Genomic DNA, 72089 nt, shown 5'->3' with positions numbered 1-72089 from the left:
TCGCTTCTCCATAGCTCGTAGGTTCATTGTTGTCTAGCAACATGACTTCCAAGACAGGATTACGTACCACTCTAAAGTAGTACGCATCCTTGTCATCCCACGAGGTTTGGGAGTGACTTGATCCGAAGTCTCATGATCAATATCATAAGCTTCCACTTCAATTGGTGTAGGTGCCACAGGAACAACTCTTTGTGCCCTGCTATACACTAGTTGAAGTGACGGTTCAAGTCTCCACCATCCTCCCACTCAATTCTTTCGAGAGAAACTTTTCCTCGAGAAAGGACCCGATTCTAGAAACAATCCTTTATTGCTTTTGAATCTGAGACAGGAGGTATACCCAACTGTTTTGGGTGTCCTATGAAGATGCATTTATCCGCTTTGGGTTCGAGCTTATCAGCCTGAAACTTTTTCACATAAGCATCGCAGCCCCAAACTTTTAAGAAATGACAGCTTAGGTTTCTCTAAACCATAGTTCATACGGTGTCATCTCATCGGAATTACGTGGTGCCCTATTTAAAGTGAATGTGGTTGTCTCTAATGCCTAACCCATAAATTATTGTGGTAATTCGATAAGAGACATCATGGTATGCATTATATCCAATAGGGTGCAGTTATGATGTTCGGACACACCATCACACTATGGTGTTCCAGGCTGTATTAGTTGTGAAACAATTTCCACAATGTCTTAATTCTGTGCCAAACTTGTAATTCAGATATTCATCTCTATGATCATATCATAGATCTTTTATCCTCTTGTCACGACGATCTTTCAGCTTCACCCTGAAATTACTTGAACCTTTCAATAATTCAGACTCGTGATTCATCAAGTAAATATACTCAACATCTACTCAAATCATCTGTGAAGTAAGAACATAACAATATCCACTACACGCCTCAGCACTCATTGGACTGCACACATCAAAATGTATTACTTCCAACAAGTTGCTTTCCATTTCCATTTTACTGAAAACGAGGCTTTCAGTCATCTTGCCCATGTGGTATGATTTGCATGTCTCAAGTGATTCAAAATCAAGTGAGTCCAAACGATCCATCTGTATAGAGTTTCTTCATGCATATCTACCAACAAACATGGTTCGCATGTCTCAAACTTTTCAAAAATGAGTGAGTCCAAAGATCCATCAACATGGAGCTTCTTCATGCGTTTTATACCGATATGACTTATGTGGCAGTGCCACAAGTAGGTGGTACTATCATTACTATCTTATATCTTTTGGCATGAACATGCGTATCACTACGATCGAGATTGAATAAACCATTCATTTTAGGTGTAAGACCATTGAAGGTATTATTCAAATAAACAGAGTAACCATTATTCTCTTTAAATGAATAACCGTATTGCGATAGACATAATCCAATCATGTCTATGCTCAACGCAAACACCAAATAACAATTATTTAGGTTTTAATACCAATCTCGATGGTAGAGGGAGCGTACGATATTTGATCATATCAACATTGGAAACACTTCCAACACATATCGTTAGCTCACCTTTAGCTTGTCTCCGTTTATTCCGTAGCTTTTATTTCGAGTTACTAACACTTAGCAACCGAACCGGTATCTAATACCCTGGTGCTACTAGGAGTACTAGTAAAGTACACATCAACACAATGTATATCCAATATACTTCTATCGACCTTGCCAGCCTTCTAATCTACCAAGTATCTAGGGTAATTCTGCTCCAGTGGCTGTTCCCCTTTATTACAGAAGCACTCAGTCTGGGGTTTGGGTTCAACCTTGGGTTTCTTCACTAGAGCAGCAGCTGAATTGCCGTTTCATGAAGTATCCCTTTGTTCCCTTGCCCTTCTTGAAACTAGTGGTTTCACCAACCATCAACGATTGATGCTCCTTCTTGATTTCTACTTTTGTGGTGTCAAACATCGCGAATATCTCAAGGATCATCATATATGTCCCTGATATATTATAGTTCATCACGAAGCTCAAGCAGCTTGGTGGTAATGACTTCGGAGAACCATCACTATTTCATCTGGAAGATCAACTCCCACTCGATTCAAGCGATTGTTGTACTCAGACAATCTGAGCACAAGCTCAACAATTGAGCTTTTCTCCTTAGTTTGTAGGCTAAGAAAATCGTCGGAGGTCTTATACCTCTTGACGTGGGCACTAGCCTGAAATCCCAATTTCAGCCCTCGAAACATCTCATATGTTTCGCGACATTTCAAAACCGTCTTTGGTGCCTCAACTCTAAACCGTTTAACAGAACTATCACGTAGTTATCAAAATGTGTATGTCAGATGTACACAACATCCACAGACAACGTTCGAGGTTCAGCACACTGAGCGGTGCATTAAGGACATAAGCCTTCTATGAAGCAATGAGGACAATCCTCAGTTTACGGACCTAGTCCGCATAATTGCTACTATCAACTTTCAACTAATTTTTCTCTAGGAACATATCTAAACAGTAGAACTAAAGCGCGAGCTATGACATAATTTGCAAAGATCTTTTGACTATGTTCAGGATAATTAAGTTCATCTTATGAACTCCCACTCAGATAGACATCCCTCTAGTCATCTAAGTGATTACATGATCCGAGTCAACTAGGCCGTGTCCGATCATCACGTGAGACGGACTAGTCAACATCGGTGAACATCTTCATGTTGATCGTATCTTCTATACGACTCATGCTCGACCTTTCGGTCTACTGTGTTCCGAGGCCATGTCTGTACATGCTAGGCTCGTCAAGTTAACCCTAAGTGTTTTGCATGTGTTCCGAGGCCATGTTTGTACATGCTAGGCTCGTCAACACCCGTTGTATTTGAACGTTAGAATCTAACACCCGATCATCACGTGGTGCTTCGAAACACGAACTGTCGCAACGGTGCACAGTTAGGGGAGAACACTTCTTGAAATTGTTGTAAGGGATCATCTTATTTACTACCGTCGTTCTAAGAAAATAAGATGTATAAACATGATAAACATCACATGCAATCAAATAGTGACATGATATGGCCATCATCACTTTGCTCCTTTTGATCTCCATCTTCGGGGCTCCATGATCATAATCGTCACCGGCATGACACCATGATCTCCATCATCGTGTCTCCATGAAGTTGTCACGTCATCTATTACTTCTACTACTACAGCTAACGGTTAGCAATAAAGTAAAGTAATTACATGACGTTTATGTTGACACGCAGGTCATAAATAAATAAAGACAACTCCTAGGCTCCTGCCGGTTGTCATACTCATCGACATGCAAGTCGTGATTCCTATTACAAGAACATGATCAATCTCATACATCACATATATCATTCATCACATCCTTTGGCCATATCACATCACATAGCATACCCTGCAAAAACAAGTTAGACGTCCTCTAATTGTTGTTTGCATGTTTTACGTGGCTGCTATGGGTTTCTTGCAAGAACGTTTCTTACCTACGCAAAGACCACAACGTGATATGCCAATTGCTATTTACCCTTCATAAGGACCCTGTTCATCGAATCCGATCCGACTAAAGTAGGAGAGACAGACACCCGCTAGCCACCTTATGCAACTAGTGCATGTCAGTCGGTGGAACCTGTCTCACGTAAGAGTACGTGTAAGGTCGGTCCGGGCTGCTTCATCCCACGATGACGTCAAATCAAGATAAGACTAGTAAAGGCAAGCATATTGAACAAAATCAACGCCCACAACTACTTTGTGTTCTACTCGTGCATAGAAACTACGCAATAGACCTAGCTCATGATGCCACTGTTGGGGAACGTAGCAGAAATTCAAAATTTTCCTACGTGTCACCAAGATCTATCTATGGAGAAACTAGCAACGAGGGGAAGGAGAGTGCATCTACATACCCTTGTAGATCGCTAAGCGGAAGCGTTCAAGTGAACGGGGTTGATGGAGTCGTACTCGTCGTGATTCAAATCACCGATGACCAAGTGCCGAACGCACGGCACCTCCGCGTTCAACACACGTACAGCCCGACGACGTCTCCCATGCCTTGATCCAGCAAGGAGAGAGGGAGAGGTTGAGGAAGACTCCATCCAGCAGCAGCACAACGGCGTGGTGGTGATGGAGGAGCGTGGCAATACTGCAGGGCTTCGCCAAGCACCACAGAAGAGGAGGGAGAGAGATATGCAGGGCTGCACCAACTAGAGATGGAATCGCCTGTCTTATGGGCAGCCCAATGCCTCTATTTATATAGGGAAGGGGAGGGGCTGCGCCCCCTCTAGGGTTCCCACCCCTAGGGGGGCGGCAGCCCTAGATGGCCAAGGAGGTGGCGGCCAAGAGGGGAGAGGGGAGGGAGGCGCCACTAGATGGGCCCTAAGGCCCATCCTCTTTAGGGTTTGCCCCCTTCCCACCTCTTAGGCGCCATGGGCCCTTGTGGGAGGCACACCAGCCCACTAAGGGGCTGGTTCCTCACCACTCTTAGCCCATGCAAGCCTCCGGGGCAGGTGGCCCCACTTGGTGGACCCCCGGGACCCTCCCGGTGGTCCCGGTACATTACCGATAAACCCCGAAACTCTTCCGATGACCAAAACAGGACTTCCCATATATAAATCTTTACCTCCGGACCATTCCGGAACTCCTCGTGACGTCCGGGATCTCATCCGGGACTCCGAACAACATTCGGTAACCACATACAAACTTCCTTTATAACCCTAGCATCATCGAATCTTAAGTGTGTAGACCCTACGGGTTCGGGAGACATGCAGACATGACCGAGACGTTCTCCGGTCAATAACCAACAGCGGGATCTAGATACCCATGTTGGCTCCCACATGTTCCACGATGATCTCATCGGATGAACCACGATGTCAAGGACTTAATCAATCCCGTATTCAATTCCCTTTGTCTATCGGTACGATACTTGCCCGAGATTCGATCGTCGGTATCCCGATACCTTGTTCAATCTCGTTACCGGCAAGTCTCTTTACTCGTTCCGTAACACATCATCCCATGATCAACTCCTTGATCACATTGTGCACATTATGATGATGTCCTACCGAGTGGGCCCAGAGATACCTCTCCGCTTACACGGAGTGACAAATCCCAGTCTCGATTTGTGCCAACCCAACAGACACTTTCGGAGATACCCGTAGTGCACCTTCATAGTCACCCAGTTACGTTGTGACGTTTGGTACACCCAAAGCACTCCTACGGTATCCGGGAGTTGCACAATCTCATGGTCTAAGGAAATGATACTTGACATTAGAAAAGCTTTAGCATACGAACTACATGATCTTGTGCTAGGCTTAGGATTGGGTCTTGTCCATCACATCATTCTCCTAATGATGTGATCCCGCTATCAACGACATCCAATGTCCATGGTTAGGAAACCATAACCATCTATTGATCAACGAGCTAGTCAACTAGAGGCTCACCAGGGACATGGTGTTGTCTATGTATCCACACATGTATCTGAGTTTCCTATCAATACAATTATAGCATGGATAATAAACGATTATCATGAACAAGGAAATATAATAATAATCAATTTATTATTGCCTCTAGGGCATATTTCCAACAGAAACTCCATGCTGATGTGTTTTGGAAGCACTTGATTATGAATCACTTGATGCTTGTGAACCATGCCTCATGGGCAAGATGACTAAGACTCCGTTCTCCGGAACAATGGAGCGAGCAACTGACTTATTGGAAATAATACATATTGATGTACGCGGTCCGATGAGTGTTGAGGCTCGCGGTGGGTATCGTTATTTTCTGACTTTCACAGATGATTTGAGCAAATATGGGTATATCTATTTGATGAAACATAAGTCTGAAACATTTGAAAAGTTCAAAGAATTTCAGAGTGAAGTGGAAAATCATCATAGCAAGAAAATAAAGTTTCTGCGATCTGATCGTGGAGGAGAATATTTGAGTTACGAGTTTGGTCTTCATTTGAAACAATGCGGAATAGTTTCGCAACTCACGCCACCTGGAACACCACAGCGTAATGGTGTGTCCGAATGTCATAACCGTACTTTATTAGATATGGTGCAATCTATGATATCTCTTACCGCTTTATCACTATCATGTTGGGGTTATGCATTAGAGACAGATGCATTCAAGTTAAATAGGGCACCATCTAAATCCATTGAGACGACAACATATGAACTGAGGTTTGGCTAGAAACCTAAGCTATCGTTTCTTAAAGTTTGGGGCTGCAATGCTTATGTGAAAAAGTTTCAACCTGATAAGCTCGAACCCAAATCGGAGAAATGTGTCTTCATAGGATACCCAAAGGAAACTGTTGGGTACACCTTCTATCACAGGTCCAAAGGCAAGATCTTTGTTGCTAAAAGTGGATCCTTTCTAGAGAAGGAGTTCCTCTCGAAAGAAGTGAGTGGGAGGAATGTAGAACTTGATGAGGTAATTGTACCTTCTCCCGAATTGGAAAGTATTTCATCACAGAAATGAGTACTAGTGATCTCTACAGCAATTTGTGAGGAAGCTAATGATGATGATCATGAAACTTCAGATCAAGTTACTACGGAGCCTCGTAGGACAACCAGAGTATGGTCCGCACCAGAGTGGTATGGTAATCCTTTCTGGAAGTCATGCTACTAGACCATGACGAACCTACGAACTATGAGGAAGCGATGATGAGCCCAGATTCGCAAAATGGTTAGAGGCCATGAAACTGAGATGGGATCCATGTATGAGAACAAAGTATGGACTTTGATTGACTTGCCCGATGATCAGTGAGTCATTAAGAATAAATGGATCTTCAAGAGGAAGACGGACGCTGATAGTAGTGCTACTATCTACAAAGCTCGAATTGTCGCAAAATGTTTTCAACAAGTTCAAGCTGTTGACTACGATGAGATTTTCTCACTCGTATCGATGCTTAAAAGTCTGTCCGCATCATGTTAGCAGTTGCCGCATTTTATGAAATCTGGCAAATGGATGTGAAAACTGTATTCCTTCATGGATTTCTTAAAAGAAGAGTTGTATATGATGCAACCAGAAGGTTTTGTCGATCCTAAAGGTGCTAACAAAGTGAGCAAGCTCCAGCGATCCATCTATGGACTGGTGCAAGCATCTCGGAGTGAATGACATATTGTTGATCGGAAATAATGTAGAATTTCCTGGAAAGCACAAAGGAGTGTTTGAAAAGAGTTTTTCAAAGAAAGACCTCGATGAAGCTGCTTACACATTGAGCATCAAGATCTATTGAGATAGATCAAGAGGCTTGATAAGTTTTTTCAATGAGTACATACCTTGACAAGATTTTGAAGTAGTTCCAAATGGAACAGTCAAAGAAGGAGCTCTTGCCTGTGTTACAAGGTGTGAAGATGAGTAAAGACTCAAAACCCAACCACAACAGAAAATAGAAAGAGAATGAAAAGTCATTCCCTATGCCTTAGTCATAGGTTCTATAAGTATGCTATGTTGTTTACCAGTCCTATTGTATACCTTAGCATGATTCTGGCAAGGGAGTACAATAGTGATCTAGGAGTAGATCACTGGACAGCAATCAAAACTATCCCTAGAGGACTAAGGAAATATTTCTCGGTTATGGAGGTGATAAAAGAGTTTGTCGTAAAGAGTTACGTCGATGCAAGCTTTTTACATTGATCTAGATGACTCTACGTCTCTATCTGGATACATATTTAAATTGGGAGCAATTAACTAGAGTAGCTCCGTGCAAAGCAATGTAGACATAGAAATTTGCGAAATACATACGGATATGAATGTTGCAGACCCGTAGACTAAACTTCTCTCACAAGCAAAACATGATCACTCTTTGGGTGTTAATCACATAGTGATGTGAACTAGATTATTGACTCTAGTAAACCCTTTGGGTATTAGTCACATGGAGATGTGAACTAATCACATAAAGATGTGAACTAGATTATTGACTCTAGTGCAAGTGGGTGACTGAAGGAAATATGCCCTAGAGGCAATAATAAAGTTATTATTTATTTCCTTATATTGTGATAAATGTTTATTATTCATGCTAGAATTGTATTAACCGGAAAATTAGTACATGTGTGAATACATAGACAAATAGAGTGTCACTAGTATGCCTCTACTTGACTAGCTCGTTGAATCAAAGATGGTTAAGTTTCCCAGCCATAGACATGAGTTGTCATTTGATTAACGAGATCACATCATTAGAGAATGATGTGACTGACTTGACCCATCCCGTTAGCTTAGCACAATGATCGTTTAGTTTGTTGCTACTTCTTTCTTCATGACTTATACATGTTCCTCGGACTATGAGATTATGCAACTCCCGAATACCGAAGAAACACTTTGTGTGCTACCAAACGTCACAACATAACTGGGTGATTATAAAGGTGCTCTACAGGTGTCTCCGATGGTACTTGTTGAGTTGGCATAGATCGAGATTAGGATTTGTCACTCCGATTGTTGGAGAGGTATCTCTGGGCCCTCTCGGTAATGCACATCACTATAAGCCTTGCAAGCAATGCAACTAATTAGTTAGTTGCAGGGTAGTGCATTATGGAACAAGTAAAGAGACTTGCCGGTAACGAGATTGAACTAGGTATTGAGATACCGACGATCGAATCTTGGGCAAGTAACATACCGATGACAACGGGAATAACGTATGTTCTTATACGGTTTGACCAATAAAGATCTTCATAGAATATGTAGGAGCCAATATGAACATCCAGGTTCCGCTATTGGTTATTGACCGGAGACGTGTCTCAGTCATGTCTACATAGTTCTCGAACCCATAGGGTCCGCACGCTTAACGTTCGGTGACGGTCGGTATTATGAGTTTATGTGATTTGATGAACCGAAGGTAGTTCAGAGTCCCGGATGAGATCGGGGACATGACGAGGAGTCTCGAAATGGTCGAGACGTAAAAATCAATATATTGGACGACTATATTCGGACATCAGAAAGATTCTGAGTGATTCGGGTATTTTTCGGAGTACCAGAGAGTTACGGGAATACAGGGAAGAAGTATTGGGCCTGATGGGCCAAGTGGTGGAAGAGAGGAGGTAGGGCGCGCGGCCCCCCTTGATCAAACCGAATCGGACTAGGGGGCTGCCCCCCTTTCCTCCTTTCATCCCTCTCCTTCCTTCTCCCCTTCCCCCTTCCTTTCCTCATCCTAGTAGGAGTAGGAAAGGGGAGTCCTACTCCTACTAGGAGGAGGACTCCTCCTCCTGGCGCGCCCTAGGAGGGCCGGCCAGCCTCCCCCTTGATCCTTTATACACGGGGGCAGGGGCACCCTATAACACACAGGTTGATCATTGATCCCTTAGCCGTGTGCGGTGCCCCCCTCCACCATAATCCACCTTGATCATATCGTAGCGGTGCTTAGGCGAAGCCTTGCGTCGGTAGCAACATCGTCGCCGTCATCACGCCGTCATGCTAACGGAACTCTCCCGTGAAACTCTGCTAGATCGGAGTTCGTGGGACGTCATCGAGATGGACGTGTGCTGTACTCGGAGGTGCCGTGCATTTGGTACTTGGATCGGTCGGATCGTGAAGACGTTCGACTACATCAACCGCGTTCTCATAACGCTTCTGCTTACGGTCTACGAGGGTACGTGGACGATACTCTTCCCTCTCGTTGCTATGCATCATCATGATCTTGCGTGTGCGTAGGAATTTTTTTGAAATTACTACGTTCCCCAACAATCTGACATCGCACATGCTTTGCAAATGGCAACTGTGTGCATGCTTGCACACGTTTCTCTCTGTGAACCGTCTCAGATTATGGTGCATATCGCAAACTTTTTTGTTTTACCAACCATGTGTGTCGTAACAACCTGGAGAGCGTAATTTCATCGTAATTTAATTGCTGCTTTTTCAAATTGTATCAGATTTGGATTTGAATTTGAATTTGAATGCATGCTACAGCTTTATTCATATCCATCAGGTTCAAACAACCAATGCATTATTTGATTCATAGGTACATATGTTCAAGAATTACATAAGAACCAAATGAAGAATGTTGAACCACAGTTGTATACTTGTACTATTAAAGACGGTAAAGAAAGAGGCGAAATACATTCTGGTTACTGAACAAGGTGAAGCGGAATGCCCATATTGTGCCCTCCTCCATGCAGAAGGCACACATGACTCTAAACATCTAGATAATCATCGTGTTCTGGTAGAAATACTTTAACCTTTGCATGCCCACCAATCATGTAGTTTGAGAGGTAATCTTGAGTAAACTGCTTTGGCAACCACTGCAAAGGAAAAGGATTCAGACATTGTCATCTAACACAACTCATTATGGGCAGTAAAAAGAAGGTTGCAGAGTTCTTACTTACCATCATGTAGTTCACTGTTGTCTTGGATAAAGTGTAAACAAATAGTTTAATTGCCATCTTTGGATCCATTTTACTAACAATCTTTATCAGCTTTCTCACTTGATGCTAGTTCATCGATATCTCATTGCCCCATGCACAGAAAGGGTCGAAGCACGGATCTTTACCAATGACATATGTACCTAAAAGCACCAAGTTAATATTAGAAGCTAAACATCAATTGCACAATGATGTAGTACAACACTCTTTTATAATATGTCTATATACATCCGTATGTGGTAGTCCATTTTAAATCTCTAAAAAGACAAATATTTAGGGAGTATCTTATAACATCCAATATACTCACATATTAGATGAATTAACATCTTATATTTTGGGCCGGAAGGAGTTTAGTGCATTCATACAAATTATCGGCTGATTAATTGTTGTATCCATGGGTTACAGTTAGTATGAGCTAGTTTAGGCTTAAATAGCCCTAAAGTATATCTAAACATGAGGGCTAGTTTGATCTAGTTGCATCTACAACCCACCCAAAAAATATCCAACCCAAGAGGTGCTAATTGGAGCTAGTGCTCCTAGTGCATTTATTGTCAATCTAACTCTGCCATCCAAACAACTCTTTGGATGGAGTTAGTTCAGGGTTAGTCATGAGCTAGAAACTAACTCTAACCTCTAGCTAAGGTGAGTATCCAAACAGGGTTGTGTTGTTATTGTTGTTGCTGCTCTTCTACGTATATCTAGACATCATTAGAACATTAATGTAACACTCTTCCTTGTTGCTATGTAGCCTAGGACTGAATATTTAGACATTAAGTACAGTGCATGTTGCTATGTAGCCTCAGATATATTACATGTGGCCCTAGTTAACCTAACGATAAATGGGTTGCAGATATATTTAGTTAAAAGTCTGATTCACCGATTAGTCCCTTATCAGTTGTCGGCCTATATGGTACCAGCTACCGATATCCTGAACAGTGAGCAGATATAAGCCATGGGATGAAACTAACCTCGATGGAAAACAGTAGTCGTTCCCAAAATTGTCCTGTGTGGGTACATCAAGAAGCATGTTAAGCACAACAGGCTAAACATCAACAAAAATTATCCATGGCAGACAAAATAATCTCCAAAAGATAGCTTTAGTGTGCATGTTTAAGCACGCTAGTAAAGCAAAACAAGTGGAAAGGTGTGCTAACTGCAACAGGCCTAACATTTAACAACAAGCAAACATAGTCATTCAAACTGGTATTGTGCCGGTCTAAGTACACTGGTTATTGTTAAATAAAAATGGAAAGGCATGTTAACTACAAGATGCGGCAACCAAATGTAGTCATTCATAGTGGTATTGTTGAAACTGGTATTGATAAAATTGAACTGCACAGTTCATACTTGCACATATAGAACATCACGTTTCGAATAACTGGAATAAACAAGGCATACTACGAACAACTAAAGATAGCATTTGAAACTGGACATATGCTAACTACAGACAACTGAACAATCAAAAAACTTTAAAAGAGGCATATGCTAGCTATAACAGGCTTAACACCAAGCAAATATATGCATTCCTATCGGTATGTTTAAAACTGGATTGATGAAATGTACTGCACAGTAAATAATTGCACATATAGAGCATCACATTGTGAACAACTGAAATAAACAAGGCATACTACAAACAACCATATATAGCAATTAAAACTGGACATATTCTCACTACACTACAAAAGGGACTCGACAAAACAAATCATTGGTTTCCCCCTGTGAAGAGGAACGACAAAACAAATCATGGGTTTCCTCACTTGTCATAGATGGGCTCATTCCCGTGGGTAGAGCATGGACCCTGGATGCGCTCCATGTTGTCGCAGATGGGCTCCTTCCCCTTGGAAGAGCACGGTTGTAGGGTGCCCTCCCTGATGTCGCAGATGGGTGCTTTCCCCTTGGAAGAGCAGATGGGCTCTTTCCCCTTGGAATAGCCTGAGAGGGTGCCCTCCTCGTGGTCGCCGTCGATGAGGTTTGACTTGGAAGCTATGGATCCCAAGCCAGCGTCGCAGACCGTGTCCTTCAGAAATGACAAAAGGGGCTCGATGGCGATGTAGAATGGCAAATTGTTGACAGCGAGCCAGAGGAGATCAGCAGCGGGGCCATGGATGAGATCGACGATGGTTGAACCCGAGGGGTTGGGGGTGGGCCACTTAAGCTGTGACATAGCCCGCCTTAGGCCATCACTGTCGATGACCTCGATGTCGTAGCCGGCGGCTGAGACATGCCCGCATACTCTAGCCCGCTGCTTGAGTGCCTACCGTCAGTAATGGTCGTTAGGTTCCTCGGCAACGTCGGGCGAAGAGATCGCTATACACCTCTTTTGGGCTAGTCGCTCCTCGAGCTCCATGGGAAGCGTAGCCGGGCTTAGGCTACGATGCTCTGGAGTGGGGGATGGGGATCTTTGGTAAAGGGGGCGTTTGGCAGGCGTCATCTAAGAAACTCAGGGCGGCCTAGGTATGGAGATCGGTGGGTAAGTTGCACGGGCAAACCGGTAGATGTTGACAATGGAGGCCTTGCGGCGGCGGGGGGTGTGGGGGACCTTTCTAGGGTTTTGAGCGAGGGAGGGGGTGTGTGTGCGCGCACACACCCGAGGAGGTTTTGCTCTCTCTCTCTCTGTGTGTGTGTGTGTGTGTGTTGTGTGTGTGGAGGGGGCACGGGGTGTTTGAGGAAATGACATGGGTACTGAAAATTTTACTACGCGGGAGTCAAACACGGGAGTGAAATGATGGGATATTGAAAATTTTGATGATAGTGCATCGCACACGGTCCGGAGATAACAACCGTGTGTTATGAAACAGAAAAACCCTCAAGGCGGGCAGATATTTTCTATGGATGCAGGCAGGATTGGGAACAAGAAACATCGCACACGGTCCAGAGATAACAACCGTGTGTTATGAAACAGAAAATCCTCGAGGAGGGTAGATATTTTCTAGGGATGCAGGCGGGATTGGGAACAAGAAACATCGCACACGGTCTGGAGATAACAACTGTGTGTTATGAAACAGAAAAACCCTTGAGGCGGGCAGATATTTTTGAGAGGGGGAGCCTCGTGGAGCCCAATGTACTGTGTAGATATGTGCGTGACAGGGGCACTGGCGTGGCACACGGTTAGTTTGAGTGAATTGTGTCTGTTGCGTCTTCCGACTTGTCTAATGTTCATAAATTTGGCAAAAAATGATGCAGGAGAAGGTCAGAACATGAACACACTTGCATATGGACCAAATTTATGTATCAAAAGGGTGGTTTGATTTTCAAATACCAAATGCAACTTCGATGTGGAAACTCTGTCGCAAAGTGCACGGTATTGCTTGCCTGAAGTGTCGGTGGGAACCACACCTATGGGATCTCTCAGATCCCTTCTACGGTCGGTGGGCTCGGGGTCATGAGGAGAGCAGGTTTTGGAGCTAGCACATGGATTGTTTACCCAGGTTCGGGCCACTAGGATGCGTAAAACCCTAGTCCTGCTTTGGTGGATGTATTGAGTGTTCTTGAGCTTTTTGACCTAGCTACAATGGCTGTGCCGTCCCAAAAAGCCGAATCCCTCTCCTGGTCGCCTCGGGCCTCCTTTTATAGGGAAAAGGGGTTGCCACAGTGGCACACAGGATGTGGAAAGGCCTACAGTGCGCGAGCTTATCGCACGGCATTACGGGACAAAGTGCATTAAATGCGCTACATAGGTGTCCATTAGCTTTATCGGGGACGAGAACGAGACCCGTCCCATCCGTCGCCGCTTCACCTCGCTTCGACACACGCCAAGACCAGTGATGCATGCAGCGCCATGTAGGCAGGCAGGTAGCTGAGGTAGCGCGGTGGTAGGGCCTTCATGAAGATCTGCATGCCGCCACGCAGGTGCTTGCTGATTTGGCCTGGAAGCTGCATGTTGCCACGCAGGTGCCTGCCCAGCTGGTTGGGCTGGCAGCTGCATGCGAACGGCGGTGGAGTCTTGGCTGGTGCGGGCCTGACAGTGGCCCTACTGGCGCCCTCGGCAAGGGCCTTGCCGAGGGCCCGGCAAGGGTCTTGCCGTGGTGTCGCAGCCGTCCCTGGCAAGACGCTTGCCGGTGGTCTTGTGGATTTCCCTGGCGAGGATCCCACCGAGGGTCGTCGTCTTCTAATCCTCATCTGATCATGTGTGTTTATGATCTTGACAAAGATCTGCATGCCACCACGGAGGTGCCTCCCGAGCCCTGGTCCCAATGTAGTTATTGGGTCGGAGCATGTGGGCTCAAGGGTGGCTCGCTCTGCTGGTGTTGGGCAAGTTGCCCCGGCAAGGCTCTTGCCGGGGCTGCGGGGGGCCGCCTCGGCAAGGATCTTGCCAAGGGAGTCCACCTCTCCCTCTTTCTGGTCTTGGCATCGCCTTGGTTGTCTTGTGCTTCGGCTTCTCTCCGGCTTCCCTCCTCTGCCCTGCTAAGTGTGGCTGCGGCGCGTGGCTCTGACTACCCGTGCACAAGTAAAGGGGTAAAAAGGAGAGCCCCTACTTTTGTACACCGACAGGAGCCCCTAGGCCTGGGCCACACATAAGCGCGACGCGTTGTTGGGCTAGGCCCAGAACGGTGCACGGGCAGGCGGGGCGGATTTTACCGTAGTAACTTCTCGTCCGCTACGCTTCCCCATGACCCAGGTTGAATGCACGACGTGGAGGGTCGTGCATGATGTGGGGGTCATGCGTGGGGCGGTTTCCGCATGCATGCGTCACATCATGGTTAATGGGAGAGGAGGCGGCCTGCGCCTTCCCCATAAAAAGACGAATAACCGTGGGCGCGCTGCTCACTTTACCCCTTGTGTCTTCTCCAATCTCAGGGCCGTCGTTCCTTCCTTCTTCCTCCTCAAGCCCCTGCTCGCCGCCGCTGCACTTTCGCTGCCCTTTCCCTTCCACCACTCGCAGCCGCCATGGCACCCAAGACTGGCAAGGGCAAGGGAGAGGCCAAGAACGCCGGAAGGGCGGAGCCGCCGGAAAATGAGTTGGCGGCGTGGTGGACGGAGCTCGCCAACTTTCCCTCGACGGTCGATGCGGCCCACCTTTGGGACAACTTTAGGCTGCTGTGGGGGGTCAAGATGGGGGAGAGATGACGAGGAATCCTGCCACACGCGTCATCCCTGCCAACTGCGGCAAAGCTGCCCCAAATCGGTATCCGTTCTTTGTCGATTACTTCTCCTGCGGCCTCTGCCCCCCCTTCTCCGATTTCTTCAATGACATCATGCATACCTTCGGCTTCCACCTCCTGGATTTTACCCCAAATGCCATGGCGTGCATGGCTCTCTTCGCCCATCCCTGCGAGGGCTTCGCCGGAGTGCACCCCAACACGGCGCTCTTCCGCCACTACTTATTCCCTCGGATCCAGCTGGGAGGCGCCATCTCCGATTGTGTCACCTCGATCCCGAGGTCCAAGGGGACATATCCGGAGGGTGGTCAGAATGAGAGGTGGGAGGAGTGGCAGGGCTGGTGGTGCTAGATTGAAGAGGAGGATCCACAAGAGTTCTGTCGGGTGCACCAGGCGCCGCCGGTTCATGGAAACGATTGGAGCAGTGTCGATGCCGACGACACGAAGCTCACGGTCGCCACCACTAGGATTCTTCGCCTCATCGAGGCCGGGCTCACCCTTGAGATGATAGGAGCGGATTTCATCCGCCGCCGAATCGCTTCGCTGCATAACAAGGGGAGGCCGGCCTGGCTCTTCACGAATGCAGCGGACATCATGTGACTCCGCCCCGGGCTCGACCACAACTTCACCGTGTTGGCGCACGCTCACTTTTGCCAGCAGCTCTTCCAGCTCGATGTGGACCCCGACAGCAGGGCCGAGAGGTCCAGCAAGGTTGCGAAGGCCGGCAAGGTCGTCAAGGGGGATGTGCTGCAAGGCGATTAAGTTGGGTAACGCCAGGGTTTTCCCAGTCACGACGTTGTAAAACGACGGCCAGTGAATTGTAATACGACTCACTATAGGGCGAATTCGAGCTCGGTACCCGGGGATCAAGTGCAGGAGTTTTTTGATACCCTGGAGGAGAAGTACATCCGCGAGGAGCCGCGGCTCGTCCAGGAGACCACCTAGGTGGAGCTCGACTACATCGCCGCCAGGGCGGCAGAGGCGGAGCTCGCCAGGGAGGCCAGCAATGCCGGCTGCATGGAGGACAAAGCTGCGGTGGCCGTAGAAGAGAAAGAGCTCGCCCAGTGGGCGGAGTCCGCTGGGGAGGCCAGCAGCGCTGGTACTGGGGCTCCTCTTATTGGAGATGACGATGATGAGCCGTCCGAGGAGGAGGCTGAAGCTATCGTGCCCCCAGCCGCAGGGAAAGGGCGAGTCCTGCGACGGGCCAGCTCCGGCGAGCCGGTTCGGTCCGGCAGGGCCATGCTACCCCGGCCAGCCCAGGAGACGTCCGCGCGCCAAACAAGGGCTGTGGCGGCGAAGAAGTTGGTGACGGACGCGATGGCGAAGAAAAAAGCATCTGCTTCTTCTTCGTCCAAGCGTTCCCCAACTCCACCTGCTCCCCCTCCTCCGGCAGGTGACGACACGGAGGTCTTCTTCGACCTCGAGTCTCTTAGCCCGAGGAGGAAGAGGAAGGCAACGTAAGAAGAAACGGAGGACGAGTAAGTGCTTCAACTCTTGTCATCTCCGTCCCTCCGAGCCGTATATCTTTTCTTGACTTGGCTTCATCTTGGCAGGAATGCGGAGACACTAGCCCAGAGGGTGAAGAGGGCCAGGTCTTCGGTGGGCGGCCAGCCCCCGGCGGGCACCTCTAAGGCGCCACTGGTGGTGGTGAGCAGCCCGGACAGTAGCCCCCGGCACAACCCCCAGCGTAAGCTCATCACCCGCCCCTCGTCAACGTGTGTCGTGGGTACGATTCTTGGTACTGACCTTGCCGTGATCGCAAGAGGGGGATAGCAGCAGGAGGAGCCACTGAGGACTACCCCCAACACGCCGCCTCCGTCAACCACATCGCCTCGAGGGGCGTCCCCGGCAAGGGCGCCAAGCACCAAGCCCATGCACACGGAGGAGGAGGAGGAGGAGAACTTGGGCGCCGGCGGCTCCACCTTGGCGCCAAATGTTGGCGAGGAAGGGGCTACTTCTTCCCAGCCTGGCACAGGTACATCATTTGCCTCCCACCCCTTTTCTTTTTCTTGAATCTTGGTCTTGGCTTCACTTCACCCCCCTTCCAATATCCAGATGCTCTCCTGGCGGACCAGGAGGACCTGGACACCGTCATCGAGATGTCGCCAAGGGTGCTGCGGCGGAGGCCAAGAAGATCGCCGCCGAGGAGGCCGCCAAGGGCGCTGCCGAGGAGGCTGCCAAGGGGCCTGCCAGGGGCCCGGCAAGGCTGCTGCTGAGGAGGAGGTGGCGGGTGACCAGCCTTCCTCCTCTGCTGCCTCTAGCTCTGGCAGGTACCTGAGGGTGAGCGACGACCTTTTCGTCCACCTCCCAGGGTCGTTGAGCTCTAGTGCGCCCATCGAGGGAGGGGTGTTTGACGAAGAGGTGCTTGCCGCCGTCGGGCTCGAGGTTGTTGCCGAGCCGAGCGCCAGAGGCGATGGTTCTCAGGAGGAGCGGCTTCTCTAGGCCATGGGTGCCCACTTCCAGAAGCTCTAGGCGTTCCACCGCGCCCGCCTGGACAAAGCCAAGTCTAGGGCAGCAACGGTGGACAAGGCGGAGGCGGACCTCAAGGTACGCGTCACCGAGACGCATACTTGGTTCTGCCAAGCTTGTGAGGAGCCGAAGGCCGCCCAGGGCGAGCTGGCCAAGCGTGAGGTGGAGCTCACCATGAAGCGGGCTGACATTGAGAAGGCTCAGGAGACGACGGAGAACTTGGCTGCCGCAGCTGAGGCCGCTCGAGCCCAGTACCAGTCCGCGCTGAACTCCCAGGCGGAGGATCTTGCCGCGCGTGAGGAGCAGCTTGCCACAACGCTCCGCGGCGAGGATGAGGAGGTGGAGAAGCTCGTCGTGGACCTGACCCAGGAGCTAGAGCAGAGGCACAGGGAGGCACTCAATGCCTAGGCTCAGGTTCACGCCGACAAGATGAAAGAGTTGGAGGTGGAGCAGGACGGGCTGAAAAACTAGGTCTTGACGCTGTCCAAGGAGAAGGACACGCTCAAAAACTCTCTGACGGAGGCGCAGGGCGCGATCCCCGACAAGGCCGGGCAGCTCTCCAAAGACAACAACTCCATCAAAGACCTCAAGATGAAGTTGGAGGGTCTCGAGGGGATGATGTCAGAGGGCAAGGCCCGGGAGGAGGCCCTGGCCAAAGACCTGGAGACCGAGAAGCAGCTGCGGAAGAATGAAGCCGCCAACCACAAGGATTTTGTGGAAGGTGAGAACCGCTGGATCGGGCGCCTCGAAGGCGTCGCCGGCAGGATCACCATGCAGCTGGCTACCATGGGGATGCCAAATGTGAGGTATTCCTCGGGGCGCAACGCGAGTCCCAACGCCAAGCTGACCATCTTATTCGAGGGCGTCCTCGGGGCCCTGGAGCAGCTCCACTCCAACTGGGCGACCTCCCTGGCCAATGAGTCCCGGAGGCTTTGCCAGGGTGCCATGACCAAGTTCTCACCAAGATGGCGTACTGAAACCCCAACCTCGACTTCGACGTTGCGCTGGACAGCTTGCCGGCGAGTGTGGACCTCGCGGCGCTCAAGGAGCGTATCAAGCCCATCATCAGCCGCATTGGTGAAATCGAGAGGATAGAGGGCCAGCGCCAAGATTACGCACCCCATCTCCCACTGCCGCTGCAGGTTCATGACCAAGACAGTTTTTATCTTTAGTTAGAACCACAGCAACAATTGATGTAATATAACTCTGCAGCACTTTTGGTACAATGCATGTTATCTTCCTGTTTGATCTTACCTTTGTATGTTTACCCTACATTAAACGGGTAGGCTTGCCGGCGCATAAACCCAGGGTGGCACCTTGAGGATGGATCCCCAATGGCCTGCCGGGTGTGCTTGCTACTGAGCGAACCACCTTACCGCTCTCAACGTGGCCGCTCGAACTGTCAAGGTTGACTCGAGTCAGAATCGAGAGCGTTGCCAATTGCGGAAGGCTACCCTGCCACTCGCGACGCGGCCGCTTGAGCTATTGAGCGGACTCGAAACAGAATAAGGACATTGCCAATTGCGGAAGGGCCCCTTTGCGTGCAGGCTTTCATACATAGGGCAGACCTTCGAGGACAATAACCTCATATATAAAAAGGAAATTGCTTAAGGTTTCGTATGACTTAGCTTTCCTATCGCCGCACCGGCTTCCTTCGCGCTTGCAGGCGGCGTCGTTCTCTTGGTCGTCTTCTTTTTGGGAGCCATGGCGACGAAGAACCGCTAGGCTAATTGCTAGACCAGATTCTCACAACTGCGCCCCCTACCTGGTGTGCCAAAGATGTCGGTGGGAACGACACCTATGGGATCTTTGGGATCCCTTCTACGGTCGGTGGACGTGGGGTCGTGATGAGAGTAGATTCAGGAGCTAGCACACGGATTGTTTAACCAGGTTTAGGCCGCAAGGATGCGTAAAACCCTAGTCCTGCTTTGGTGGATGTATTGAGTGTTCTTGAGCTTTTTGAACTAGCTACGGTGGCTATGCCGTCCCAAAAAGCCGAATCCCTCTCATGGTCGCCTCGGGCCTCCTTTTATAGGGAAAAGGGGTTGCCACAGTGGCACACAGGAGGTGGAAAGGCCTATAGTGCGCGAGCTTATCCCACGGCATTATGGGACAAAGTGCATTAAATGCGCTACGTAGGTGTCCATTAGCTTTTTCGGGGACGGGAACGAAGCTCGTCCCGTCCATCACCGCTTTGCCTCGCTTCGACACACGCCCAGACCAGAAATGCATGCAGCGCCATGTAGGCATGCAGGCAGCTGAGGTGGCGTGGTGGTAGGGCCTTCATGAAGATCTGCATGCCACCACGCAGGTGCTTGCTGATTTGGCCTGGAAGCTTCATGTTGCCACGCAGGTGCCTGCCCAGCTGGTTAGGCTGGTAGCTGCATGCGAACGGCGGCGGAGTCTTGGCTGGTGTGGGCCTAACAATGGCCCTGCTGGCGCCCTCGGCAAGGGCCTTGCCAGGGGCCCGGCAAGGGTCTTGTCGTGGTGTCGCGGTCGTCCCTGGCAAGACGCTTGCGAGGGGTCTTGTGGATTTCCCTGGCGAGGATCCCGCCGAGGGTCGTCTTGTTCTAATCCTCATCTGATCATGTGTGCTTATGATCTTGATGAAGATATGCATGCCACCACGGAGGTGCCTCCCGAGCCCTGGTCCCAATGTAGTTGATTGGGTCGGAGCCTGTGGGCTCAAGGGTGGCTCACTCTGCTTGTGTTGGGCAAGTTGCCTCGGCAAGGCTCTTGCCGGGGCTGCGGGTGAGGGAGTCCTGGACTAAGGGGTCCTCGGGCGTCCGGCCTGTTATCCATGGGCCGGACTGATGGGCTGAGAAGACATGAAGGCCGGAGACTGTACCTGTGTCCAGATTGGACTCTCCTTGGCGTGGAAGGAAAGCTTGGCGACCGACTATGAAGGTTCCTTCTTATGTAACCAACTCTATCTAACCCTAGATCCCCCCCGGTGTCTATACAAACCAGAGGGGTTAGTCCGGAAAGGATATATTCATTACCATAGTCATACAGGCTAGGCTTCTAGGGTTTAGCCATTACGATCTCGTGGTAGATCAACTCTTGTAACACTCATATTCATCGAGATCAATCAAGCATGACGTAGGGTATTACCTCCATAGAGAGGGCCCGAACCTGGGTAAACATCGTGTCCCCTGTCTCCTGTTGCCATCGATCCTATACGCACAGTTCGGGACCCCCAACCCGAGATCCGCCGGTTTTGACACCGACATTGGTGCTTTCATTGAGAGTTCCACTTTGCCGTCGACAAAAGGTTCGATGGCCCCTTCAATTGACTATAATAACGCTGTCACAGGTGGGACTTTCCTCCCCGGACAGATTTTTGCGTTCGGCGGCTTTGTACTGCAGGCCAACTCGCTTGGCCGTTTGGAGCAGGTCGACAGCTATGCCCCTGGCCATCAGGTCTGATTTGGAAGCTTGAACTATGTCGCGGATATCCGTGGAGACTTGATCTTCAATGGATTTGAGACCACGGCGATCGCTCCCCCTCGCTCTGATGAACGTGACCTAAATATGTCATCAGACCAGGTTTTGGAGATGGTTCCTATAACTGCTACGACCTTAGATCCGGAGCAGTTTGCACCATCCGAAGCCACAGAGTCCGCGGCATTGGAGCCGCACACACACTCAACACCAGGCAATATCAGTGTCAACAAAATTTCGGACTCATTTCCGACTATAAGTTCCAAACCTTATGCGCTCCCGGACACCGAGCTGGATCGGTTATCAATCATCGAGTTCAACGTCGTAGACGTCTTCCAACACTCGCCCTTTGGTGATGTGCTGAATTCATTGAAAAAACTGTCCTCTATGGGGGACTCACGGCCGAACTATGTCCGGTTCGAGCTAGAGGCTGACAGTGGAGAATTTCGCTTCACACCCACCACCCACTTCATAGCCACTGTCGAGGACTTAATCGACATACCCGCTTTTGGCTCCGAAGACATTGACGGCATAGATAACGACGCCGACAAGGAGCAAGGCCAAGACCCGCCAGTCAGCAGGCGTGGGACGGCCACCCCTTCATATGACGTGTACATGATCGATACACTTAAAAAGCCTCGCGGCAAGGAGAAGGGAGATCCAGTTACAACTCCTGAGACACAGTCTAGGTTCCGGCGCCCCAAATGCCGCCCCAAGTCACGCCGCAGCAATGATGGCGCTGGAGAAAATAGTACTCCGAACGGCGCCGAAAGCAATGAAGACCCTGTGGGAGCAATATCCTAGCAGGAGGAACAGGAAAACGGGCAAGCCAGCCCCGATGAACAGGCCCCGCCCGGCGACGGTTCGGAGGACGACAACTACCTTCCACTCTCCGAAGATGAGGTAAGCCTCGGCGACGAAGACTTCATCGTACCCGAAGAGCCCCTTGAGTAGGAGCACTTCAAGCGCAGGTTGATAGCTACGGCAAGGATCCTAAAAAAGAAGCAGCAGCAGCTTTAAGCTGACTAAGACCTACTCAATGACAGATGGACCGAAGTCCTGGTCGCCAAAGAATACGGCCTTAGTGGCCTAGCCAAAAGCTACCCAAAGGACAGATTGCTATACCAGTCCGATGACGGAGTGTTGGAGCCCATACCATTGTCACACAATGCGGCAGGTCGCCGACAATTCTGTCCGGATAAAGAGGCAACTCAAGCTGAACACCAGACCACCCCACCTCTCCGTAAAGGCAGGAACAACGTAGGCCACGATTACCCAGACAACCTGCAGAGGGACCTGGACAATAGAGCAGGACACGCAAGATCGATCTACGGATCGCGAAAGCATGCTTCGATACGCGATGATGGCTAGCTATTCGGACGTGTCAAACCTCGCCATGCCCGAGCCGAAAACCGCAAAGGGACTCCTTTGGAGTTACGTCGCAGTGTGGCCCAACATAGAGGCGCCGCACACCCGTTTTGCTTCATTGATGAAGTAATGGATCATGAATTCCCCGAAGGATTCAAACCCGTCAATATTGAATCATACGACGGGACAACCGATCCCGCGGTATGGATAGAAGATTTCATTCTCCACATCCATATGGCCCATGGGCACGACCTCCATGCCATTAAATACCTCCCACTAAAACTAAAAGGGCCAGCTCGGTACTGGTTAAATAGCATGCCTGAAAATTCCATAGGCAGCTGGGAGGACTTGGAAGATGCCTTCCTTGATAACTTTCGGGGAACACATGTCCGGCCACCGGATGCCGATGACCTAGGTCACAATGTCCAACAGCCCGACGAATCAGCCAGGGAGCTCTAGACTCGGTTCTTAGTCAAAAAGAACCAAATCATCGACTGTCCGGATGCGGAAGCCCTTGCGGCTTTCAGACACAGACTCCGGAAAGATGGGCTTGCACGTCACCTCGGCCAAGAAGGACCTAAATCCATGACAGCCCTCACTGCTCTGATGACCCGCTTTTGCGCGGGAGAAGACAGCTAGCTCACTCATAGAAGTAATAGCGCCAGCAACCAGGGCACGTCCGAAATCCAAGACGGCAACGACAAGCCATGAGGAAGCAAAAACAACAGTCGCAATGACAATGAAAGATCAGGCGACACAGCGGTCAACACCGGATTCAGCAAACCCAAGCCCGGTCAGCGGAAGAAGCCATTCAAGGCGAATCGAGACAAACCATCCAACCTGGACATGATATTGGACCGACCCTACCAGATTCATGGCCACCCAAATAAACCAGCTAATCATACCAATGGAAACTGCTGGGTCTTTAAACAGGCCGGCAAGCTCAACGCCGAAAACAAGGGGAGGAGGCTGCCAAGCGACAGGGATGACGGAAAGGTTCACCAATGAAACACCGGGGGTCAGAAGCAGTCTCCACCCGAGGATCAACTACTCCTAGAACGGAAATAGCAACCCGGCTTCCGCCGCCCACTCCGTACACCTACAAAGTTTGTACCGCGCATACATCATTACGCACTCAAGATACCATGGGCATTGGCGGAAGCACAATACGGACAAGCCTGCAAGCACTCCAGTAACTTTTCTTATTATTATTTATTTTCTTTTTATTTCTTCCTTCGCTATCCTTTAAAAACAGGTGATGAATAGGATGAACATCGGAAACTGGCTCTATCGGAGTCCAGATCTGTACTCTCACCTAGGGGGCTATTTCCATCAAGGATTCCCCCCACCGAGGACTTGCGGCGCAGACGTGCAACAGGAGGTCCAAAATAACTTTTTGTAGATCGCACTCTCTATTTCTCGAGCATGTACTATGCATGTTCCTCCGCCTCCAACCCCGAGCATGTCAAATAGACGGGAGGATGGCTTATATATATATATATATATATATATATATCATAAGTAATCATTGGCATATCACTCAGTTCCCATTAAACAATATCCGAACTAATCATCTGTATTGTCTCCCCAACAAATATGACTCCTACGGTTATTTCATAGAAATACCTTGGCATAACCTGCCAGGGGCTTGGTGTGGGAACAAATGAGTTTCCAGTAAAAGTTCGAACAGCTCTATAGCATACTTCGGCATCGCAAGTTTGGCCTTATATGCATCAGCTCCGAATCTTTGTCTTGGGTCAATAGTTGGGTTGCCCGGCTCCTGTGCTTGCTACCCTACGTTCCGCTCTATCAGCTAGGGTAGTAAAGGGAGAACTACTACGATTGTGGCCTGGTCTAAACTGGACGAGCACCTCAGTAGAGAACGCCGAAAACTGACTGTCATGATGCGGCGTGAGCTGGTCAACCACTTGACAACTTCTTGGAATCTTTAGCAATTCTTCGTGTCACACGAGGGATCTTTTTCAGATCAAATATGTAAGGCATCATACCCCGCATACATACCAGGGGCTATGTCGTAGCCCCACAATAAAACTCCTATGGCTAAGTGAAAGCGTTAACGCCGATTGCCTGGTTCGCCGCATTATCACCTCCTTCGTGGACCAATATGTTGGATAAAGAGTGATTAAATGCCTTTCCGAACACCCCCGTACTTCCTACGAGGGGGCTGAAGCCGACGACTGGAAAACTTTCAGATTATATCAAAACGGCCGCACAGGAGGAATTCAAGCTTTTAAGCAAAACATAAATAGATTAACTATAAAGTTGTCTTTTACAATTTTCATACACCTCACTCGAACATTATGTCTTTCGAGCACTGACCCTTTATAAATCGGGCGGCCTCTAGGACGTCTTCAAAATAATGCTCCGGTTCCGGGCGGTCCTTGCCTTTGGGTGGACTCTTCGTTGCAACATCGAGGGCCTTCATCACCCCCCAGAATGTTTTGACTCGGGCAAAAGCCATCCACGCACCCTCAATGCACGATGATCGCTTCACAACATCGATACGCGGCACCGCATCAACAAGCCTCTGCACCAAAGCGAAATAGCTATTCGGAACAAGCTCGGTTGGCCACAACTGGATTACGACATCCTTCATGGCAGCGCCGGATATCCTATGAAGTTTGGCCCATTGGGACATTTGTTCATTGAGCAACAGAGGGCGCTTTGACGCGCCAAACTATGACCAAAAAAGCTTCTCCATTGTGTATCCATCTCGCGCTTGGTAATACTGCGCCGCATCGGCAGAACTCTTTAGCAAGTCCAAGAACTCGTCCGGAGAACTCCATACTTGGTTAAGTTGGGCATAGTTCGGGTCGCCGAACTTAGTTTGCAGCAAAAAGGGCTTGCCATCCGCAATCTCCCTCGCCTGTCGAACCACCTCACGGGCTGCTCTGGATTCTAACCGCGTTGCTCTAGCCTCTTTGTAAGGCCTTGTCCAGATCAGTTGTTAAGGCTTTACTCTCCTTCTCCAGAAATTCACAGCGGTCGGTAGCATTCTCCAGTTCGAGCGCCATAGTGGTTATCTTCTCCTCATCTTGGTGTCGTGCAGCTTGTTCGGCTTTTAATTCAGCCGATGCCTTTTCGGCAGCAGCATTACTACGATGGGCATGCTCCTTGGCCCGGGCCAGCTCCACTCGAAGAACTTCAACGGCGGCAGCACCATCTGCAGCCATGCATATTCCAGCATCTAAATCTCAGCATCATGCTTATACCACAAAAATGTATGAGGATTGCCCCGAATACATACCTTGCGACTCATCAAGAAGCATATTGATTAAAGCAAGATCATCCCCTGCCACATCAAGCTTCCGCTGCAAATCGACAATTTCCATAGTCCGGGAAGCGGCCAAGGGGGAAGCAGCCTATGTTCAAAGTTGATCAGGTTAGTCCTCAAATGGTCCTTTTCGATCCTTCGTTTTGCTTCCCAGCGGAAGCCAACCCGAGTATCAGGGGCTACTACCTTTACACATGCGCATCTTTGCAAATGAAACATGGCTGAAAACATTATGTCACAAACCTCGAAGCCCTTCAGCAGGCTCATGAAGGCTTCATTTAATCCACTTTTCGCGGACGAAATATTTTCAATCACTGTACCCATCAAGGTACGTTGTTCCCCCGAGACAGATGCTTTCCGCAACATGTCCCGCAACATATCCGGAGTCCCCGGGTCTCCGGAAGCTGCTCCAAAAGCACAATCATCCTTTGAAGGAATCTGCTCACCCGTCTCCAAAATCATTGTCGGCTGTGAACCAGAATCCCGGATGTCCACCTTTGGGCACTGCCTCTTTTGTCCCCTGGTCTAAAGGGACCCTCCGTGATGACACTTCAGAGTCATCCGCCTTATTGGGAAAGGAGGTCGGAGGAGGCGTCTCGCTCTCCATCATCTCTGGGAGGAGACTCCCCAAAGAAGAGGATCGCCCAGAAAAATTATGTGCCGACCTGTAAAAATGCATAAATGCGTTACGTGTATCTTCGGTAACAAATAACGGAGCGGGACGCTATCAAAGTACTCCGGATTGTCTTATAGTTTGGCCGAGGGATTGTCCCCCTATTGGAGCTGCTCAACGGCGTCGCTTTCCAAACCTAAGCCGATCGACGGTGACATCTTGCCCTTCTTGGAAGACCGCCCCTCCCAATCTTTGGAGACGGCCCTTTTCCTCCTGTTTGGAGAAGGGATGCTGGGTCCTTTTCCACCCCCGTCTTCGGGCGAGGAAAGGTCGATTTGTCCGGACTCAGTGTCCGACTTACCTTCGGAACTAAGGTCATATTGGGTCTTCTCGCCCTCCCCTGCTAGTGCCTGGTATGGCGCCGAGGTCAACATCCTTGTTAACATGGGAGTAGATGAGTCTTCGGGAAGGGGAGCCAGACACCTAATCAGTTCCACCTTATTTATCCAGCCCTGAAAAAGGATGATACTATTGGTATCTTGCCACTGGGCATCTGACTATAAGGTATTTGGTAAACGGGTACTTACCAGGGTATCTGGATGGTTACAGTCTAGGCCGACATCTTCGGTGGTGTCCGGCCATTGCCTTTGTTTCCCGAAGAATAATCTCCACATTCCTTCGTGCATTGTGCCGAAGAAGTGTTGAAGAGTCCGTGGCCCTTCTGGATTGAACTCCCATAGGCGGAGAGGCCGTCGCTGGCACAGCGGGGTCCGACGAACTAGCATTACTTGAACGACGTTGGCTATGTCGATGTCCCTCTCAATGAGGCTTCGGATGTGACTTTGCAGAGTTCGCACGTCATTCGTTGATCCCCAATCCAGCCCCTTGTTAATCCACGATGCAAGCTGAATTGGGGGCTAGATTAGAATGTGGGCGTAGTTGCCCACCTGGAGCTACGGGGCTCGATGATATAGAACCACCCCTGCTGCCACAGATCGGAAGATTCGGCGAAGGATCCTTTCAGCCAAACGGCGCTAGCAAGCTTGCTCACTGTAGCGCCGCCGCACTAGGCCTGCTCCCCCTCTATCACTTGCGGCTTCACATCGAAGGTCTTGAGCCACAAGCCGAAGTGTGCAGGAGTTCGTAGGAAGGCTTCGCACATGACGATAAACGCCGAGATAAGAAGAATAGAGTCCGGGGCCAAATCGTGAAAGTCTAGCCCGTAATAGAACATGAGCCCTCGGACGAGGGGGTTAAGTGCAAACCCCAACCCGCGGAGGAAGTGGGACACGAACACGACCCTCTCGCCGGATCTGGGGGTGGGAATAGCCTGCCCCTCGGCAGGAAGCCGATGATGGATTTCAGCGGTCAGGTACCTCGCCGCCCGAAGCTTTGCAATGTCTTCCTCCGCAACAGAAGAAGCTACCCACCGGCCTTGACGGCTGGATCCGGACATTATTGGGGCTGGTGGTGACCGAAACCAGGGTGTTGGAACTCGGGGTAGCAGGGGATGAAGAAGAGGCAAGCGTGGAAGAAAAATACGGGTCTGTACCCCTATATAAAGGCAGCGAATATCAAACATCTCCTCTTGGGCCTCAAAAGCTTGCTTGTTTTCAAGGAGTTGTACCCAAGCGACGGTTGGGTTACCCACGTCCGGGTTGACAGGAATCCCTTAAAAAAGGGAGGCACGATCTCCGCTTGGATAAGGCGCGCCAATAAGACCACGTCTTGGGACATGGGGCGGCGGGCCGGCTAAAACGGTTCGCAAGTAGTGGCTGGGCAGGTATGGTGTCATATTACCAAAAAGTGGTTGATGAGTTGAACTCATGAAATGTTATGTCCTCTGCGGTTGTGCATACAATTCCGGATACAATCATTACATCTGAAGATCAACTAGGAGTTCAGAAGGGGAACCCGCCTTGCAATGCCGAAGACAATCTGCGCGCTGGACTCCTCGTCATTGAAGCCAGGTTCAGGGGCTACTGAGGGAGTCCTGGACTAAGGGGTCCTCGGGCGTCCGACCTGTTATCCATGGGCCGGACTGATGGGTTGAGAAGACATGAAGGCCGAAGACTGTACCTGTGTCCGGATTGGACTCTCCTTGGCGTGGAAGGCAAGCTTGGCGACCGACTATGAAGATTCCTTCTTATGTAACCGACTCTATGTAACCCTAGATCCCCCCCCGGTGTCTATATAAACCGGAGGGGTTAGTCCAGAAAGGATATATTCATTACCATAGTCAAACAGGCTAGGCTTCTAGGGTTTAGCCATTACGATCTCGTGGTAGATCAACTCTTGTAACACTCATATTCATCGAGATCAATCAAGCAGGACATAGGGTATTACCTCCATAGAGAGGGCCCGAACCTGGGTAAACATCGTGTCCCCCGTCTCCTGTTACCATCGATCCTAGACGCACAGTACAGGACCCCCTAACTGAGATCCGCCAGTTTTGACACCGACAGTGGGAGGCCGCCTCGGCAAGGATCTTGCCGAGGGAGTCCACCTCGCCCTCTTTCTAGTCATGGCGTCACCTTGGTTGTCTTGTGCTTCGGCTTCTCTCCAGCTTCCCTCCTCTGCCCTGCTAAGTGTGGCCGCGATGCGTGGCTCTGACTGCCCGTGCACAAGTAAATGGGTCAAAAGGAGAGCCCCTACTTTTGTACACCGACGTGAAGGAAATATGCCCTAGAGGCAATAATAAAGTGTTATTTATATTTCATTATATCATGATAAATGTTCATTATTCATGCTAGAATTGTATTAGCCGGAATCTTAGTACATGTGTGAATGCATAGAAAAACAGAGTGTCCCTAGTATGCCTCTACTTGACTAGCTCGTTAATCAAAGATGGTTAAGTTTCCTGACCATGGACATGTGTTGTCATTTGATGAACAGGATCACATAATTAGAGAATGATGTGATGGACAAGACCCATCTGTTAGCTTAGCATATTAATCGTTTAGTTTTTCTGCTATTGCTTTCTTCATGACTTATACATGTTCCTCAGACTATGAGATCATGCAACTCCCGAATACCGGAGGAACACCTTGTGTGCTATCAAACATCACGACATAACTGGGTGATTATAAAGATGCTCTATAGGTGTCTCCGATGGTGTTTGTTGAGTTGTCATAGATCAGGAATAGGATTTGTCGCTCTGTGTATCGGAGAGGTATCTCTAGGCCCTCTCGGTAATGCACATCAATATGAGCCTTGCAAGCAATGTGACTAATGAGTTAGTCATGGGATGCTGCATTACGGAATGAGTAAAGAGAGTTGCCGGTGATGAGATTGAACTAGGTATGATGATACCGACGATCGAATCTCGGGCAAGTAACATACCGATGACAAAGGGAACAACGTATGTTGTTATGCGGTTTTGGCTGATAAAGATCTTCGTAGAATATGTAGGAACCAATATGAGCATCCAGGTTCCGCTATTGGTTATTGACCGGAGATGTGTCTCGGTCATGTCTACATAGTCCTCGAACCCATAGGGTCCGCATGCTTAATGTTCGATGATGATTTGTATTATGAGTTATGTGATTTGATGTACCGAAGTTTGTTCAAAATCCCGGATGAGATCACGGACATGACAAGGAGTCTTGAAATGGTCGAGACATAAAGATTGATATATTGGAAGGTTATGTTTGGACACCAGAATGGTTTCAGATAGGTTCGGGCATTTTTCGATGAACCGGAGGGTTACCGGAACCCCCGGGGGGGTAATGGGCCTTCATGGGCCCTAGTGGAAGAGAGGAGGTGGCGACCAGGTGGAGGCGCGCGCCCCCCAAGCCCAATCCGAATTGGACTAGGGTTGGGGGGCTTTCCTTCTTATCCTCCCTCTCTTTCCCCCTTCTCCTTCTTGGAATAGGAAAGGGGGGTGAATCCTACTTGGATCGAGAGTCCAAATAGGACTCCCCCCTTGGTGGGCCACACCTTGGCCGGCCTCCTCCTCCCCCCTCCTTTATATACATGGGACGGGGGCACCCCAAAGGCACACAAAAGTTTCTCTTAGCCGTGTGCGGTGCCCCCCTCAACTGGATCCTCCCTCTCACAGGTGTCGTACGTTCGGTACTTGGATCGGTTGGATCACGAAGATGTTCGAATACATCAACCGCATTACTAAATGCTTCTGATTTTGGTCTACGAGGGTACATGGAAACACTCTCCCCTCTCGTTGCTATGCATCTCCTAGATAGATCTTGCGTGATTGTAGGAAAAAATTTGAAATACTGTGTTCCCCAACAGTGGCATCCGAGCCAGGTCTATGCGTAGATGTTATATGCACGAGTAGAACACAATGATTTGTGCGGGATAATAGTCATACTGCTTACCAGCAACGTCTTACTTTGATTCGGCGGGATTGTTCGATGAAGCGGCCCGGACCGACATTACATGACCGCATTATTCATGAGACTGGTTCTACCGATGTGCTTCGCACACAGGTGGCTAGCGGGTGTCTGTTTCTCCAGCTTTAGTTGAATCAAGTTTGACTATGCCCAGTCCTTGTTTAAGGTTAAAACAGCGCACTTGACAAAAAATCGTTGTGGTTTTGATGCGTAGGTAAGAACGGTTCTTTCTAGAAGCCCGTAGCAGCCACGTAAAACTTGCAACAATAAAGTAGAGGACGTCTAACTTGTTTTTGCAGGGCATGTTGTGATGTGATATGGTCAAGACGTGGTAATATAAATTGTTGTATGAGATGATCATGTTTTGCAACAGTTATCGGCAACTGGCAGGAGCCTTATGGTTGTCGCTTTATTGTATGAAATGCAATCGCCATGTAATTGCTTTACTTTATGGTTGTCGTACTTGCACCGAACACCCGCCGCGCCGTTTGCCTTGTCCGCGGCCCGCTGGATTCCAACGCGCTTGTCCGTAGGCTCGACCGCCTCCTTGGCCCAGGTGTCCACCTGGGTGCAGTAGAGGAACATGGCTGTCGCATCCTCGAGCTGGTGATCTCCGATGAAATAGCCAACTTGGAGCTCGAGATCGCGCTCCAGATATACCGCGAGCGTGTCGACCGCTTGGACGAATGCCTGCACGAGTTCAGGCAGAGCCAAGAGCTACCCTAGGCAAGGGCTGCTGGTCATGGTCTCATGGACGTGTTTTATTTTGAAAAGTTGTTTCGACGTGGATAGCTTTGTATTCACAGCAATCATAGTATTGCTCTGTTTATTGCTCTATTTCAATGTGTGTACTCTGTTTTCCATTCTTATATGTTCTGTTTCAATGTGTGTATATAGGCTTTCCATTCTGTATATGTGGATGATAACAGCTAGATTCAAATTAGTATACAAAATAGATAAAAAGTGGAATTCATAATATATATATATATATATATTAATTGTTCATTAGATCATCATAGAATATATCATCACATATATGTGATGATACTTAACTACTAGGCACAATGCATAAAATTGAAAACGAACAATACTAAAACTAATAATCCCTCCTGGGGCCAGTATTCCGGCAGCCCCTCGCCAGCAGCTCCCTGGTGCGTGGCGTCTTCCCAGTGCGGAGGCAGTACTCCGACTCCTCCACCTCGCAACGCTTGACTTACCGATCTGCCTCTTGCTGGCGGACGCGCGCGGCCGATCTTGCCATTTCGTTGGGCGCCCACTGGAGCTCCTCGTCGGTGGCACTCCGGAGCTTATCGGCCCACCTCCACGCAGTGACGAGGCGCTCAGCGCCTATGACCTTCCTCGCGAAGTACCTGTCTCCGCACACCTCCTCGGCACGATGACACGCCCGCCCCCAAAGCTCCGCCGCCTCCTTTTTCCAGGCGGCATCACGGGCTTCGCAGGCCACTTGGTACCTGGCTTCCTCCTCCACCATCTCCTTCTTGAACTCCACTTGCCTGGCTTTCTCAGCCGGCGGCAGCGACTTCAACAAACAAAGATTATACTGGCCCCAAAACCAATCCAAAGTTGGGGGGTCCGGTGCAACCTCGTCAGGCGGCGCGTAGGGGTCCTCGTCACTGCTAATCAAGTGAGCATCCTCGAGGGGCGGCGACTCCTCGTCGACCCGTGGGCAGACCGGTGGCGCCATGGCAGAGATTTGAGAGAGAGAGAGAGAGAGAGAGAGCCAGCGAGGGGAGGATGTAGATGAGAATGCAGGAGGGACGATGTGAGCAAGGTAGTATTTATTGGCGGTCGGAATATAGATCGACCGGGACAGCACAAACGTCGTTCACCGGAATTTATGAGTTAGTTTGAATTACACACGATTCCCGCAGCAAAATCCGTGTGTGAACATAATAGCCAAAATCCGTGTGTGAACATAATAGTTGACGGTTTCCAATGCAGAACTGTGTCTGATTAATGATCCCCGGCATTCACCTACCAAACCTCGAGCCACGAGATAGACTGCCAATTGTGTGGGGGGCGGTTGTCTTGCCAGATCTTTACATTTTCTTTTTTGAACACTAGATATTTACATCGTCTGATGATTTTTTAACTCACACACAAGTACACAAAAATATGATTTTTCAAACCGTTATGGTTAACTGTTGCATATACATCTAGTTCAAATTTGAATTACGGTCATTAAATGGTTAGAAAATCACTTAAATGTCTTTAAAAGGTCAAATGATCCCTGAAAATTTCCAAATTTTCACATGACAGTTGTATTAGTGCATGTTAAACATAGGAAAAAATTTGAAAGCCATAAGAGGAAGCTATCTCCCGTCCGCCAGCAAACATGCATTATTCCCTCTCGGAACCACGAACCTTCTAGTGAGTTGCCCCGGTTTGTGAGGGGTGTGTGTCCAAACTTTTGTCAAACAGGCCAATTTTTTTACCACATCATCTGGGTGGCATGACATTAAATCAAGCAAGGTTTCATGTTTTTCTGATCATTTTTTAATTTTTTGGAATTAAAATGCCATGGCATGCACTCCATGCATGTTCCCATGCCTTGACACCAATATGTTTGAAAATTCATTCGAATTTACTGCAGATGAAATTAACTCGCACACAAATACACAAAAATATGATTTTTCAAACCGTTTTGGTTAGGCATTACATGTAGATGTAGTTCAAATTTGAATTACGGTCATTAAATGGTTAGAAAATCACTTAAATGTCTTTAGAAGGTCAAATGACCCCCGAAATTTACCAAATTTTCACATGACAGTTGTATTAGTGCACGTTAAACGTAGGAAAAAATTTGAAGGCCATAAGAGGAAGCTATCTCCCGTTCATCATCAAACATGCATTGTTCTCTCTCGGAACCACGAACCTTCTAGCGAGTTGCTCCGGTTTGTGAGGGGCATGTGTCCAAATGTTTGTCAAACATGCCAATTTCTTTCCGACATCATCTTGGTGTCATGACATTACATCAACCAAGGTTTCATGTGTTTCTGATCATTTTTCTATTTTTTGAATTAAAATTCCATGTCACACCATGCATACGTATGCAGGTGTCCATGTTGTGAGACCAATATGTTTGAAAATTCCTTCTAATTTACTGCACATGGAATTAACTCGCACACAAGTACACAGATATGATTTTTCAAACCGTTTTGGTTAGGCGTTACATGTAGATGTAGTTCAAATTTGAATTACGGTCATTAAATGGTTAGAAAATCACTTAAATGTCTTTGAAAGGTCAAATGACCCTTAGAATTTTCCAAAATTTCACATTATAGTTCTAGTAGTGCACGTTAGACGTTGAAAAATTTGAAGGCCGTAAGAGGAAGCTATCTCCCATTCGTCATCAAACATGCATTGTTCTCTCTCGGAACCACGAACCTTCTAGTGAGTTGCTCCGGTTTGTGAGGGGTGTGTGTCCAAACTTTCGTCAAACATGTCAATTTCTTTACCACATCATCTTTGTGGCATGACTTTAAATCAAGCAAGGTTTCATGTTTTTCTAATCATTTTTTAATTTTTTGGAATTAAAATACCATGGCATGCACTCCATGCATGTGCCCATGCCTTGACACCAATATGTTTGAAAATTCCTTCGAATTTACTGCACATGGAATTAACTTGCACACAAGTACACAAAAATATGATTTTTCAAACTGCTATGGTCAGGCGTTGCATGTAGATGTAGTTCTAATTTGAATTCGGTCATTAAATGGTAAGAAAATCACTTAAATGTCTTTAAAAGGTCAAATGACCCCTGAAATTTACCAAATTTTCACATGACAGTTGTATTAGTGCACATTAAACGTAGGAAAAAAATTGAAGGCCGTAAGAGGAAGCTATCTCCCGTTCATCATCAAACATGCATTGTTCCCTCTCGGAACCACGAACCTTCTAGTGAGTTGCTCCGGATTGTGTGGGGTGCGTGTCCAAATGTTCGTCAAACATGCCAATTTCTTAACCACATCATATTGGTGGCATGACATTACATCAACCAAGGTTTCATGCGTTTCTCATCATTTTTCTATTTTTGAATTAAAATGCCATGTCACTCCATGCATACGTATGCATGTGTCAATGTCGTGAGACCAATATGTTTGAAAATTCCTTCTAATTTACTGCACATGGAATTAACTCGCACACAAGTACACATATATGATTTTTCAAAATGTTTTGGTTAGGCGTTGCATGTAGATGTAGTTCAAATTTGAATTACGGTCATTAAATGGTTAAAAAATCACTTAAATGTCTTTAAAAGGTCAAATGACCCCTAGAATTTTCCCAAATTTCACATTACAGTTGTAGTAGTGCACGTTAGACGTAGAAAAAATTTGAAGGCCGTAAGAGTAAGCTATCTCCCATTCGTCATCAAACATGCGTTGTTCCCTCTCGGAACCATGAACCTTCTAGCGAGTTGCTCTGGTTTGTGAGGGGTGTGTGTCCAAACTTTCGTCAAACATGCCAATTTCTCTACCACATCATCTTGGTGGCATGACATTACATCAACCAAGGTTTCATGTGTTTCTGTTTTTTTTTGGAATTAAAATGCCATGCCACTCCATGCATACGTATTGATGCATATGTGTCCATGTCGTGATACAAATATGTTTGAAAATTCCTTCTAGTTTACGGCACATGGAATTAACTCGCACACAAGTACACAAATATGATTTTCAAACCGTTTCGGTTACGCGTTGCATGTAGATGTAGTTCAAATTTGAATTACGGTCATTAAATGGTTAGAACATCATTTAAATGTCTTTAAAAGGTCAAACGACCCCTAGAATTTTCAAAAATTTCACATTACACTTGTAGTAGTGCATGTTAGATGTAGAAAAAAATTGAAGGCCGTAAGAGGAAGCTATCTCCCGTTCGTCATCAAACATGCATTATTCCCTCCCGAAACTACGAGCCTTCTAGTGAGTTGCTCCAGTTTGTGAGGGGTGTGTGTCCAAACTTTGGTCAAACATGCCAATTTTTTACCACATCATCTTGGTGGCATGACATTACATCAACCAAGGTTTCGTGTGTTTCTGATTTTTTTTTGTTTTTTTGGAATTAAAATGTCATGTCACACCATGCTTAATTATGTCATAGTCGTTAGACCAATATGTTTGGAAATTCCTTCCAATTTACTGCACATGGAATTAAATCGCACACAAGTACACAAAATATGAGTTTTCAAACCGTTATGGTTAGCTGTTGCATGTACATGTAGTTCAAATTTCAGTTACGGTCATTAAATGGCTAGACAATCACTTAAATGTCTTAGAAGGTCAAATGACCCCTGAAATTTTCCAAAATTTGACATGAAAGTTGTATTAGTACTAAAAAATTTCTCGTTCATTTAAAACACCATCCGTTGGCACTTTATTCCAAATTCGTCTTTCACAGCTAATAAAAATATCTACAACATCTCACATAGTTGTTTTCCAGGAACCTTTTGCGATGAAAATATCTGGATCTATTTAAGTCTCCCTCCTTAAGCTTCGTCGGCTCGTCTGCTCTAGTGACGGCAATCCCCGAATCCAAGAATCTAGATCCCCATTCCCGCACCCCCTTCTTGCAAAGATGACGCCGTGGAAACGCTTCGTGAAGGCCCGTACGATGGACGCGTCCCCCCCCGAGTGCCACCGCCTACGCCGAGAGTGCGGCCACCTACGCTGAGAGTGCCGCCGCATCCGCATTGAGTGCGGTCGCTTCCGCCGAGAGGGCGTCTGTGGAAGCCGACAGGGCAGAGACGGCTGCAGCCGCTGCTGTGACGGTGGCTGCAAATGCCGAGAGCGCTCGAGCTGCCGTTCGTGCCGCTGATATCGCCCTGGCCCGGGTCGAGGCCATCCACGCCAAGATCGAGGATGCACACGCCAGGATATTCCAGGCCACCTCAGACTCCAGCATGCAACCCATGTCTGAAAAGGCAGCGATGGCCATGGAGCACCTGCTTCCTCATGAGGTCGCCGAGCGGGAGCTGGAGATGCAGGAGGCGGCGGAGATTGAGGAGCGCCGGGAGGAGGAGTTGAGTGTGGCCGAGGTTGAGGTAGAGAAGAGTCTGTCCATCGAGGAATCGGCGGTGGAGTACCAACGCGAGCTCTGGCGCAGCCACTACTACGAGTACTACAACCTTGAGGGTAGCGCCGAGGACGAGGATGAGGACGCGGTCGACTTCAGCAGGGGGGACGCGGAGTCCACCAACAGCGGCATGTCGCCAAGACAAGTCATCGACGTCTCATCTCACACCGGCGATGCATAGGCCGGCGCGGCGGCGGATTTTTAATTATGCGTACTTAGGCTTTGTTTTTAATGCTGGTCTTTTGTTAGAGCAATGTTTAGGTCAACTGGCTCTATGTAATTACTGAAATTGCTCGATTCAGTAAGTGTGGTCTGTCTACTGTTATGCAATGACGTACCCAGGGAAACTTTCACCAAAATTTGAATTATCAAACTCATCCCATGCATGTAAAGCAGAAGAATGGTTTGTGATGCACACAATCATTCAAAGTGAATGGTCAGGCGGCACCACGCGCGTTCAAAGTGAATGTTCTCCTGCCTTGAGACCAAAATTTGAATTATCAAACTCATCCCATGCGCATAAAGCAGAAGAATCGTTTGCGATGCACACAATCGTTCAAAGTGAATGGCCCGGTGGCACCGCGCGCAAAGTTCCCTCCACATTTCCAAAATTTTGGCCTACCGCCAAAATATCTACCCACACCCCCTTCCCCACCCCCTTTTCTCCCCAACCACAAGTCACATTTCCCCTGTTTCCTCCTTCCTTCCTTGCTAAGCTATAGCCGCTTCCTCGCTCTCGCCGTCTCGCATCCTACCGCCGGGGTCGCCATGGTCTTCTTCAAAGACATCTCCAGCGGTTCCTTCTCCAGCGACTACTCCTTCACCACCCGAGTATGCCTCTCTTCTCTCTCTTGGGCTATGACTTGGAATGAAGGATTTTTACCCGGAGGTCGATTTGAGTCGTTTCTTCCTGTTGTAGCTCCCTAAGACCATCAGTGGCAACGAATGGAGCGGGGTGGCTGAAGATCTATCTGCTCGTTGTCACCATCAATCTCCATGTGTGAAGCTACTTGCGTTTGATTCTGTGGACATTGGGAGGAAGTTTCTAGCATGTGCAGAGAAGGTTAGACCATCTTCTGTTGTTACAAATCATTTGTTAGATGTGATTCGGACACTGTCATGGTCCCAACCCATTCATGCCACACCTTCAACCAAACGCATCCTAAGACAGTGTCACGGTTTGTACCTAGTATCTTAAATTGTTGCCATCTCATCAGTGGTGCCATTAGAAAATTATTTGGCACCACTTCAGCAGTTTGTGCAGCCAACTTTGGTCCACACATATGATCAGCCAAGCAGTAAAATACTAAATATTTATGGCACAAAGGAACTGGGCATCGGAGCAACTACGTGCTCCGGAGTCCGGGTCCCTGATTTTTTTTCCGCTGCATCAGCTCGCCAGTTCAGGGCACCGGTGCGAGATGTAGCAACAGTTGTCTTTACACCAGTTTTGGCATACATAGTGGATGGCCTTAGTGCTATTAGTTCTATGTTACTAAATTTGTGCATGTACACACCTGTTAGTATCAATTTGTTGTCATCCAAACACTGTCGCTATGCTATTGCAGTTATATTTACCTTCCCCATAAAATGTTCATTTTTTTATTTATTGTACATGAGTAAGAACTTGTAGTGTCGTTGTAGTTAATTATAGCTTCTGATGTTCCAGAATTTGGTTGTTGTCGCAGTACCAATTATTTCATTTGCACATTGATCTTTTGAGAAGATATGTCATAATTAACATGTTTCTTCAGTTTTTCAAAATAAGCATTGGTGATTTTCTATGTTGCTATAAACCCATTTCCCCTACAATTCTTACTGATCTAGTTTTAAATATTATAGGATGAACGGAAGTGTTCTTACTTGCAGTGGGTTGATCAAGAGTGGCCACAGTCTTTGAAGATGTGCCTCTCCTCTCCTCTGCTTCCTCCTGAAGCAGCTCAATTGCAGTCTGAATCTCAGTCACCTTCAGATCAAGATCATAGAATTTTGTTTCCATAATCCTCTCCAGGCTCTCCTGATTCTGAGTCAGGGTGGCCAAGCCCTTCTCAATCCTCAGTGTAGCTTGAATCAGAGAGCCTAAATGATCTTGCTTGCTCTTCAAGAAGACTCGAGATGCCTCTTCAACACTTGGCATCTGGGCAGCTTTCTCGGCCTTTTACTTGTGTCTCTTCTCCTGGACTTGAGCTGCTGATGGTTCTTCCTCATTCATCACAACAGTGTTGTATTCAAACTCAGGATATAGAGGTAGATGCTCCTTGTCCAGCAAGTAAGTCCCTGTGCCCATCTTAGAGTTGATGAGCTCCTGAATATGTGGAGCATATCCACAACTCCTCTTTTGATCAGCAACAGTCCTTTTGATCGTTACTACAATCAAGCTCATAACTTTGAACTTCTAGGGGACATCAAAAATTTGCAGCACGTTGATGGAGTGTTCTCGGATCATCTTGTGATCTCCTGACTTGGGTAGCAATGTGTGCCTTAAGATCCAGTTGATCGTAGGCAGACCAGACAACAAGAAATGCATAGATCCAAGCTTGTGAGTTTCCAAAGCCTTATCAGGGATCTCCTTGTACATGTTTGCCATTGAGTTGTGGTCTTTCTTCTTGGTGGCATACACATCCAAGTCATCTTCATGTGATTAGCTTGGCCCATTCATCAACTGTGGAGTGGTACCCGGTACCCTTAGACATTCAAACTATCTTCCCATCTGGATAGAAGTGGGCAGTGGAGTAGAACTGCATGATCAACTCATCATTCCATTTGGTGAGCTTTTGTCCAACCAATTCATCTACTCCACAAGCCTTAAAGCTGTCATACACTCCAGGGAAGTGATCTTCATTTTTCGGATGAACTCCCAGTCCACCCATTTCATGTCACACACTATGGGCTTCTTGTCAAGCAGAATGGTCTCATAGAAATCTTGTTGTTCCTTTGTATTGAACATGTAGTCAACTGCAGTCCTCCTCCTAACAGCATAGGGATCAGACTGTCTCCATAACATCAATCCTGCATCTTTCCTAATGTGCATGTCCTCAGCGACTGGATGAGCATCATTGTGGTGAGGAATTTTGGGCTTCAACTTCCTCAAAACATGAGAATCATCTTCTTCTTCTTCAGCTTCAGGCACTGGGGCCTTGTTCTTCTCCTCAGCAGGTATACTCCTGGTGTTCCTCTTGGGCTTTGGGGGTTTCTGAGCAGCAGCCTTGGGAGCAGATTTGGGCTTAGATGAAGCAGCCCCTGACTTGATTGCATCTCCCATAAGTTTCTGAGCCTTAAGAGTTGGTGCAACATCCTCTTCCTCCTCCTCTTATTCCGAATCTCTCATAATGGAGGATCTACCAAGTACTCTGGCAGTGGTCTTCTTGACCCTTTCTTTTCTCTTCTTTCCTTCTCCAGCAGCCTCTCCAGTTGGCTTGGAGGTTTTAGCAGTTGAGGCTCTATGTAACGCCCCGAGTCCGATACGCCAAGTGTCTTCCAGTTTTCGTTGTTGTTGCCTTGTCATTCGCTTGCGTGTTGCATCTTGCCATGTCATCATGTGAATTGCATCATCATGTTTTCAAAACTTGCATCCGCCCCGGCCTCCCCCCTTCCGTTGTCCATTCTGAGCCCAGTCACGCTTGCACGCGCCCGCGGCATGTCCGAAATAGTATTTTATAAGTGGCCGAAAAATGTTCTCGGAATGGGTTGAAAGTTGGCATGCGGTGTTGTTATGTTGTAGGTAGGCTAACGGCCAAGTTTCATCGCATTCGGAGTCTGTTTGACGCCCCAACGGATAACTATAGCGGCATTATATTCGGTCTAACGTCGGACGTTTTCGGTCTCCGAAAACCGTCATCAGGCTGCACTCTTTCTCATCTCTCCTCTCAGCCCAAGCCATCCTACACAGCCCACAAACCCCACCTAGTCCCCCCCTGTCCGGAGCCGCACGATCATGATCGGAGGCTCTGAAACGCTCCAAAACCCCTCCAAACCCTAATCTTAGCCTCCTTTCCTATTTAAACCCCCCTCTCCTTCCATTTTTGGCAGCCTCCTAACCCCCTCCTTGTTTTCCGCGCCGCCCCAACCATCAGCGCCGCCACTCCCCATCGTTTTCCGCATCGAGCCCCTCCTCCTCCGCCACTTGTCGGCGTCCCAGTGGCCGCGCCACCACCTGATCGCCGTTTCGGCCAACCAGGCGCCGCCACGTGCCCCCTACCCCACTCCCACCACCGCGCGCCCGCCCAGGCCCGGGAGAGGCCCGCCAAGCCCATCGGGGTCCGTTCCCGAGCCCGTGCACCATCGCCCGCGGCTCTCGCTCCCCGCCACCGCGCTCCCGCACCCGGTGCCCGCACCACCACGTCAGCCCCGCCGTCTCCGCCGCCTAGCGCCTGCAGCCTCGCCGCCCGCTCACCGGAGCGTTGACTCGTGCCGCCCCACGGCTCCACTGATCCCGTGCGTCGCTGAAACCCCCTTCAGGGATCCGCCGCCGCCACAACAGCCGAGGCAGCCTCGAGCTCGTCGCCGGAGCTCCACCGGTCCTCGTCGTTGCCGGGAATGAGCCCCTGGAGCCATATCTGGCCTCTACCGCCCCGGATCTGCCCGTTTCCACGCCTCATCATCGTTTCGCTCACCAGGGAGCCTTACACCGCCGCGCACCAACGTACCTGGCGGCCGGGTACAACGCCGCCTTGTCCCCTGCTCCGGGCTGGGAGGCGCTCACCGGTGCCCGTTGACCCAGCCGGCCCGCGTCCGTCCAACGCCAACGCATGGTCCGCGCCAGGCCCAGTGCCCCTTCCAGCCTCCCTCCTTTGTCGATCGGGCCTTGGCCCAGGGTGAGCCACCCCGCCATCTGTATGCTCCTGTTGTGGCCTAGTCCAGCAAATTTGGCCCGTTATGGGTTTTTTCCTGTTCCAGCGATTTTAGCGAATTATCCGTAGAATTTCAGAATTGCGGAAAACCCCCTAGCCTTCATGCATATAATTACTCATGAACCGTGCATCGGAATTAAACAAACTTTATATGTAAAATGCTTAGAATTTTGTGTAGATCAATAATATCCAACTTTCATGCATGTTTGAAATGTTTATAATGATGTTTGCATATAATTTACCTTATTGCCATGTTAAAATGATTTAATTCATAACTAATCAACCGTAGCTCGGATTTAAATAATCTTTATATGTAAATGGGGTAGAAAAATGCATAGATTAACATGATGTATTTACCTTGCATGCTTAATAACTCTAAAATTGTGTTTAGGGCAGAATAGTACCAAACCCATAAATTGCGCATGAGGATTTTTCCAGACTTGTTGCTTGTTGTTCCGGCCTCATTTAAACTTGCCTAGATATGTAGTTTTATTATGCTTCACCTCTTTGCCATGTGTAATCACATTTAACCTTGTTGGGTACATAATCGGGAGAGAACTAAATAAACAAATGTGGTGTTTCGTCAATATGCAACTCGTTGCATATTGAGCTCCACTTAACTTGTAGTATTGTTTGTGCACTTTGCCATGCCATGCCTCTTTAAACAGTACATGCATCATACTTGGTTGCGCATCATGTCATATTCATGTGATGGTTGTTTACTATGTTGCTTGCTTCTTTCCGGGTTATTTCTCTCGTTAGCTTCGGTTCCGTTCTGGAGTTGTGAGGATTTGTTCGACTCCGTCCATTTGTCTTCTTCATGGACTCTTCTTCCTTGCGGGATCTCAGGCAAGATGACCAAACCCTCGAAATCACTTCTATCTTTGCTTGCTAGTTGTTCGTTCTATCGCTTTGTTGTGCTACCTACCACTTGTTATATCATGCCTCCCATATTGCCATGTCAAGCCTCTAACCCACATTCCTAGAAAACCATTGTTTGGCTATGTTACCGCTTTGCTCAGCCCATCTTATAGTGTTGCTAGTTGTAGGTGAAGTTGAAGATTGTTCCATGTGGGAACATGGATGTGTTGGGATATCACAATATCTCTTATTTAATTAATGCATCTATATACTTGGTAAAGGGTGGAAGGCTCGGCCTTATTCCTGGTGTTTTGTTCCACTCTTGTCACCCTAGTTTCCGTCATACCGGTGTTATGTTCCTTGATTTTGCGTTCCTTACGCGGTTGGGTGTTATGGGAACCCCTTGACAGTTCGCTTTGAATAAAACCCCTCCAGCAAGGCCCAACCTTGGTTTTACATTTGCCTAACAACCTATTACCCTTCCCTTGGGTCGGCCAACCCGAGGGTCATCTTTATTTTAACCCCCCAGGCCAGTGCTTCTCTAAGTGTTGGTCCGAACTAGAGTCCTTTGCAGCGCCACCTTAGGAAACTTGAGGGCTGGTTTTAGTTGTACGGAGTGCCCATCCGGTGTTGCCCTGAGAATGAGATATGTGCAGCTCCTATCGGGATTGTCAGCACATCGGGCGGTCTTGCTGGCCTTGTTTTAGCATTTCGAAATGTCTTGTAACCGGGATTTCGAGACTGATCGGGTCTTCCCGGTAGAAGGAATATCCTTCGTTGACCGTGAGAGCTTGTGATGGGCTAAGTTGGGACACCCTGCAGGGTTTAAACTTTCAAGAGTTGTGCCCGCGGTTATGTGGCAGATGGGAATTTGTTAACGTCTGGTTGTAGAGAACTTGACACTTAACCTAGTTAAAATGCATCAACCGCGTGTGTAGCCGTGATGGTCTCTTTTCGGCAGAGTCCGGGAAGAGAACATGGTCTTGTGTTATGCTTGAACGTAACCCCTCCTCGCAGCCTCGCAGCCATGCTCTCCTCAGCCCACAAAAGCCCATCCCGCGCTGGCCCACCTGACCCCTTCAACCCTAGCCCGACCAAACCCCCCCTCTCGCTTCCCTGCTCGATCCCTCCAGCGCTGCCAGGAGTTCGATCCCCTCTCCCTCCCGTGAGTGCATCTCTCCCTCGATCCCTTACCTCGTCTCCCTCGCGCCGCCAGAGACAGCGAGCGCTCCTCGCTCGAAACTCCCCGATCCCCATCTCTCCCTCCTCTCGCTCTCCTCGCAACGCACCAGAGAGAAGCCCCGCTCCTTCCTCACGTCGCCTCTGCTCAACCCCGAGCACCCGAGGCGTTTTTCCCGCTTGCCTCCTCCGAGCACCGCGTCTTGCCAGTCTCCTCTGCCCGCGAGGTTGCTACCGGTGAACCTGGTCGCCATGGCGCCTCCTCGTCGGCAAGCCGTCCAGGTCCCGATGCCCCTTCACCGTTGACGACCAGCCCCATCGCCCGCTGCTTCCTGCGTTGAGGAGCCCCACCGCGCCAAGTCCCTGTGCTCGCGCCTCCTGCCCCACCGGCCATCTCCGCCGTTCTCGCCCTGGATCCGGCCAGAAACGCCCATTCCCGGTGCCGCTGGACCGCTGCTTCGTTCATCCTCTCGCAAGCCGTCATGGCATGCAGGAACCCTGGTTCCTCTTGCATCCGACGTGCCCTGCCTAGGCCTCCTGTTCACGTTGACCGGAAGACCGCAAGAGACCTCTCTGTCGCCTACATGCAATGTTGGTCAACGGAATGATGCACGGCATGTACCAGGTCAAGGAGGACCGCCAAGTTCGTCTTTCGATGTCTCCGAAATCGCCAAGTACCATGACCCGCTAGGCCAACGACACCCGAGCGAGTGCTTCCGGCCGAGACATTTGTGTGGCTACGTTTTGGACACGCCAAGTCCCTCGGGTCGGATGCGTCAAGACCGCCCCGGTTGTTGCCAGGTACCACGACCCTGGAGTCCTCGGACCCGTCAAGTACCACTATGAGATATGCAACTACTTCCACGATGATACGAGAACAACTACCGCCGTTGAAGGCCGTCAAGTGAACAACTACCGTCGACGTGTACGACTACTTCGTGAACGTGTACCCAACGACCCCGGAGACCTATGTTGCGCCAAGTACCCCTCGTTAACCCGAACATCTACAGGAAAACGTGTACCACTTCCGTCGAGGACCGATAGTGCCACTACTTCTACTACCATCGTGGAACGACTACTTCCACTACAAACGTCCCGAGAATGTCTACTTCCCCTACACCGCATCGAACTCGAACCCCTCCGATAACGCACGCTTCGAAGGTATAACCCCGATACGACCGCGCGTGAACGAATGCATGTGTGATGTATGAGATGCTCGTGCTTGCTCCGTGCTCGAATTGTCGGTGCACGTTGCCCCTCTTTTGCCTTGTCACCGTCGTCGACCCATGGGAACCCGGTAACCGGGATCACCCCACCATCTTTCGCACGCTCCCGTCATTTTTCCTTTTGCACCGGTATCTCCATGAGCTATCGGAACCAATATGTTGCCATGGCATCATTTCCGTTTCGTCGCCGTGGCACCCCTTTCTTTCTACCACGGTGACAAAATGCTTCATAAAATGCTCTTATCAACATTTTCATAAATATCGCATAAAACTTGCACATGTCATTCGCATCATGATAATCTCTCCCTAATAATAAAGCGCAGATTGAGTCTCGGGGTTCACCGTCGCGGTGTTTTTGCAAAACACACCCTGTGATTTCGGGTAATTAACCTGCAGTCCACGATTAAGTGAATAACGTTTTGTTCAGCATGTTTGTCAGAAAAACATCTCATTTTTTACATAATCGGCCCGCAGTCCATCAACATCTCTTTCTTCCTGAGTCAGGTTCCGAGCGAGATGGGGTCGCGATGCAGACAATGCTGGGCGCGGCGGCGGCGATCTCCAGCCAGATCCGGTCGAGGAGTCGAGGCAGGGGCCGGATCCTGTTCAGGGGACGGCGTGGAGGCGATCTACAAATCGCGGGAGGAGGTCAGGCGACGGGGCTTCAACTCCAAGTTCATGGCGGCGGCGTTCCTCCCCGGTTCCGACCGAGATGGGGAGCTCCGGCGGAGTCTCTCCATGGATAAGGTGGCGCTGCACCTGTGAGAGACAGAGGGAAGGAGAGGGCACGAGAAGCAGCGGGGAAGTTCTGGTGGTGCCCGTCGCCTGCAACAGCTCTCTTGAGTACGTCCAGAGAGAGATGAGAGAGAGCCGGGAGGAAGAAGGAAAGGAAGGAGACTTCAGGAAGGGGCAGCGGGATCCTGCAGGGCTGGGTTGGAGCCCCGTGGTAGCTTGCTCTGGTGGTGCTACTACTGTTGTTGGACGGCAGCCGATGGGACAAGGCCTAGGTAAGAGGAAAAACATGTGTTGCATCGACACATTTGATGCAGAGCGGCCACTGTAAGTTCCTCTCCCTTCTCTAATTAGTATTGAGATTCCATTGATATTTGATGGAGAGCAGCCACCAAAAGTTCCTCTTTTGATGCACCGAAAACAGCTCTCTCTCTCTCTCTAATTTATTCTCAGCTATAGAATGACGTGTATCTATGCTACTTGCTAATGTGATGGATAATGCATGTGGATTGATTCATGAATTAGCAAAATATTTCATGTGAGATGTGCTAGAGAACGGTTTTGATCTAATTGAATAATACGAAGTATTTTAGTTCTGATGGTAATAGACGAGCAACTTCAGTTGTATTTGATTTCAGTTTTTGTTTTTCAGTATATGTTGGTCAAGATTCAACTTTGTTTATGTCCATGTTTTGCTGGTATAATGTATCATCAAGCTTTCTTTTTATATGATGATACTGTGTAAATCAGCATATGGATGTGCAAAATATTCTTAGGGGCATTAGCCTAGACAAGGATGTTGATGGTTTACATCCCTTAAACATTGGTAATGTTGCCCTCAGAAGCTGGAAACCTGTGATTGTTTCTTGTGCTACAATATGGATTTATCTCATGGAAAGCACGTGTGGTGAAAGAAAGTCATTAGCCAATCCTACAATGTTTTGGTTTATTTTTCGGATAGTCCTTTTTGACTGATTAATCATGTGTGACGTTTCATGCAGTGATCTGTCCTAACCAGGAAGACAATGCTGAGGTAGTACAGGTTACATCTATGTTCAGAGATGAGGCTAAGATAAAAGATGCTCATAGTTAGTTCATAGTTTGATTTCATGAGGAATCCATAGGGTGGCGGATGTTTGCTATGAGGTGGTGTATGTACGTGCTGCACCTCATGGCCGTGCCATGCTTCCTGCAAGCCAATTTACTGCTTCTTCCGAGGTCATATAGTGATGAAATGGCACCGAGAATCTAAAGGTTAGTAATTCTATTCTATTATTCTTCTCTATTAAGAACAATGTTATTTTTCATGATTTAGTGACTGCTAAGTGCTAATAAATTAATTCAATCATATTGGGCCATCTGTTATAGAGCTAAACGAACCATCTGAAGTGGGATGCATTGCATTTTCCCAACAGAATTTACAGTAGCACCAAGAAGGGTTGCGTCCATCATCCTCATCATGTCCGATCTAGGCCGCCAGAGCACCAAGTCGCTGGCCTATTCTAACAAGTCTAGGCCCTCGAGGCATCCCTTCTGGCCGTGGAAGGAGACCCCGATCTGTAGGAGCGACGAGTATGGTCCCGTAATTAATAACAAGACTCTCCTCTATCCATCTGCATAACTCCCATGAAGAAAAATCTCTAAACTCCAGTAACCACCTTTATGTCGATCTAAGCGGTGGAGAGTTTGGTATGGTGGCAAATCAAGCAACTGCAGATGGAGTCATTCCATGTTACTGCATTGAGTTAGCATACATGGCATGGATGATAGATCAAACCCAAGTGATTTGGATTCTCATGCTGGCACCTTCTCACAGTCGTGAACATCCGTGAGTGAATTTGGTTATATAGAACAAAATCTAAGAGTTGACCAAATGAAATTGGTATTTTCTTGAACTGAACGACACACATCTATCCCTAATAATAAAGCATGGATTGACTCCGTGGGTTCACTGTCACAATACGTTTTCTTCTTGTAAATTTACGCTTTCATCAATTTATAAAATATATAAACAAGGTGGTACTAATTCGGGGAACCACGTCGTGTGCATCAAACAATCCAAACAATCCCCGCCACTGCGCTTCGGCCCAGTAAATCAGGCCCACATGCCCGTTTGCAGCCCAACAAATAATGGCGCAACCACCCGAGCTAGCTCTCCCTCTCCTCCCGATCTCAGCCGCCACGAGGCGACCGACCCCGGCGACGCTCGATCTGGTGCTGCACCGGCCGCCGGTCGACGCCGGCGAGGATTTGTGCCCTCTCCCGACCCACGTCTCTCTCTCGCAAAATAGGATTGGGCGCCGCCGCCGTTTTCCTGGTTGAAGGCGGCCAGAGCGCCGCACGGGAGGCCTTTGTCGAGCGAAGCCCTGGATCACGGCGTTCCCGCGGAGGGACAGGGCGGCGGATTCAAGGATGGGCGCGACAGGCGGAGCTCTGTCCTCCTTTGTCCTGTCCCATCGAGCACTGGATCGAAGAAGCATCAGCTCCTCCCACCTCCATCCCGTCTCCTCTCCTACATCGGCCACACCACGCCGCGCTCGTGGAGCGGAGTCGCAGAAGCACGACGCCGACTGTGGCGGAGTGAGGAGAGCTCGTCCGGTCGTCTTGTCCCTCCAAGGCAGGATCAGGCCCAACCTCCACGCCACCAGCTCCACCCCATATCTCTTGCCTTTCAGGTCAGTTTCAGGTCCGCTTAAAAGTTTCAGGTTAGCTCATCTAAAAGCAGTTTCAGGTTAGTCCGCATAATTTAGTTACAAGTGTTATTTGGTTGACTGTCGTTGTTACTTATTCTATCTGAATCTAAAGGTTCCATGTTTCTGACAAAACAATGGCTGATTTGCTAGATGTAGAGCGCAAGCTAAATGATACAGGCCCTGCTGTGAAAACCAACGGGTCTCTTCTTTTACAAGCTTTTGCTACAGTTGAATTACTCAATATGTGTGTGTGTTTTATATCATCTGGTGATCAAGTTTTAATGTATCTTGATGAAATGTAGACCTTTGTAACATATTTGCACCTTTGGAGTAACATATGATGTCCTTTATCAGTATGGCTGATCCTTCACCCTTATTTCCTCTACTTGTTGATATGTGTCTGCTGGAACAAGCTGGTTCAATGGTGCCTTCAGCAAAGTCGCCGAGGCTGGTCATGTTGCCGGCTCAAGAACAACAGAAAAGTCCCAGATAGTTGTGTCAAATATATCAACCAAAGTAAGTCAATAATAAATTTTACTTGGTAAACTAATGACCAGAAAGATAATCAGTGCCATTAAAGACATGTAGAAACACTAAAGAGCTGCATTCTACACTTATTGTGTAGTCCAAACTGCGATGAAGCAGAACTTTATTTGCATTATGGTCAATAGGCATGCCCAGTAAACATACCTTTGAAACATCCTCTTGCTGCTGCCAGTGCACACATGATTCTCAAGTTTGGGAGCTAACCGATCATAGTTCTAGCGTTAGGTGCTACTCTCTTCCCCTGAACATTAGCAAGCCAACATCATATTCTTGCCTGCAGATAGTAGAGCCAGTCCTGATCCCTGATTAGAATTCAATCATTTAGATAAACTCCCAATTAAGAGACAAACACCTAGCAAGGGATATAGAGTCGAGTGCTGGAACAATTGGTCCATTCAGTCATAGTTTTTTTTTTCTATTCACTCTAGGACATATATGTTTTGAGATATTTGCAGAATATATGATGCTGTGATAAAAATAGTGCCGTTGCTCGCTGCTTTTTTTTAGCTTTTGGCAACATAAGTGGCATTTCGGAAGGTAATTTCTTTTTTGCATAGCTCCACGAGTAAATGTGCTTTTGAAAAGTCTTTCTTTAGCGAATCTACATGCACATTTTCTCATTCTTTGCGGTATATTATTTCAAATAGTGTGGTTTATTTGCAAGCTTACTGTGTCACAACATTGTTTGCTGCTTCTCATTGTCCAATTCCTCTTTTTTTCCTCTTGCTGTAATAGGGACCTGCTGTCGTTGCTTGAGCTTGTTGAGTTTGTTCTGGGAGCTCCTCTTCCTGGGGAAAATCTGTTGGAAACCTTGAGCAAGCATCTAATGTTGGCTGTGTCATCAAGCTTTGGCTTGTAACTGTGTATTTCTCTCCTTCTCATCTTCTTCTTTGAGGAGGTTTATTTTCAGGGAGTGTTGACAGATTTGGTAGAGGATCTAAATTTTCTTTAGAATTTTAGAACCACTACCCTTTTTAGTGTCGGTGTTCAGTTGATTATAGATGATAGTGACATTTTGGACCATGGTCCTGGTTCGGTGTGGTTTCATGATTGTCATACAGTACACTAAATTTTCTGAGTATTGCACAAGCCTGAGTAAATATGGGTCGAGGTAATCTAACCTTATACTACATATTCAATTAATACACGTTCTTATTGAAAAAGATATACCAAATACCATTTTGTAATGGATAGCACATTTTTAAATAATGGACATAACAATTAACGCTTTCCTTGTAGTGAAGAACAACTGTGTTTGCACATACAATTTTCACTTAATTTGAGGACATGTCCAATTTTTCTCCCGTTGCAATGCACGGGCATAAGTGCTAGTAACATTTAAATGTTTAAAATTGTTGTTGCACCAAATTGATAAATGCATATGGGGATTTACCAGAATTGTTGTTTGTTATTTCCAGCCTCATTTAAACTTGCCTAAATGTTTAGTTTACTTATGCTCCACCTTTTGCCATGTTTAACAATATTTAATATTGTTGGGTACATAAACGGGAGAGAACTAAATAAGCCATGTGGTGTTTTGTCAATATGCAACTCATTGCATATTGAGCTCCACTTAACTTGTAGTTTTGCTTGTGCACTTTGCCATGCCATGCCTCATTAAATCGGATATGCATCATACTTGATTGTGCATCATGCCATGTTATGCTTGCTTGTTTACTATGTTGTTTGCTTCTTTTCAGGTTGCTTTCCTCGTTAACTTCGGTTCCGTTCCGGAGTTGTGAGGATCCGTTCAACTACGTCCGTTTGTCTTCTTCATGGACTCGTTCTTCTTCCTTGTGGGATCTCAGGCAAGATGACCATATCCTCGAAATCACTTTTATCTTTGCTTGCTAGTTGCTCGCTCTATTGCTATGCCGCGATACCTACCACTTGATATATCATGCCTCCCATATTTCCATGTCAAACCTCTAACCCACCTTTTCCTAGCAAACCGTTGTTTGGCTATGTTACCGCTTTGCTCAGCCCCTCTTATAGCGTTGTTAGTTGCAGGTGAAGATGGAGTTCGTTCCATGTTGGAACATGGATTTTGTTTGGGATATTATAATATCTCTTATTTAATTAATGCATCTATATACTTGGTAAAGGGTGGAAGGCTCGGCCTTATGCCTGGTGTTTTGTTCCACTCTTGCCGCCCTAGTTTCCATCATGCCGGTGTTATGTTCCTTGATTTTGCGTTCCTTACGCGGTTGGGTTATAATGGGAACCCCTTGACAGTTTGCCTTGAATAAAACTTCTCCAGCAATGCCCAACCTTGGTTTTACCACTTGCCACCTAAGCCTTTTTCCCTTGGGTTCTGCAGACTCGTTGGTCATCTTTATTTTAAACCCCTGGGCCAGTGCTCCTCTGAGTGTTGGTCCAAAACAGAGCCACATGCAGCACCACCTTGGGAAAACTTGAGGGTTGGTTTAGTTGTACATAGTGTTCATCCGGTGTGCCCTGAGAACGAGATATGTGCAGCTCCTATCGGGATTTGTCGGCACATCCGGGCGGCTTTGCTGGTCTTGTTTTACCATTGTCGAAATGTCTTGTAACCAGGATTCCGAGTTTGATCGGGTCTTCTTGGGAGAAGGAATATCCTTCATTGACCGTGAGAGCTTGTGATGGGCTAAGTTGGGACACCCCTGCAGGGTTTGAACTTTCGAAAGTCGTGCCCGCGGTTATGGGCAGATGGGAATTTGTTAATGTCTGGTTGTAGAGAACTTGTCACTTAACTTAATTAAAATGCATCAACCGCGTGTATAGCCGTGATGGTCTCTTCTCGGCGGAGTCCGGAAGTGAACACGGTGTTGTGTTATGCTTGAACGTAAGTAGTTTCAGGATCACTTCTAGTTCACGACCGTGCTTTGCTTCTCTTATCGCTCTCATTTGCGTAAGTTAGCCACCATATATGCTAGTGCTTGCTGGAGCTCCACCTCACTACCTTTTCCTACCTATAAGCATAAATAATCTTGATCACGCGGGTGTGAGATTGCTGAGTCCTCGTGACTCACAGATACTTCCAAACAGTTGCAGGTGCCGATGATGTCAGTGCAGGTGACGCAACCCAGCTCAAGTGGGAGCTCGATGAAGATGGTGTTCGTTGTGTTGTTTCGATTCTAGTTGATCAGTAGTGGAGCCCAGTCGGGGCGATCGGGGATCTTTTGCATTAGGGGTTGTCTTCTTTTATTTTGGTTCCGTAGTCGGACCTTGATTGTATTCTGGATAATGTAATGCTATATTTATGTATTGTGTGAAGTGGCGATTGTAAGCCAACTCTTTACCCCTTTCTTATTCAGTACAAGGGATGTGTAAAGATTACCCCTCTTGCGACATGCCCACAATGCAGTTATGCCTCTAAGTCATGCTCCGACACGTGGGAAATATAGCCGCATCGTGGGTGTTACAAGTTGGTAATCAGAGCCTTCCCTGACTTAGGAGCTGTAACACCCCGTATGTAACCTGCCATATTTGTATTCCAACTCTTGCCATTTCCGGCACTAAGTTATGATATTTCCTCATTGTCGGATTTTTTGTCTTCGTGTTGTTGTCTTTGTCATGCATCTCATATCATGTCATCATGTGCATCGCATTTGCATACGTGTTCATCTCATGCATCCGAGCATTTTCCCTGTTGTCCGTTTTGCATTCCGACGATGCTATGTCCTCAGGTGCCCCTTTCTACCTCTTTTCCTGTGTGGGTATTAAACGTTTTCGGATTGGACCAAGGCTTGCCAAGCGGCCTTGGTTTATTACCTATAGATCGCCTGTCAAGTTTCGTGCCATTTGGACTTCGTTTGATACTCCAACGGTTAACCGAGGAGCCGGGAAGGCCTCGTGTGTGTTGCAGCCCAACACCCCTCCAAAGTGGCCCAAAACCCACCTAAACCCCCTCCATCATCTAGGTCGTTCGATCACGATCGCGTGGCCGTAAACCGTGCTCAATTTGGAGCCTCCTAGCTACTCCTACCTATAAAAAAGGCTACACCCCCGAAAATTCCGGATCCCTTCCAACCCTAGACCTAGCTCTGCTCCTCTCCGCACGTCGGACGTGTCCGGTCCGATCCGGACATCGCCACCGCCACCAATCACGCGCCGCCACCTGTCGTCACCGCGCGGCCCGCCGGAGCCCATCGCGGGCCCTCCTCGGCCCGAAGCCGCGCGCCGCCCGTGCCATCGCCCCGTCGCCGTCCGCGCCCGCCGGCGCCGCTCAGCTCGCCGCGCCACAGCCCCGATCCGCCCCACGCCGCCTCGTCGCTGGTGGCCGCCCCGCGCCGCCCCGACCCGCCGCCACATCGCCTCGCCGCGCCGCCGCAGGAGCTCGTCGGCGCCGTCCCCGACCCCGGATCCGCCGCCTCCTCCCTCGCCGGCTTCTCCCTCCAAGTCCGGCGACCTCAAGCTCCCTCTCCGGCAAACCTTGGTCCGTGCGCCGCGAGGAACCCTAGATCTGGATCGGGTTGACTTTTTGCCTCCAGGGAAGGCCAATGTAATTGCTGACGCATTGAGCAGGAAGGCTTACTGCAACAGTTCGATTATCAAGCCCTACTAACCAGAGCTTTGTGAAGCTTTCCGCAAACTTAATCTCCAAGTTGTTCCTCAAGGATTCCTTGCCAACCTCCAAGTCTCTCCTACTTTGGAAGACCAGATTCGCGAGGCTCAACTTCTTGATGCTATGGTGAAGAAGGTGAAGATTGGGATTGCCAAGAGTCAACCCAAGTACAAGTGCTATCGCCTTGATGACAAGGATACTCTATTCTTCGAGGATCGCATTGTTGTTCCTAAAGGTGACCTTCGTAAAGTCATTATGAACGAGGCTCACAATTCACTCCTCTCTATTCACCCTGGAAGTACAAAGATGTACCAGGACCTCAAGCAGTTGTATTGGTGGACTCGAATGAAGCGCGTGATTGCTCAGTTCGTGAACGAATGTGATGTTTGCAGAAGAGTGAAAGCAGAACACCAACGACCAGCTGGTCTCCTCCAACCTCTTGCCATTCCAGAATGGAAGTTTGACCATATTGAGATGGACTTCGTGACTAGATTTCCAAAGTCCAAGCATGGCAATGATGCTATCTTTGTTGTCATCGACAAGCTCACCAAAGTGGCTCATTTTCTTCCTATCAAAGAATCTATCACAGCAGCTCAGTTGGCATAGCTATATACCTCCAGGATTGTCTCTCTGCACGACATTCCGTAGTTGATATCTTCAGATCGTGGCAGCATCTTCACCTCTAAGTTCTGGGATTCTTTTCAGAAGGCTATGGGCACCAACATTCGCTTCATCACAGCTTTTCATCCCCAAACCAGTGGCCAAGTCGAGCGAGTAAATTAGATTCTTAAAGATATGCTCAGGGCTTGTGTCATCTCTTTCGGCATGAAGTGGGAAGATTGTCTTCCATATGCCGAGTTCTCCTACAACAACAGTTTCCAAGCGAGTTCGGGCAAACCCCCATTCGAGATTCTCTATGGCAGGAAGTATCGTACTCCTCTTAGCTGGTCAGAGATGGGTGAACGTCAACTTCTTGGAAATGACTTCATCATAGAGGCTGAAGAAATGTGCAAAGTCATTCATGAAAATCTCAAAGCCGCGCAATCGCGCCAGAAGAGTTACTATGATAGCAAGCATAGTGACTTGGCTTTCGAGATCGGAGACCATGTCTACCTCCGCGTCTCTCCAATGAAAGGTACTCGTCGCTTCGGTATAAAAGGGAAGCTTGCCCAGAGATACGTGGGTCCTTTCAAGATCATCGGCAAAAGAAGCGATCTCACCTATCAACTTGAGCTTCCCTCCAACTTTGCAAACGTGCACGATGTGTTTCACGCGTCTCAACTCCGCAAGTGTTTCAAGACTCCTGACCGCACCGTCAACTTCGAAGAGATTGATCTCCAAGAAGACCTGTCTTATCATGAGCACCCCGTTGCTATTCTTGAAGAAACTGAGCGCAAGACTCGCAACAAGTCTATCAAATTCCTGAAAGTCAAGTGGTCACATCATTCCGACCGTGAAGCCACCTGGGAACGCGAGGACCACCCCAGTTCTGAGTACCTGGAGTTTTTCCAATCCTAGATCTCGGGACGAGATCCTTTCGTAGTGGTGGAGTGTTGTAACACCCCGTATGTAACCTGCCATATTTGTATTCCAACTCTTGCCATTTTCGGCACTAAGTTATGGTATTTCCTCGTTGTCGGGTTTTTTGTCTTCATGTTGTTTTTTCTTTGTCATGCATCTCATATCATGTCATCATGTGCATCGCATTTGCATACATGTTTGTCTCATGCATCCGAGCATTTTCCCTGTTGTCCGTTTTGCATTCCGGCGCTCCTATTTCCTCCGGTGTCCCTTTCTACCTCTTTTCGTGTGCGGGTATTAAACGTTTTCGGATTGGACCGAGGCTTGCCAAGCGGCCTTGGTTTACTACTGGTAGACCACCTGTCAAGTTGCGTGCCATTTGGACTTCGTTTGATACTCCAACGGTTAACCGAGGAGCCGAGAAGGCCTCGTGTGTGTTGCAGCCCAACACCCCTCCAAAGTGGCCCAAAACCCACCAAAACCCCCTCCATCATCTATGTCGTTCGATCACGATCGCGTGGCCGCAAACCGTGCTCAATTTGAAGCCTCCTAGATCCTCCTACCTATAAAAAAGGCCACACCCCCGAAAATTCTGGATCCCTTCCAACCCTAGACCTAGCCCCGCTCCTCTCCGCGCGCCGGACGTGTACGCTCCGCGTCGGACATCGCCGCCGCCACCTGTCGCCACCGCCTCCTCCCACCGCGCGGCCCGCCGGAGCCCATCGCAGGCCCTCCCCGGCCCGAAGCCGCGCGCCGCCCGCGCCATCGCCCCGTCGCCGTTCGCGCCCGCCGGCGCCACCCAGCTCGTCGCGCCGCCGCCCTGATCCGCCCCGCGCCGCCTCGTCGCCGGTGGCCGCCACCCCGCGCTGCCCCAACCCGCCGCCACATCGCCTCGACCCGCCGCCACATCGCCTCGACGCGCCGCCGCATGAGCTCGTCGGCGCTGTCCCCGACCCCGGATCCGCCGCCTCCTCCCTCGCCGGCTTCTACCTCCAAGTCCGGCGACCTCAAGCTCCCTCTCCGGCAAACCTTGGTCCGTGCGCCGCGAGGAACCCTAGATCTGGATCGGGTTGACTTTTTGCCTCCATTTTAGTATTTTTGCATATCTTCATCGCATCATAACTCTCCAACCGTGGCTCCGTTTTGGGCGTGTAGCATATCAAATTGTTCGTCTCGACGAGTACTTCATTTCATTCCATTGCACCATGTTCATTTGAGTTCATCTTGATGCCCTAAATGCTGTTCCAAGAGTGCTAGTTTATATTAGTTTCAGATCCTTATCAGGAATTGGACATTTGTCATTTTTGCCATGTTTAGTGTGTGCCTCCTATGAACTTGAGCCCTACATGTGTTTTGAAGTATGCCATGCCATCTTTACAGGGGTGTATGCCATGTATTTTTGTGATCTTTGTGGTGACTAGCACAAGCATGCAAAGTAGCCCTCTTAATGTTGCTGATTTTAGGGACTTAGAAATATTCTAAGTCATTGCCCTGATAATATTTTATGCCATGTATTCATGTTGCTACAGAGTGATCCATGCCTCTTTTGAGCATGATCAGTAAGGATGTTTTGTAAATATTGTGGTGCTCTATCCATCCATGTCTTTGTTGGCAATTATGGAGCACCCTAGCTTGACTCAATCGAGCTCTACTTTTGCTATAAAATGTTCCTGGCAGAATGTTCACATGTTAAGCATTTTCGCCGAGCTTGTTGTAGTTGATCCATGCATGCTATGAGGTTGTTCTTGCCATGTTTAGCTTCTATGCCATGTCTACTTGCTGGGTGTATGCTTAGTTTGTCATGAAATGCCTTGTGGTGAGTGCGTCGAGCTTGTAAACATGCCTACTTAATATCTGTTTTGCCATGTTCCAGTTTTCTACTAAGTGTGGATCTGTTAACGATAATTGCTATGTTCACATGGTTGCCATTGTATTTTCTGATCCCTTTTGGCTTATGGACAGTAAGGGACTTTTGTTGTATGCTTTGAGTAGCTTCATGCCATGCCTTGCTTTGCCATGATATGTTCCTGTAGCACGTTGATATCTTGCTCTAAACATTGCTTCCTGATGTTAAATTCCTGACATGTTATTTTCACTAAGTCTGTAAACCTGATATTTTTTGCACTTTTGCCATGCTTGTTTGAACCTGTTATTGAGTGAATTAGCCGTAGCTCAGTGTTCATCTTTTGTCAAGCATCTTGAGTGGATCCCTGACATGTGTTTTGTTTTTATGTTAGAGTGCAGTAGCTTGTTGTTCTTGATGCATTTAGATGGCCTCGTGCTGTTAAGCGCAGATCGGTGCCATATTTGTTTTGCTTGCCATTTGCAAACCGTTCATCCGATTCCGGTGATCTTTATATCGATTTCGACCGAAACCAACTCCTCTTTCCAGTGGCACTCTTGGATTTCCATGTTGAGGCCAGGTTCAATCTTTCCTTTCCGAAGCACGCATATGCATTGCATATCACGTCCCGCATATCATGCCATGTTTTGCATCATGTTGCTTGTGCATTGCACGTGCTTGATTGTGGTTCCCTTTTTTGTGTTCTTGCTTTGGGTAGAGCCGGGAGATGAGTACATGATCGAGGAGCCTGTTGAGTACGCTTACGAGGATCAAGCTAACGTCAACTCGGAGAACTTTGCAGGCAAGATGACCATACCCTCGAAATCACTTCTATCTTTGCTTGCTAGATGCTCGCTCTATTGCTATGCCTATGCTACGATACCTACCACTTGCTTATCATGCCTCCCATATTGCCATGTCCAACCTCTAACCCACCTTGTCCTAGCAAACCGTTGTTTGGCTATGTTACCGCTTTGCTCAGCCCCTCTTATAGCGTTGCTAGTTGCAGGTGAAGATTGGAGTTTGTTCCTTGTTGGAACATGTTTATTGTTGGGATATCATTATTATATATTGTCAATTTTAATGCATCTATACACTTCGTAAAGGGTGGAAGGCTCGGCCTTATGCCTGATGTTTTGTTCCACTCTTGCCGCCCTAGTTTCCGTCATACCGGTGTTATGTTCCTTGATTTTGCGTTCCTTACACGGTTGGATTATAATGGGAACCCCTTGACAGTTCGCCTTGAATAAAACTCTTGCAGCAATGCCCAACATTGGTTTTACCATTTGCCACCTAGCCTCTTTTTCCCTTGGGTTTCCGGAGCCCTAGGGTCATCTTTATTTAAATCCCTGGGCCAGTGCTCCTCTGAGTGTTGGTCCAAACTAGAGCCCCTTGTAGCGCCACCTCGGGGAAACTCGAGGGCTGGTTTTAGTTGTACGGATTGCTTATCTGGTGTGCCCTGAGAACGAGATATGTGCAGCTCCTATCGGGATTTGTTGGCACATTCGGGTGGCTTTGCTGGACTTGTTTTACCATTGTTGAGATGTCTTGTAACCGGGATTCCGAGTCTGATCGGATTGTATTGGGAGAAGGAATATCCTTCGTTGACCGTGAGAGCTTGTGATGGGCTAAGTTGGGACAACCTTGTAGGGATTTGAACTTTCGAAAGCCGTGCCCGCGGTTATGGGCAGATGGGAATTTGTTAATGTCCGGTTGTAGAAAACCTGAATCTTAACTTAATTAAAATGAATCAATAGAGTGTGTGGCCGTGATGGTCTCTTTTTGGCGGAGTCCAGGAAGAGAACACGGTCTCGAGTTATGCGTGAACATAGGTTGTTCTAGGATCACTTGTTGATCATAGTTTCTCGACCGTGCCTTTGCCTTTCTCTTCTCGCTCTCATTTGCGTATGTTAGCCACCGTATATGCTAGTCGCTTGCTGCAGCTCCACCTCATACCTTTACCGTTCCTATAAGCTTAAATAGTCTTGATCGCGAGGGTGTGAGATTGCTAAGTCCCCGTGACTCACAGATTACTTCAAAACAGATGCAGGGACCGATGATACCGCTCCAGGGGATTTGACTGAGCTCAAGTGGGAGTTCGATGAGGACTCAGGACGATACTACATTTCCTTTCCAGACGATCAGTAGTGGTGCCCAGTTGGGATGATCGGGGACTTTGTTGCATTTGGGGTTGTTCTTTATTTTTGGTTCTGTAGTCGGACCTTGATTGTATCTGGATGAATGTAATGATATTTATGCTATTTGTGTGACGTGGCGATTGTAAGCCAACTATGTATCTCTTTTCCTTATTTCATTACATGGGTTGTGTGAAGATTACTCCACTTGCGACATTGCTTACAATGTGGTTATGCCTCTAAGTCATGCTTCGACACGTGGGAGATATAGCCGCATCGTGGGCGTTACAAGTTGGTAATCAGAGCCTTCCCCGACTTAGGAGCCCCCTGCTTGATCAAATCGCTGGCGTTGTTGAGTCTAGAAAATGTTTTGAGTCTTTTAGGATTATATATATATATATATATCGGAGAGTAGGATTCTTTTTACTCCTCAGTCCCTTCGTCGCTCTGGTGAGGCATCCTGACGTAGAGTTTTGACTCTTCTCTTCTCAAATTTCACTAAAAACAAATTTAGGATCACGCGGGTATCTTGGAATCGTTTCGATGGTTTTGTGACGAGAACATTGTTCTTGGTGCCTCCTGGCATTTAGGGGTTGTGGCAGTGTCCCGGGGAGTTGAGCTCCGAGGTGTTGTCATCACAATTTTATCATTGCAATTCTGGAATACCTGAGTTTCGCCGACATCGAAAATCTCTTTTATGCAGTTGTTGGTGAGATAACCTCGACGCCACCCAGTACTGGTGCGGGAGTTCGGGAGTATTTCCATAACTCGTATAACGGATGCTTTTTGAAGGTTGAGGTAAATGATTACCGAAGGTTTCTTGGTTATGTGTTGAAGGATGGATACAGCTGGATGTAGGATTTGCTACCTTTGGGTGAGATATTATGCTTCCCATGTATCCCCAACACCTAATTGCATAACTGGAAAGGTTCGGGAGTTTCATAGGTGGGAATTCATGTAGCTCTAGTATTTCTTCCGCGAATATTTGGTTTGTGATTGGGTAATCCTTACCAAGTATTTGTTCTTGTCCGTACCTTGTTGTTTTATTCTTCTACCTCTATCTAAGTGGCTTCTCAATTTATGGAAGTGTGACCATTTTATGGAAGTGTGACCATTTCAAGTGGAATTCATTCGTTCATTTTGTTCGGATGTTAAGATTGTATGTTGCAATTTCGATCCATTTGATTCAGCTTGAATATATGTCTGTCAAGATGCTAATGGATGTCACCCTCTTCAGGATGGCTCCTCCAACGCGTCAGAATCCTGATCCACCACCACCACCTCCACCTCCGGAGGCATGGCAAGCTGTGATGGCCTCTACCAATGCAAACACGCATATGCTCATGCAACTCTTGTAAGAGCGTAACCAAGGGAATCAAGGCCATGGCAACTTTCAGAATTAGTTTGCTACACTCAACGAGTTCCTCGCAAACTAGCCAAAGACCTTCAGTAACTGTGTCGAGGTAACAGACGCTGATGATTGGCTCATGGATATCTGCAAGCATTTCGAATGCAGCAACGTCAGGCCTAAGGACTTTGTCAAGTTTTCTTCGTTCCAACTCAAAGACCAAGCTGCAGAGTGGTATCAGCAATACAAAGATTCCAGAGGAGGTCGTGTGATTACCTGGGATGAATTCCGTCAAGACTTCAAAGCTCACCACATTCCTTAGAGTGTTGTTGAGAGCAAGCATGAGGAGTTCCGAAATCTGAAGCAAGGCAGCTTGTCTGTTTACCAGTATAACATCATGTTGCAGAAGCTCACTCGTTTCGCTAAGCAAGACGTCCCTGACGAGAAGAGCATGATTTATCAGTTCAGAGGTGGCCTCAGAGAAGATCTCCAACTAGCTATCGTGCTTTTTGAGCCGCAGAAGTACGATGAGTTTTACAACATGGCACAGAAACAAGTGACTGCTCAGCTCAAGTGCGATGCTTCCAAGAAGCGAGTCAGGGATGCAACTCATTCTTCCTCAACTCAAGTGGCTACTAAGCAGCAAAAGTATTGGTTGCCTCCTCCTCCTCCGTTCCGTCAGCCTTATCAACATAAGAGCAAAGGTGGCAATGGATCTTCCCCCCCCCCCAACCCATGCTTTCAGAACAAGACTTCGTCTAATGCTCCAAGATCAAGTGCTCCGTATCACCGTCCTCTCTCGGAGGTCACGTGCAACAAGTGTCAGCAGAAGGGTCACTATGCCAACAAATGCTTCAATCAGAGGCGTCTTCCTCCTCCTGTTAGATCTGCCAGTACCACAGTGGTCAAGCATAATCCCAACCACGCCAAGGTCAACATGATGAATGCAACTCAGGCAGAGGACTCGTCAGATGTGATTATGGGTAACCTTCATGTTAACGATATTCCTACACAGGTTCTTTTTGACACTGGTGCATCGCATTGTTTCATCTCGAGACCTTTTGCATCTAAGCATGATTTGGTTACTCAAGTTTTGTCGAGACCTTTGGCTATTGTTTCTCCGGCCCGACAAATGACTTCTCGAGTTTTCGTTCCGGATGTTTCTATCACGTTGGGCGACTATAAGTTCCTGTCTTCTCCTAATGTTCTTGGTGACTCGGATATTGATCTTATTCTTGGAATGGACTGGCTGTCTAAGCACAAGGCTCACCTTGATTGTGCTGCCAGGCAGATTCAATTGACACATTCGTCTGAGGATGTAATCATCTTTGCCACTCGTGATGATACCATTCGACTGTTTTCTCTCAATGAGAAGGGCGAGCTAGATGCCATCTCTCAGATTCCAGTCATTTGCGAATATCAAGACGTCTTTCCAGAAGAGCTTCTAGGGATGCCTCCGCACCGGCCAGTTGAATTCGTCATCGATCTTGAGCCTGGCACGGAACATGTTTGCAAACGTCCTTACAAGATTGGACCTGAAGAGTTGAAGGAGCTGAAGAAGCAACTCGATATTCAAGAGTGTATGGGTCTCATCCGACCACGTTCTTCTCCATGGGGTTGTGGTGTTCTTTTTGTCAAGAATAAGGATGTAACGGACCGACTTTGTGTCGACTACCGTCCATTGAACAAGAAGACCATAAAGAACAAGTACCCACTTCCCAACATCAATGAGCTTTTCGAACAACTCAAAGGTGCTCAAGTATTCTCCAAGCTTGATCTCCGTATGGGCTATCATCAGATTCGCATTCATGAATATGATATCCCCAAGACAGCATTCAGAACAAGCTATGGTTCATATGAATACACTGTCATGTCTTTTGGCCTTGTCAACGCTCCCCCAACGTTCTCTCGCGTGATGAACTTCATCTTCAACGCCTACACAAATGACTTCATCTTGGTCTACCTCGATGACATTTTGGTCTTTTCCAAGAACAAGGAGGATCATGCCAAGCACTTGAGATTGGTTCTGGACAAACTCAGAGAACATCAGTTCTATGCGAAGTTTTCAAAGTGCGAGTTTTAGCTCGATGAGGTTCTCTACCTTGGGCATATCATCTCCGCCAAGGGCATAGCTGTGAATCCTGAGAAAGTGTCTGCAATTGTGAATTTGGAACCGCCTCAGAACGTGAAGCAACTCCGCAGCTCCCTTGGGCTCGGAAGCTATTGTCAAAGGTTCATTGAGAACTTCTCTAAGATCACGAAGCCTCTTTCCAACCTTCTCCAGAAGCATGTGAAGTACGTCTGGACGCCTGAATGTGACGTCGCTTTAAACACCCTGAAAAAGAAGTTAGTCACTGCTCCAGTTCTGACTCCTCTTGATGAATCCAAACCGTTTGAGGTCTTCTGTGATGCTTCCCTTCAAGGTCTTGGTGCAGTGTTGATGCAAGAGAAGAAAGTTGTGGCCTATACCTCTCGCCAGTTGAAGCCCAACGAAAAGAACTACCCCACTCATGACCTCGAGTTGGCGGCAGTTGTCCATGCTCTTTTAACTAGGAGACATCTCTTATTGGGAAGAAAAGTGGACATCTTCATTGATCACAAGATTCTCAAGTACATCTTCACTCAGCCAAACCTCAACCTCAGGCAGACTCGTTGGGTCGAAATGATTCAAGAGTATAATCCGAGTATTGAATATACTCCAGGGAAGGCCAATGTAATTGCTGACGCATTGAGCAGGAAGGTTTACTGCAACAGTTTGATTATCAAGCCCTACCAACCAGAGCTTTGTGAAGCTTTCCGCAAACTTAATCTCCAAGTTGTTCCTCAAGGATTCCTTGCCAACCTCCAAGTCTCTCCTACTTTGGAAGACCAGAGTCGCGAGGCTCAACTTCTTGATGCTATGGTGAAGAAGGTGAAGATTGAGATTGCCAAGAGTCAACCCAAGTACAAGTGCTATCGCCTTGATGACAAGGATACTCTATTCTTAGAGGACCGCATTGTTGTTCCTAAAGGTGTCCTTCGTAAAGTCATTATGAACGAGACTCACAATTCACTCCTCTCTATTCACCCTGGAAGTACAAAGATGTACCAGGACCTCAAGCAGTTGTATTGGTGGACTCGAAAGAAGCGCGAGATTGCTCAGTTCGTGAACGAATGTGATGTTTGCAGAAGAGTGAAAGCAGAACACCAACGACCAGCTAGTCTCCTCCAACCTCTTGCCATTCCAGAATGGAAGTTTGACCATATTGAGATGGACTTCATGACTGGATTTCCAAAGTCCAAGCATGGCAATGATGTTATCTTTGTTGTCATCGACAAGCTCACCAACTCATTTTCTTCCTATCAAAGAATCTATCATAGCAGCTCAGTTGGCAGAGCTATATACCTCCAGGATTGTCTCTCTGCACGGCATTCCGCAGTTGATATCTTTAGATCGTGGTAGCATCTTCACCTCTAAGTTCTGGGATTCTTTTCAGAAGGCTATGGGCACCAACATTCGCTTCAGCACAGCTTTTCATCCCCAAACCAGTGGCCAAGTCGAGCGAGTAAATCAGATTCTTAAAGATATGCTCAGGGCTTGTGTCATCTCTTTCAGCATGAAGTGGGAAGATTGCCTTCCATACGCCGAATTCTCCTCCAACAACAGTTTCCAAGCGAGTTCGGGCAAAGCCCCATTCGAGATTCTCTATGGCAGGAAGTGACGTACTCCTCTTAACTGGTCAGAGACGGGTGAACGTCAACTTCTTGGAAATGACTTGATCACAGAGGCTGAAGAAATGTACAAAGTCATTTGTGAAAATCTCAAAGCCGCGCAATCGCGCCAAAAGTGTTACTATGATAGCAAGCATCATGACTTGGCTTTCGAGATCGGAGACCATGTCTACCTCCGCGTCTCTCCAATGAAAGGTACTCGTCGCTTCGGTATAAAAGGGAAGCTTGCCGCAAGATACGTGGGTCCTTTCAAGATCATCAGCAAAAGAGGCGATCTCTCCTATCAACTTGAGCTTCCCTCCAACTTTGCAAACGTGCATGACGTGTTTCACGTGTCTCAACTCTGCAAGTGTTTCCAGAATCCTGACCGCACCGTCAACTTCGAAGAGATTGATCTCCAAGAAGACATGTCCTATCATGAGCACCCCGTTGCTATTCTTGAAGAAACTGAGCGCAAGACTCGCAACAAGTCTATCAAATTCCTGAAAGTCAAGTGGTCACATCATTCTGACCGTGAAGCCACCTAGGAACGCGAGGATCACCTCCGTTCTGAGTACCCGGAGTTTTTCCAATCCTAGATCTCGGGAGGAGATCCTTTCGTAGTGGTGGAGTGTTTTAACACCCCGTATGTAACCTGCCATATTTGTATTCCAACTCTTGCCATTCTCGGCACTAAGTTATGATATTTCCTCGTTGTCGGGTTTTTTGTCTTCGTGTTGTTTTGTCTTTGTCATGCATCTCATATCATGTCATCATGTGCATCACATTTGCATACGTGTTCGTCTCATGCATCCGAGCATTTTCCCCGTTGTCCGTTTTGCATTCCGGTGCTCCTATGTCCTCCGATGTCCCTTTCTACCTCTTTTCGTGTGCGGGTATTAAACGTTTTCAGATTGGACCGAGGCTTGCCAAGCGGCCTTGGTTTACTACCGGTAGACCGCCTATCAAGTTTCGTGTCATTTGGACTTCGTTTGATACTCCAACGGTTAACCGAGGAGCCGAGAAGGCCTCGTGTGTGTTGCAGCCCAACACCCCTCCAAAGTGGCCCAAAACACACCAAAACCCCCTCATCATCTAGGTCGTTCGATCACGATCATGTGGCTGCAAACCGTGCTCAATTTGGAGCCTCCTATCTCCTCCTACCTATAAAAAAGGCCACACCCCCGAAAATTCCGGATCCCTTCCAACCCTAGACCTAGCCCCGCTCCTCTCCGCGCGTCGGACGTGTCCGGTCCGGGCCAGACATCGCCGCCGCCAATCACGCGCCGCCACCTGTCGCCACCGCCTCCTCCCACCGCGTGGCCCGCCGGAGCCCATCGCGGGCCCTCCCCGGCCCGAAGCCACGCGCCGCCCGCGCCATCGCCCCGTCGCCGTCCGCGCCCGCTGGCACCGCCCAGCTCGCCGTGCCGCCGCCCCGATCCGCCCCGCGCCGCCTCGTCGCCGGTGGCCGCCGCCCCACGCCGCCCCAACCCGCCGCCACATCGCCTCGACGCGCCGCCGCAGGAGCTCGTCGGCGCCGTCCCCGACCCCGGATCCGCCGCCTCCTCCCTCGCCGGCTTCTCCCTCCAAGTCCGGCGACCTCAAGCTCCCTCTCCGGCGAACCTCAGTCCACGCGCCGCGAGGAACCCTAGATCTGGATCGGGTTGACTTTTTGCCTCCGTTTTAGTATTTTTTGCATATCTTCATCGCATCATAACTCTGCAATCGTGGCTCCGTTTTGGGTGTGAAGCATATCAAATTGTTCGTCTCGACGAGTACTTCATTCCATTCCATTGCACCATGTTCATTTGAGTTCATCTTGATGCCCTAAATGCTGTTGCAAGAGTGCTAGTTTATATTAGTTTCAGATCCTTATGAGAAATTGGACCTTTGTCATTTTTGCCATGTTTAGTGTGTGCCTCCTATGAACTTGAGCCCTACATGTGTTTTGAGGTATGCCATGCCATCTTTAAAGGGGTGTATGCCATGTATTTTTGTGATCTTTGTGGCGACTAGCACAAGCATGCAAAGTAGCCCTCTTAATGTTGCTGATTTCAGGGACTTAGAAATATTCTAATCATTGCCCTGATAATATTTTATGCCATGTATTCATGTTGCTACAGAGTGATCCATGCCTCTTTTGAGCATGATCAGTAAGGATGTTTTGTAGATATTGTGGTGCTCTATCCATCCATGTCTTTGTTGGCAATTATGGAGCACCCTAGCTTGACTCAATCGAGCTCTACTTTTGCTATAAAATGTTCCTGGCAGAATGTTCACATGTTAAGCATTTTCGCTGAGCTTTTTGTAGTTGATCCATGCATGCTATGAGGTTGTTCTTGCCATGTTTAGCTTCTATGCCATGTCTACTTGCTGGGTGTATGCTTAGTTTGTCATGCAATGCCTTGTGGTAAGTGCGTCGAGCTCGTAAACATGCCTACTTAATATCTGTTTTGCCATGTTCCAGTTTTCTACTAAGTCTGAATCTGTTAATGATAATTGCTATGTTCACATGGTTGCCATTGTATTTTCTGATCCCTTTTGGCTTATGGACAGTAAGGGACTTTTGTTGTATGCTTTGAGTATCTTCATGCCATGCCTTGCTTTGCCATGATATGTTCCTGTAGCACGTTGATATCTTGCTCTAAACATTGCTTCCTGATGTTAAATTCCTGACATGTTATTTTCACTAAGTCTGTAACCTGATATTTTTTGCACTTTTGCCATGCTTGTTTGAACCTGTTATTGAGTGAATTAGCCGTAGCTCAGTGTTCATCTTTTGTCAAACATCTTGAGTGGATCCCTGCCATGTGTTTTGTTGTTATGTTAGAGTGCAGTAGCTTGTTGTTCTTGATGCATTTAGATGGCCTCGTGCTGTTAAGCGCAGATCGGTGCCATATTTGTTTTGCTTGCCATTTGCAAACTGTTCATCCGATTCCGGTGATCTTTATATCGATTTCGACCGAAACCAACTCCTCTTTCCAGTGGCACTCTTGGATTTCCAAGTTGAGGCCAGGTTCAATCTTTCCTTTCTGAAGCACGCATATGCATTGCATATCACGTCCCGCATATCATGCCATGTATTGCATCATGTTGCTTGTGCATTGCACGTGCTTGATTGTGGTTCCCTTTTTTGTGTTCTTGCTTTGGGTAGAGCCGGGAGACGAGTACGTGATCGAGGAGCCTGTTGAGTATGCTTACGAGGATCAAGCTAACGTCAACTCGGAGAACTTTGCAGGCAAGATGACCATACCCTCGAAATCACTTCTATCTTTGCTTGCTAGATGCTTGCTCTATTGCTATGCCTATGCTACGATGCCTACCACTTGCTTATCATGCCTCCCGTATTGCCATGTCCAACCTCTAACCCACCTTGTCCTAGCAAACCGTTGTTTGGCTATGTTACCGCTTTGCTCAGCCCCTCTTATAGCATTGCTAGTTGCAGGTGAAGATTGGAGTTTGTTACTTGTTGGAACATGTTTATTGTTGGGATATCATTATTATATCTTGTCTATTTTAATGCATCTATACACTTGGTAAAGGGTGGAAGGCTCGGCCTTATGCCTGGTGTTTTGTTCCACTCTTGCCGCCCTAGTTTCCGTCATACCGGTGTTATGTTCCTTGATTTTGCGTTCCTTACACGGTTGGGTTATAATGGGAACCCCTTGACAGTTCGCCTTGAATAAAACTCTTGCAGCAATGCCCAACATTGGTTTTACCATTTGCCACCTAGCCTCTTTTTCCCTTGGGTTTCTGGAGCCCTAGGGTCATCTTTATTTAAACCCCCGGGCCAGTGCTCCTCTGAGTGTTGGTCCAAACTAGATCCCCTTGCAGCGCCACCTCGGGGAAACTCGAGGGCTGGTTTTAGTTGTACGGATTGCTTATCTAGTGTGCCCTGAGAACGAGATATGTGCAGCTCCTATCGGGATTTGTCGGCACATTCGGGTGGCTTTACTGGACTTGTTTTACCATTGTCGAGATGTCTTGTAACCGAGATCCGAGTCTGATCGGATTGTCTTGGGAGAAGGAATATCCTTCGTTGACCGTGAGAGCTTGTGATGGGATAAGTTGGGACACCCCTGCAGGGATTTGAACTTTCGAAAGCCGTGCTCGCGGTTCTGGGCAGATGGGAATTTGTTAATGTTCGGTTGTAGAAAACCTGAATCTTAACTTAATTAGAATGAATCAACAGAGTGTGTCGCTGTGATGGTCTGTTTTCGGCGAATTCCGGGAAGAGAACACGGTCTCGAGTTATGCTTGAACGTAGGTTGTTCTAGGATTACTTTTGAATCATAGTTTCTCGACCGTGCCTTTGCCTTTCTCTTCTCGCTTTCATTTGCGTATGTTAGCTACCATATATGCTAGTCGCTTGCTGCAGCTCCACCTCATACCTTTACACTTCCTATAAGCTTAAATAGTCTTGATTGCGAGGGTGTGAGATTGCTGAGTCCCTGTGACTCACAGATTACTTCAAAACCAGATGCAGGGACCGATGATACCGCTCCAGGGGATTCGACTGATCTCAAGTGGGAGTTCGATGAGGATTCTGGACGATACTACGTTTCCTTTCCAGACGATCAGTAGTGGTGCCCGGTTGGGACGATCGGGGACTTTGTTGCATCTGGGGTTGTTCTTTATTTTTGGTTCCGTAGTCGGACCTTGATTGTATCTGGATGAATGTAATGATATTTATGCTATTTGTGTGACATGGCGATTGTAAGCCAACTATGTATCTATTTTCCTTATTTCATTACATGGGTTGTGTGAAGATTACCCCACTTGCGATATTGCTTACAATGTGGTTATGTCTCTAAGTCGTGCTTCGACACGTGGGAGATATAGCCGCATCATGGGCATTACAGGAGCCCCCTGCTTGATCGAATCGTTGGCGTTGTTGAGTCTAGAAAAATGTTTTGAGTCTTATAGGATTATATATATATATATCGGAGAGTAGGTTTCTTTTTATTCCTCAGTCCCTTCGTCGCTCTGGTAAGGCCTCCTGACGTAGAGTTTTGACTCTTCTCTTCTTAAATTTCACAAAAAAAGTTAGGATCACGTGGGTATCTTGGAATCGTTCCGATGGTTTTGTGACGAGAACATTGTTCTTGGTGCCTCCTGACATTTAGGGGTTGTGGCAGTGTCCCGGGGAGTTGAGCTCCGAGGTGTTGTCGTCACAATTTTATCGTTGCAGTTCTGGAATACCTGAGTTTCGCCAACATCGAAAATATCTTTTATGCAGTTGTTGGTGAGATAACGTCGACGCCACCCGGTACTGGGGCGGGAGTTCGGGAGTATTGCCATAACTCATATAACGGATGCTTTTCAAAGGTTGAGGTAAATGATTTCCGAAGGTTTCTTGGTTATGTGTTGAAGGATGGATACAGCTGGATGCAGGATTTGATAGTTTTGGGTGAGATATTATGCTTCCCCTGTATCCCCAACACCTGATTGCATAACCAGAAAGTTTCGGGAGTTTATAAGTGGGAATTCAAGTAGCTCCTAGGATATCTTTCCGATAGATGTATGATATGAAATTGGGGTTCGACATCTTGTGGTCCGCCTATCCACGGTTGGTTTTACAGTGGTCTCGTTGTGTCTTAAAGAGTCCTTGGCTATGCTGACTCGGGGACGCTTCGTATGTCATGTGCACTTCCTTGTACATGATGGTGCTATACGATCGAGCCCGTGTGGGTCCCACCACGAAAACTTCGGACGAAATCTCTATCATATGTTTGTTCCGGCTTATTTTGCAAGCCAATCCTTTGTTTTGTTTTGAGTTGTGGTATTCGAGTTGCTTCGAAGTCAATTGTTGATTCCATACCTTCACTAAGTGGTGTTCTCATATTTCTATGGGAATACTAATCCTTCTTGATCATCGAGTTTGTCATCTCAATTTCTTCTCAACCGGTGTGCTCCTCTTCAAGTGTAGCTGATCATTTTCAACATCCGCAAGTGGTATTCGAGTTGCTTCAATGTCAAGTGTTGATTCCATACCTTCCCCAAATGGTGTTCTCATATTCCTATGTGAATACCAATCCTTCATGATAATCGAGATTGTCATGTCAATCCTTTTCAACCGGCGTGTTTCCCTTCAAGTGGATCCGATCATTTAAACACCTCCAAGTTCAATTCTAAGTTCTCTCAACGGTGCTTGTTTCATCCGCCCCCAAGTTGTCTTTATTTTCCCACCCACCCACCCCTTTTTCTTCAAGGATTCAGATTTCTTAATCACTATCCATTTTATTGATGGAAGTCTCTCCATTCTTTTTCCTTCATGTTCTTACCCGGTGTTTCTCATGAAGATGCTTTACTCGTTCATCATTCTCCATTCTTTTCTTCTACGGTGGATTCAAGTCAAGTTTTCGGTGTTGATCGTATTCCCTTCCTCGCTTCAAGTGCTTTCGTATGCCGGTGTATCTCTTAATCATTCAGTTCTCGCTATTCAATTATTTCGAAGTGCTGAAGATATCTCAAAAGGCTTGTCTTTTCATTCAAGATCCGTTCAACCTATTTCGAGGTTGTTACCTCATTCAATCCATTCTAATTCAACCATTGCAATCTATCTTTTAAATCGTTCAACGGTGTATCTTTTGAGTGGGCCCTAACCCACAGGTCTTTCCCAGGATCTTACCTGACTCTTCTATTTTTTCTCGGAGCTACTCTCAAATTCTTTTCCAAATTTGACATAAGAATGAATTATCATCAGTCAAATGTCTTTCTCCAAGATCTTTCAAATTCTTTTCATTGTTGATTCAGCCTTTATATTCTTCATTACTCCAGAGTGTCTCAATAATTCATGGTGGTGTTTCTCGTCTTCATTCTCGGATTTGAAGACCGAGGAAGATTTTTCTCTCAATCTTGCTCCATTCTCTTCAAGATTTGTGGTTCTAGCTTGTTGCCATCCTCTCATAATTGTTTTTCGATTGTGAGAATTCTTTTCACCCATACGGAGACCATCATCTCAGAAGTATTCATTCTCAGCTTTCAGCTCTCATTCTCTAAATCTTACCGGTGCATCATCCAAATATCCTCTAATCAGCTCATGATTTCTTCGTTTCACTTGTATCTAAATTCTCAAGCATCTTCGTTCATTTGCTAATTCTTCCTGGTGTTTCTTTATCTTATCTTCGTTCATTTTCAATTCCTACGGTGGTTCTTCCAAGCTTCTTCTTCCTTCGTTTATCAAATCAATGCATTCGTGCTTTCCATATTCTACCGGTGGATCGTTGAAGACCTTCTCAAGTTGCGCTATATCTATCTTAATCCTTTCTACGAGAGTAAGTAGCATGCCAAATCCAATGTGGGTCATCAATTTAATTGCTGAAAGATGCGCATAACGTAATTCTTATTATTGTTTCATCCAAGTGATCTAATTTCCTGCTTTCTGGAGTGGTTCATCATATCACATTCTCGGTTTGAGATGCTTCATCTTTTCTTTTTCGGAGTTGTTCATGATGAATAAATTCTTGTTTTCAGTTGTTCTTCTTTCTTTTCCCGGAGTTCCAAGCTCTCGCAATTATATCACCACGGAGATCCATCTAAATCATTGCAAGGATTCACCTTGTGTTTTCAACTTCTCTTTCTTTTCGTTTGACCATTCTTTTACCGGAGTTCTTCATGGAGGCTCTACATGATGGTTCATCAAGGATTCAATTTCTTCTCGAAGTGTTCATTGAGATTCTTTTCAGAGGATTTCAAGCATTCCTCATCTTGCAATCCGGAGTGCAGTTCTTCCTATCTAATCTTTTGAGGTGGTGTTATGTCATTCTTGTCAATTTGAGTTCGTGTTTCATGATTCACATCTTGTCAAGAATGAGATATTTTAAATCCATCAATCTCTTCATTGGAATTATCTTGGGTTATATTTCACCAAAGCCTTCCCTAAGGATTATTGCTATTTATG

The 72089-nt window shown here is 47.7% G+C and overlaps 1 long non-coding RNA gene across 2 annotated transcripts; it reads left to right on the top strand.

Moving 5' to 3' along the window:
* Positions 1–45601: 45601 nt before the first annotated feature.
* LOC125513185 lies at positions 45602–50912 on the top strand. 2 transcript variants are annotated; one of them, XR_007285736.1, is made up of 4 exons: positions 45602–47118; positions 48971–49073; positions 49839–50214; positions 50804–50912. It is a non-coding gene; the product is annotated as an uncharacterized LOC125513185 (long non-coding RNA). The 2 variants fall into 2 exon arrangements; XR_007285735.1 differs by lacking the exons at positions 45602–47118; positions 50804–50912 and having other exon boundaries at positions 48622–49073; positions 49839–50205.
* The last annotated feature ends 21177 nt before the right edge of the window (positions 50913–72089 follow it).

The sequence above is a fragment of the Triticum urartu genome, chromosome 6 (assembly GCF_003073215.2).
Source record: "Triticum urartu cultivar G1812 chromosome 6, Tu2.1, whole genome shotgun sequence".
Taxonomy (NCBI): Eukaryota; Viridiplantae; Streptophyta; class Magnoliopsida; order Poales; family Poaceae; genus Triticum; species Triticum urartu.
Note: the sequence above shows the minus strand (reverse complement) of the source record. Positions and strands in the feature narration are given on the sequence as shown.